At 34.5% G+C, this 69,597-nt stretch overlaps 1 protein-coding gene across 3 annotated transcripts; it reads right to left on the minus strand.

Annotated features, from left to right (window-relative positions):
* Positions 1 to 11,681: 11,681 nt before the first annotated feature.
* Positions 11,682 to 59,605, minus strand: LOC111047539. Of its 3 annotated transcripts, XM_039429266.1 has the most exons (10): positions 59,298 to 59,605; positions 56,333 to 56,418; positions 46,125 to 46,182; positions 38,488 to 38,586; positions 31,587 to 31,747; positions 23,484 to 23,709; positions 20,121 to 20,291; positions 17,251 to 17,467; positions 16,294 to 17,220; positions 11,682 to 11,978 (listed from the first exon to the last, which is right to left on the minus strand). In XM_039429266.1, the coding sequence occupies exons 1-10, from the start codon at positions 59,462 to 59,464 to the stop codon at positions 11,799 to 11,801; spliced, it is 2,292 nt and encodes a 763-aa protein (XP_039285200.1). In that variant the 5' UTR covers positions 59,465 to 59,605; the 3' UTR covers positions 11,682 to 11,798. The 3 variants fall into 3 exon arrangements, with proteins under 3 accessions (XP_039285200.1, XP_039285199.1, XP_039285201.1); XM_039429265.1 differs by having other exon boundaries at positions 16,294 to 17,467; XM_039429267.1 differs by lacking the exon at positions 38,488 to 38,586 and having other exon boundaries at positions 16,294 to 17,467.
* Positions 59,606 to 69,597: the final 9,992 nt, after the last annotated feature.

The raw sequence follows: 69,597 nt of genomic DNA on the forward strand, positions 1-69,597 counted from the left end.
TTTATTATTAACAATTTTAAAATGATCACTACGTTTAACATATCTATCAATAGGTTTTAATAGGACAATACAATAGATAACAGGTTTTTTAGTAGAATATGGAATACGATAAGTATTTGATTTTTCAAAGTTAAAGTGATAACAAATTTGTTGATAGCCAAAAGAGAGAGAAACTTTAATTTTAAAATTATTATAAGAGAGTTGGAGATTATTATAATTATGATTTAATTTTAGTTTTTCAGATTATTTATACAAATTAGGAAGTAAATGTCATAAATTCGTTTGTTTCTAAAGTCGATATGATTGTCAAAAATGTATGATGAAAGATTGCTTGTTGAATTTAGTGGATTGGGAATTAAAAATTTTAATCTTGCAAAGAAATATAGATAGAAGAGTAACTGTATCATTGTTTGGTAATAGAAAGAGCTCACTTGAATTTTATTTAAAAAAATAGTTTTCAAAAAATCAATTTTTGAATATATTTTATGAACTTCACCGAGAACATTTTGATGAACTTTAATTTTAAAATTATTATAAGAGAGTTGGAGATTATTATAATTATGATTTAATTTTAGTTTTTCATTCACCAACACCCAATCTCATCCGTTAAAAACAGTTTAATAAATGCTAAGTTATTAAAAAGTGATAAAAAACAATGAAAGTGGAAAGGTTAGACCCATTTCCTATTAAAATCGCCAAATTAAAAAATATAGAATTAAGAACAAACAATATTCATAGTGATTAAAATTATTGCGTGGATACTATGCTATTGTACAATCATTTGGAATTTACCATTTTTTTAAATTAAAGATAACTTAACCACAATAAGAAACATACCAAAAATATTTCTCACTAATATTACATATAAAACTACGTAACAATAGTATTTTAGTAGTGACTAATATAACTTTTCTTAACTATACTGAAACCTTATAATATTAACTAGTTCGAGTAAAACATATGATTAAAACTTAGGCTACTCTAAAACAATCAAACACAATAGTTTGGACTTATTTACAATAAAATCCCAAATTTGACAATGTTAATAATTACAATAATTGATAACAATAATAGAGAACTCGAGAGAGTAATAATAAAAAACCATTTTTATATAAAGTACAAAAAATATTGTTGTACTAAGACTATAAACAATGATAATTAAATACATCATCAAGTCTTTCTCAGTATAAAAATACTATACAAACTTACTGTACTCCAATACATCAATAAAATCTCATTCCAAAAATAACAAGTCCATCTAAGCATGGAAATAGAGTAAAGCATCACTTGGTGATCAGTTAATTTATTCATACATTAGGCTAGATTGTCTAATTTAGCAGAGAGTTTAACAATTTAACAAGATTTTCCATTTATTTATTGAACAAAACACTATAATCAAAATTGGAAAACCTAGGTTGAGCCTATATCATTTCTCTTGCAAATTTTGACGTAAAATTAATTACTAATTATTAAATAAATTCTTTATTGACAATAATTCTTTAAAGCCTGTACCATTTCTGTTGCAAATTTTGATGAAAAGTTAATTACTAATTGTTAAATAAATTCTTTAATGACAATAATTCTTTATTGATTTATTGATTCACACAACAAGAGTACATCATCAGAAATTATAGGGAGAGAAAAATAAGGTAACCTTGTGCTATTCCTCTCCCAAATTTAGATAAGGTTACACATAGTCCGATATAGGTTGTCTAGTTGTTGTCCACAAAATTTTCACAAAAATAGTATTATTTTTTATTTCTCAAATAATTACTGATAATCAAGTGAAGTGCTGTTCTGTTAATTGGATTTTTATTCTTGGTTTTTATAAATTATAATATTTATAAATTGCAGTATGAATATTCTTTTGATTATGCCTCAATATTATTATAAATCAGGTTTGATATAGAACAGTGTACTGATACTGAATGTTACAAATTTCACTTTTTGTGTAGTTGAGAAGTTGATATTGTGGTAATTATTCATATTGAATAAAAATACTAAGAAATTTTCAAAAACCACAGATTTATTGATAGTTAGAAAGACCGGTTTCGGTTGTTACACCATTGTCAATCTCTGATAAACTCTGTAGTTTAAAAACTGTAGATAACTCTGTAGATAAAAACTGTAGTTTATCAGAGATTGACAATGGTGTAACAACCGAAACCGGTCTTACTAAGTATCAATAAATCTGTGGTTTTTGACAATTTCTTAGTCTTAACTCTGTAGTTTAAAAACTGTAGATAACTCTAGATAAAAACTGTAGTTTATCAGAGATTGACAATGGTGTAACAACCGAAACCGGTCTTACTAAGTATCAATAAATCTGTGGTTTTTGACAATTTCTTAGTATTTTTGTTTAATGTTACAAATTTGTTTGCTGAGCTACTCAATATAAATAAAAATAAAAATTTAAGTACCTTTTTAAAATAGTTTACTCACAAAACAATTTTAAAAAAGGTAGCCTACTTAGATTCATATTTTTATTTATATTGTTAGCTGAGGTTTGAAGAATATCACATTATTAAATACACAATAATCGTAGTAATATAATTAATTAGTCAGAGTATATTTTTACGTGTAAGATAATATAATAAAATAGTGAAACAGTTGTTACAACTAATATGTGAGTGATATCATATCACTGGATGAATGATAGTGTAAACTTTACGTACTGAATACGTACTGAATGCGTACTGAATGCGTACTGAATGCGTACTGAATACGTACTGAATGCGTACTGAATGCGTACTGAATGCGTACTTTACGCACCGCGAACATGAGCAATTCACTTTTAATCTATTATATATATAAAAGCGAAATGGCACTCACTCACTGACTGACTGACTGACTGACTGACTCACTCACTCACTCACTCGCATAACTAAAAATCTACCGGACCAAAAACGTTCAAATTTGGTAGGTATGTTCAGTTGGCCCTTTAGAGGCGCACTAAGAAATCTTTTGGCAATATTTCAACTCTAAGGGTTGTTTTTAAGGGTTTAAAGTTCGTCTTTTAGCATGTACATTCTTCTTCTCCCAATCTCTTAATTATAATTGAAATTTCCATATCATATGTTACTATAGAACTATAATCTAGATAGAGTACCTCTTCGAAACAGTTGTTAACTGGCAACTAAATTAATAATAATTTTGTCAGGTTGGCATTAAGTTGAGTTGACTTTGTTAGGTTGGCACCAAGTTGAAGATTTAAATGCATTTATCGCGGAAAACTTGATTGGGCACTGCTACTTCAATCCTGGGAATATTATATTACTAGCAGTCAGGCTCGCTTCGCTCGCCATATCCGTTTAGCCAGGCGTTTAGTCTGGACCCCGACAGGATTGTCCTAACATATGATAAAATTCCCAAATGAAAAATGCAGGCGAGCGAAGCGAGCCTGCTGATCTCATTCTTGGACGATCCAGTCGGGTGTCCAGGGGGCGGAGCCCCCTGGCTAGACGGATATGGCGAGCGAAGCAAGCCTGACGGCTAGTCAGCTATATAAAAAGCTTGGCATCAGATGATTAAAAGCGAATTGCTCTTGTTCACGGCGCGTAAATCTGTACGCACCTTTATATCACGGCTTCTTACACACTTGTGCCTCAATCTATACTATATAATAAAGGAAAGAACTGGCTTATACATGTACGGGATAGGAAAATTATGTTTCACGCATCATCACGTCTGAACTACTGGACTGTTTAACTTTACATTTTGCTTATAGATTCTTAATTAACTGGGGATGGTTATAAGCCTATTTTCAACTCTTCAAATTTCATTACATCAAGTTATCAGTTTGTCAAGTTTTGAAATAGACCCTTGCGGAGCACGGGTTACCAGTATTTGAATAAATAATTAAAAATAAATTGAAACTTATTGAATGAGGAAAATATTGAACAAAGCAAGCAGCGCTTAGCGCTGGGAGTTGACCCTGGAAAATATTCAAAATAATTTATTTTTTTAGTAAAGAGTCCTATAGTGAGATGTCCACGTTATAATGGCAGTGGAGAAAGATAAGGTTGATGATCCTCTGTCTTGTCAATGCCTTCTATAGACGGTAGCTGATACAGGTTTATTAATGTAATATTAACTGTTCATTCTCGTTTAAAATAATCAATTATATTTTATCAAGCAATACATTATATTATCCAATAATTTCATAATGAATATTCATATATTCAGTATAATGTTTATTTGGACTGTAAATTTTTGTGATTTTTATAAAAGTGTTTTCATAACCTCATTTGGACTATTTTTATCAAAATTAGGGAGAGGAACAGTTTTGGGTTTATCCTGTTGATTCTCTCCCAATCATTTATTTGATGTTGTGATTAAGGAATGTAATAAATGTAATGTAAATGTAATAATCTAGATTAAATATTTTGTTAATTAATAATATTTCTATTATACTATTTCGATTAACTGTTCATTCTTGTTTAGATTTCAATTATATTTTATCAAGCAATGATTTCATAATGAATATTCATAATCTGGATTAAATATTTAGTTAATTAATCACAGTTCTACATTGTTAAAAGACGATCAGGCAACAGATCAAAGCGAGAAAGAGATAACGCTATCCGCTTTGTTGAATGATAGACAAGGATAACAATACAATTGCAAATTAGACAATGCCATTATAACGTGGACCTCACTATAGGATTTAATCCTGGTAAATATTCGAAATAATTTATTTTTCTAGTAGAGAGTCCTAGTTCTCATAGCTAACGATAAGGTTGGACCTACACATTGCCTTCATAGATAATATAGATAAAATTGTGTCACTTTGCTACAAGAAATATATGGTGGGCTCGTGAGCTAATTTCAATCATCATCATCATCATCATCATCATCATCATCATCATCATCATCATCATCATCATCATCATAATAATAATAATCGTCATGTTACTTTTATAACTAGCAATATATGTGAGTAATAGTGCTTTCGATCAATAGATTATAATACTATAAAATAGATTACAACATGTTCTCTTATCCTATGATGTACCTATATATAATTTTATTATTATCTTCAAAATCACAATAATTTATTTGTATAATAATGAGTTGGCCAATCTTTCAAGAAGATTGCATAACAAACTAAAAAAATGTAGTTCAGGTTAAAAACATTCTACTAATTTTTAATTTCAAATCTAGATTTTCCATGATCAAACGAGATTGTTTCTTATTTTTATTGGTTGTCAATTTTGGAAGTTAATTCAATACAAGTTTCTTTAAATTATTAATGAATTAATTTTGAAAAATATATACTATTTCAAATGGAATGTCCAACTTGAAAACGATTGCATTGAGTACTTGAATACTTCAGCCCGGTTGCACAAAAGCCGGTTAAATTTTAACCGTGATTAATTTCACGAGAACCAATCAGAGAAGGCCTTTTTGATAAGACGGCTTCTCTGATTGGTTCTCGTGGAATTAATCACGGTTAAAATTTGACCGGCTTTTGTGCAACAGACACTTTGTATTCATACTTTTCGAAAAACATCTTCAAAATGTGAAAATATCATTAATAGCATACTTCAAAATATCTACATAACAAGGTTAATAGAACCTTTAACGTTGACTACAATTATTATTATACGTAAAACTGCATCACAATTTCAAATATGATTTATGTAAGTACACGTTTAAGTAGGCCTTTACAGTAATTTAGTATTTTTAGTATGCAATGTGATATTTCTGATAATATCATTTTTATAATATCTTCCTAAATATTCTATTGTTTTATTCAAATCGACGATTTGCTATAATAAAATTTCCTTTAAATTATTTTACTATACAACAGTATTAATTTTCTTTTTTGAATTATAGGCTACTTGCTTAAATATGGTGAATAAGCTTTCTATATTATTTATCATGGTCCTTATTAATTTCTTGTCATAAATCTAAATTTTTACAATAAGAAAGTTACTGTATTAAAGCTATAAGTTTATGTATGTAATGAAGCTCATTATTTATTACATTATTCACATATTCTTTACTATAGTGAGGTCCACGTTATAATGGCAGTGGAGAAAGATAGGAGAAAAACATTGCCGAACCTGTCTCGTCAATGCCTTCTATAGACGGTAGCTGATACAGGTTTATTGATGTAATATTAACTGTTCATTCTCGTTTAAAGTAATCAATTATATTTTATCAAGCAATAAATTTTATTTTTTAATGATTTCATAATGAATTTATATAGTTAAGATGGAATATTTTGTTAATTAATTATTAATTCTACATTGTTAAAAGACGATCTGGCAACAGAACAAAGTGAGAAAGAGATATCGCTATCCGCTTTGTTGAATGATAGACAAGGATAGCAATACCATTGCTAATGAAACACTGCCATTATAACGTGGACCTCACTATAGTTGTTTATCACTTATAATAAACCGAAAGGTCAAAAACAAAATTAAAGGAATATAACATAAAAGGCGATGTTCATTGTCACTGATATTGTAGATAAGCAACAACTTTGTTATTAATAACAATATAAAATCATGAAATTCCCTTTAATTTAAAACATTTCAAATATTACTGTTGATAAAAGGATAATTCATGTTTTTATATTGCTTTTAATAAAGTAACCCATACAAAGTGAAGTGATTTTAACAACTTAGTTGTATTTTTAAGTGTGTTTCTTCTTGGTTTTCCCCTTGATGAATATCAGTTATTATTAGAAGTTAACTTGATAATAATCGAAGTTTGATAATAATCCATAATTTATACTCTCGCAGATATAGGAAAGTATCTGACTAAATCTGAATAGAAAGATGTATAATTTTGATCCCAATTTAATATATGATTGAATATTCTGTAATATTATTTCTTAAAGATTAAATCAATAGAATAATGATTAAATCAATAGAAAGGTGTATAATTTTGATCCCAATTTAATATATGATTGAATATTCTGTAATATTATTTCTTAAAGATTAAATCATAGAATAATGATTAAATCAATAGAAAGGTGTATAATTTTGATCCCAATTTAATATGATTGAATATTATTTCTTAAAGATTAATATTTTCACGAAAAAATAATTATATGTTTATGGTAGTTAGAAAATAGTTCGTAAGATATGAGTTCCAATAACAATATATGCATTTAGGTCCAGTTGCACAAAAGCCGGTTGAATTTTAACCATGATTAATTTTACGAGGACCAATCGGAGTCTTATCAAAAAGGCCTTCTCTGATTGGTTCTCGTGAGATTAATCACGGTTAAAATTCTAATCAGAATTGATAAGACGGCTTCTCTGATTGGTTCACGTGGAATTAATCACGGTTAAAATTTAACCGGCTTTTGTGCAACCGGGCCTTAATGTGACAGTTGATCACACCTATTTAATAAACTTTTCAAGTCCAAGTTTCAATTTTTCTTTATAGTATTTTTATATTGGAGTGTAGTGCATTATTGATACTATTTTATAAATATAATGTTTTTGCATGTGAGCTGTTATTTCCTACATGTGAAAATACATTGAGTAAGTATAAACACAGAGAAACAACAGCGTAAGTAGATATCCCATGGTATAGGACGTTTATGTCGCAACTTTTACTGTTATAATAATAATAATAATAATATCGAGTGACCTGGCTGGCTCAGGTCTGGTGTCAGAGTTTTCAGGTCGCAACTGATCAATTTCAGGGCCTCTGACTTACTGTTAACTAACGCCGAATTCTGTCGATTTTTACTGTTTTGTTGGGGTGAGAGTGTATGAACGGCACAATATGAGAGACTACCAGCGTCACACAGCTTCACGGGAAAGAACTACGTGGACTATCGGCTTGAGATGACAGTAAAAGTTGCGACATAAACGCCCTATACCATGGGATATCTACTTATGCTATTGTTTCTCTATGGTATAAGTAAACCTATTTTATTGTAAAACCAGTAACATGTAGGTTGAGCTGATCCTGCTCTACCAATCCTAACCCCGGTTGCACAAAAGCATGTTGAATTTTAAGAGTAATTAAATGCAATGAGACCCAATGAGAGAGGATTTCTTTTTCATTCATTTATTTATTCATTTTCATTAAAAATTTCACAAATCAAATACATGATTAGAAAAGGACCAACAGGCCTAGCCCAAAAATGTTCCCTTTCCGAATTTTGATAGTAGTAAGCCAATGTCTAAAAGGTAGGTTATGGTGCTTCACTTTGAATCAAATTCAGAGTCCAGAAATATACAAAACAAAATTCAGAATTTAATTAGATTGAAAATAGAAAAGAATAGAAATATTGCTTTTTGGAAAAGCCTTCTCCGATTTTGAACATTAAATTTATTTATTTATACATTGATACAAACAATATAATTCTCAACTATGAATGATTGGGGAAGAAACTTAAAGCCCAAAACTGTTCCTTTCCCAAATTTAGATAGAAATTGTCCAAAAATAGGTTATGTTTATATTTTGACAATTTTCGATGGTAGCCTACATAGCCCACAGTCACAGAACTATTGAAAATAAAAGTTACTGGCTTTTATGACAATTTCTGACAATGGTTCTCGTGGCATTTTAATGATAATAATGTGGAATATTTCTTCTTTGTTTGGTTTTGAAGCATTTAAATGCTTGTTTATAATCGACTGGAATTTAGTAGAGAATACTTCCCAATATTTTGCAAATAATAGATTAATTTTAATTTAAATAATCCATCTTAACCTGGATCCTTGTTAGCAAAGGAAGTCTTCTAGTCAAGTGGGATATGTGAATAATATCATAGAGAAACAATAGCGTAAGTAGATATCCCATGGTATAGGGCGTTTATGTCGCAACTTTTACTGTTATCTCAAGCCGATTACTGTTGATTATTGTCGAATTTTACTGTTTTGTTGGGGTGAGAGTGTATGAACGGCACAATATGAGAGACTACCAGTGTCACACAGCTTCACGGAAAAGAATTACATGAACTATCGGCTTGAGATAACAGTAAAAGTTGCGACATAAACGCCCTATACCATGGGATATCTACTTATGCTATCGTTTCTCTATGATAATATTTTTCCTATTTTAGTGATGATAATAATAATAATAATCATGTGAAATATTTCTTCTATGTTTGGTTTAGAAGCATCTAAATTCAAAAATCTACTTAGTGAAAATAAGGACTAAAAATTTTGTGAAGTGAACAACTACAAGACTTAACCTATTTTGGACTATGTGTGACTCTATCTAAATTTGGGAGAGGAATAGCACAAGGTTACCTTATTTTTTCTCTCCCTATCATTTTGATGATGTACTTATTGTATGAATCAATAAAGAATTTGAGCATGTATAAAATTTAACAGGCATCTGTGCAACCGGGCCCTAATATCTTGCAAAACATATAAAACATGGATTGCAAAGAGGTGATCGGTATACAATCAGGTACAACACCAGAACATGTGCGTGAGAGAACATCATTAGTGATCATGATTGATCAAAGATCATGAACCAAGATCAAGATACAAGATCATTAGTGATCCAAGCATGCCAGGACCCAGATGGTGAATTAGAAACTCACCCCACAGTTCAGAGGTCAGATTGTGAATGTGATTAGGGATGGCAATTAAAAATCATTTTCAATTTTTTCAAAATATCGATTTCTCTGTTCAAAAATCGATCCTGAATAATCGATTATTCAAAATATCGATTTCTCTGTTCAAAAATCGATCCTGAATAATCGATTATTCAAAATATCGATTTCTCTGTTCAAAAATCGATTATTCAAGATCGATTTTTTACAATTGAAATCTAGAATCGATTTTTACAGCGCAAGAATCGATTCATTGATAAATTTTGCCATCCCTAAGGGCCGGTTTCCGAGCTCGGGATTTAGCTAAGTTCTAGACTTTAAACAGCTGGAGTCAGAAAATTGGCTTTCCGATACGCAGTCCACGTTTAAATTAAACTTCGAAAACTAGAAAATTGAAAACCAAATGAAATGAAGAGAAAATAGTGTAAAGTTGTGTTAGGAATGCTTCATTCCGTCAAGGAAAAACGTTTCCAATCATAGAAATGAGAAAATAAAGATTATCATCAAAACTGCGACTATGCCCCGTTTCAGAAAGCCAATTTTCTGACTCCAGCTGTTTAAAGTCTATAGTGAGGTCCACGTTATAATGGCAGTGGAGAAAGATAGCAGAACAACGTTGCAGATCCCTTAGACCAGATATAGAATATATATACACTATAGGCCTATTCTATGTCTGGTCTAAGGCCGATCCTCTGTCTTGTCAATGCCTTCTATAGACGGTAACTGATACAGGTTTATTGATGTAATATTAACTGTTCATTTTCGTTTAAAATAATAAATTATATTTTATCAAGCAAGAAATTATATTTTCAATAATTGATTTTTAATAATTTATTAAGATCGTCTGTTAACAATGTAGAATTAATAATTAATTAACAAAATATTTCATCTTAATTATATAAATTCATTATGAAATCATTAAAAAATATAATTTTCCTCCATCTACTGTCTAAAGTACTTACTTTACTCCCTGAAACATAATACTTGAGTGTCACTTTTTCGTTCTCGGAAGTAAAAAACAGAAAAACTCCCTAGGGAGGAAAAGTGACTCCATTTAAATAACATGAGAAGCATCTCTATTTTAAAAACTCAAATTATAATAGGTAAGAAGGTCTAAGCTCAGATGAGGAAGCATATAGAGTGGTAAGTCATTGAGCCAACTAAATTCAATACCTCAACCAGATTTGATCAAGATATGTTGTATGCTAAAATTATTACAAACTTCATATCACTATACTAAAAAAATGATATGTTTGTATGCTAAAATTATTACAAACTTCATATCACTATACTAAAAAAATGTATAAATATTTTTTATATTCCATGCTATTCAAAATACCAGCCAACGAATATTCCTTATTAACTAATCAAATTTGAAACGGGAACTTAATCATAGCTGTGGTTGTGGCGGCCATTGTTGTTACAACTTTTGCCGACAGATAGCGCTGTCGGCGGAGAACTGTGATTACAAGCCAGCTGTTTCTGTTTACTTTTTAGATTATGTTGTAACACATTGTTTGGTCACGTACGTTTTTAAAAATTATTTTATTTGCAGTTTTTATAAAAATGTAGGTGGAGGAAAAATGTTGTGTAGCCTATATCACGAGTGAAAAAAGTTTTTCCTCCCTCAGGAAAATTGAAGCCCTCGGCTACGCCTCGGGCTTCAAACTTTTCCCTCAGGGAGAAAAAACAGCACTTGTCACTCTAGATATACAAATAACTATTATTGCTTGATAAAATATAATTGATAATTTTAAACGAGAATGAACAGTCAGTCATCAACTACGATACAGGTTTAATGATGTAATATTAACTGTTCATTTTCGTTTAAAATAATCAATTATATTTTATCAAGTAAGAAAAAATATTTTTCAATAGTTTCATAATGAATTTTTAAAATTGAGATGACATATTTTGTTAATTAATTATTAATTCTACATTGGTAAAAGACAATCTGGCAACAGAGCAAAGCGAGAAAGAAATAGCGCTATACGCTTTTTTGAATGATCGACAAGTATAGCAATACCATTGCTAATCACTGTCATTATAACGTGAACCTCACTATTGGCAGAGACAAACTTATGCTTTTTATACATTGTTAGAAACCTATCTGTAAACGTTGTAGAGGTTGAAAAGGATAGCGCTATCTGCTTTGTCTAATGATAGACAAGGATAGCAATACCATCGCTAATCAAACACTGCCATTATAACGTGGACCTCACTATAGATCGCGAGCTCGGAAACCGGCCCTAAATGTGACTTAGCTGGTGGATCGTTTCCTGATTTCGGCCAGTTGCTGCGCATTGCGCCTGACAAGCAGCTCCAAACTGCGCACGCGCCGCATCACAACTTCGCACAACTCGTGGCAGGAGAGGGGCTCCTCCCCCACACCCCTCAGCTGTCTTCCCAGCTGAGTCTGGTGGTCCAGTAGTGACGTCATCTGCACAAACCCCACACACTAATTAAAACAATAAAAATGTTTAATGTTAAAACAATAACATTTATATGGTTAATTACTTATAGTCTATAAGTGTTGGTTAGTCTGATTATCTTGTTATCTAAATTCAACTTCTCTTCATCACTCAACTGTGATACTATAGTGGAAACGTCCAAATGTATTTATTGTTGTTATTCTATTTGTTAATATTATAATAATATCTATTTGTTCTATTTTACAATATTAACCATCATTACATGAGCATTGTGTATATACTACTGTAGAAGTGTGTGACTTGAACTTATCGTTCTTATGTTATATATTGACGTTGTCTATGCTGTAAAGGTTTTTCGACAATAAATTTTATTTATTTATTTCATTTTTATTTAATAAAAATCAATATTTTTCGTTTTGAGCCATACTAGTAGTTCTGTGAACAGTAGACCTCGCGCTCAGTAAGTTACAATAACCTGTTGTTATGTTTTCTCAAAAATTAATGAATAATTTATCAATTTAAAATGTCTAGAGAAAATCCTAAATAAATATGGAGTTTTCTGTCCTATCGTACCGTGACGTGTCGTCCCGGAATGTGAGTGTTAGATCTGTTATCAGGTCTGGCTGCAACCATAGAGAAACAATAGCATAAGTAGATATCCCATGGTATAGGGCGTTTATGTCGCAACCTTTACTATTATCTCAAGCCGATTACTCTCGATTATTGTTAATTTTTACTGTTTTGTTGGGGTGAGAGTGTATGAACGGCACAATATGAGAGACTACCAGCTTCATAAAGCTTCACAGGAAAGAACTACGTGGACTATCAGCTTGGGATAACAGTGAAAGTTGCGACATAAACGCCCTAATCTTTCCATCAACGTTGTAGACAGTTGCAGCCAGACCTGATAACAGCGCTCACACTCACATTCCGGGACGACACGTCACGGTATGATATAGGACAGAAAGCTCTATGTTTATTTAGGATTTTTTCTAGTCATTTTCAATTGATAAATTACTTATTAATTTTTGAGAAAACATAATAACAGGTCAATGTAACTCACTGAGCGCGAGGTCTACTGTTCACAGAACTACTAGTTATAACCGGCTCAGTGGAGCGGTTTTTCCTATGAGACGTCTGAGAACTCTTGTTCCTCAGCAATATTTGAGGACGTCCTACGACGAGTTTTTCCAGAGTTAAAATAAAATAAATAAAAATAAAATGAATACAGACTTTCGCTCTGCTCCGCAACCGAACGTCACTCCAGCAGAGCGATTGATGATCGACCGGCGAGCAACAGTGGTTCGACCGGGGAACGCGAGAAGATCTAACATCTTCCGTAACGTTCATGATGGGTGCGTGGGCGGCGCGACTGTGGTTCGATGGAGGAACGAGGGCGGTACGAGGGCGGTACGAGGGAGGAGCGTGCTCGGTGCGGGTTGGAAGAGCGTATATGTGTACGCAGCTTTATGGCCAATGCTGACTACCTCGCTCATTGTCGTCCAATATTCGTCTCGATGGAGGTTATGAATGTGTTCAGCCTGTACGTCATGCAACTCCTGGTCACAGAATAGGTACACAATGGAAACTGTCAATAAAACGCCTATCTAACCAATGCTTTTTACATGGCGCAAATACTAGACACGTCACGTGACCTTGGGAAGTTCCAATCCTGGTCTTCTGATTGGCTCGTGGCAGTAAACGAGATCAATATTGATCCGGATCATTAAAGTGATCCGAACCTACCATCAATACTATCACAATGCGGCGCTTCCTTACAAGATGGCGGATTTTTGCGACAGGGTACTAGCCAAGTTTCCATACTTTATGTATACTGTGTCCTGATCAGGGTCAGGGACGAATTGGATGTTATTGAATGTAGGTCTGAGATACACAGGCATTTCATCCGACAAGCCTGTCATCTGAATGTTCCTTATGTCAGGCTAAAAAAAAATCAAGGTCATTATAGTATATTGTCAATCAAGGCATTCAATAAACTGCCTCTTAGTGTAAGAAATATGAATGAAGCCCGTTTTAGAACACAAGTTAAAAAGCTGCTAACAGAGAACTCATTATATATATAATGTAGAAGAATTTTTCAATTTGCCTGTGGATGTGATGAGTGATGATTTCAAATTCAAATTTATTGATTCTCAAAAAAATATACAACACTTTCAAGACAAAAAAATATATATATATAAGAATCTACACCTGCAAAGAAACCCTGTGCGCAGGTGTGAGTTGCAATATAAATGTTTTTCAAAAATATTTAACAAAAATGATCCAAAACAAATTTCTTGAAAAAAAATACAGAATAAAAACTAGTACTTAATAATAAAGAGGATACTAAAAATAAAGGAACGGAAGGAGAAAAGACGGAAAAGGCCAAGAAGAAAAAAGAAGACGATGAAGTAGGAGAATGAAGAAGAAGAGAAAGGTAAGAGGTAGGTAAGTCAACTGCAACCATGGAGTAGACGAGAATTAGTTTATTTAAAACAATTTTTCCTCGATTTTATTTGCTATTATCCATTTATCTATGTCTGATCTAAGCCTTTGGTTTATGTTTGTTTTTTCAAGAATATTTAAGGGAATGTGGTTTATTAATTTATTGGAAATATAAGAAAACTGTCTCCTACACACATTCAAGTCCATTCTGACAAATTGGAAAATGTCTCGCGCGGGGCGCAAGCCCAAAAGAGATTCTCGAGGTTCAAATAAATTTTCATTTTTTATAATATATAGTACCAAATTTTTTATGAAAAGTTGTCGAACTGTTAAAACTGATTATTTATGAACAGCGTGGGTTAACTTTGAGGGGTTTCACAAAATACGGAGGACAGAGGAAATTACATAAAATGCGGGTTGACTTACTTTATGCGGTTGTAACGTTGCGGTTTTAACGACGACTGTTGGTCCCGGCTCTGCCGGGAGATAGCACCCTTCTCATCCTCCTTGGAGATAGACAGAGCTAGGTAGAGAGAGAGAGAGAAGAGAGAGAGAGAGAGAGAGAGAGGAGAGAGAGAGAGAGAGAGAGAGAGAGAGAGGAGAGAGAGAGAGAGAGAGAGAGAGAGAGGAGAGAGAGAGAGAGAGAGAGAGAGAGAGAGAGAGAGAGAGAGAGAGAGAGAGAGAGAGAGAGAGAGAGAGAGAGAGAGAGAGAGAGAGAGAGAGAGAGGAGAGAGGGAACTAAAAGCGATAAGACGCACTGTACTGTTTGCGTTCTAACCAATTTAATTTAGTGTTTAATTATTTAATTCTAATTTTGAGTGATGATTATGTGTGTGTATGAATTGGTTCATTGAATTTTCAGTTAGTTTTATAGCTAGAATTTTATGCTTGACGATACCTAATGTACATTGAAATGTATTTATTGGTGAATTAACATATTCTATTCTATTATTCTGGTGTCTATCCGTTTACGAATCATTCTGGCAATGGTGATCTTGTTGACAGATGCTCTGTAAAGTTCCAAAATCACCTCTGTAAATTTGAAGAAATGACCTATAGCCCAATCAAATAGTAGGCTACATCGGACCAAACAAAAAGGAGACACTCTGCTGTTTCATCCTCAACTGGACTATTTTTATGAAATCTACTCTAGTGAAAACTTTATAATTTTCACACTATAACACTGTATAACGTGCACTTTTTATTTCCAACAATGACCGTTTTTAGCAATTAGCAGTTGGTCTGAATTCACCCAAAAGAAGTTAGCGCCAAATCATGAGTCTGATAAATTAAATCACCACACTAAAATATACCTTTTCTGCTCCAACTCTATCATTAGTGATTGTATTGACAACTTAGAAATACTCTAATTACGATCAAAAAATACCACATATACCACTTTATAAGAAGTGAAGAGGAAAAAAATATGGATTTTAGCGATTTTTTGCAAGGTTGAAAAAAATTAACCATTTTCAACGAGCTATAACTTGCTTCCTATTGGAGATAGAAAAACATTTAGGGGATGAAAATTGTAGAGAATTCAATGCTCTTCAAAAAATAATTCAGTAAAAATATTGATTTAACAATTGGTTTTGGAGATATCGTGAAAAAACTGAAAAAGTACCAAAATCTCTTGGTTTTCAAGCTGCCAAAAGTCATGCCTTCATAAATTTTGGTGGGATACCATAGATTATTCTTACTAATACCCAAATGGACCGATTAAAACAATAAAATCAATTAACTTAATTTTTGTTTGGTCGGGCCGCATTATAATGACTATTTGACTGGGCTACTACACCATCGGATTTCTTCTTATGCTATCTTTTATCTTCTGACTGAATAAAATTGATTGATTGGAATCATAGAATGTGAACTAACCTGTCTGACAATAGTAGCCAGCCGGTCACAGTCGGACGTCGAGTCGAGGAGATCGGCCAACTTCTGCACCTCGACACCCAAACAGGTCTTGAGCTGCGTGTGCATGTCATCGCTCGCCAGCTGCGCGTGGTATGCGCTGAGCGCGTGGCGCACGACGCGACACTGCAGCGCGCACCGTTCGTGCGGAGTCAGCGCCACAAACTGCGCCTCACTGCCGCAGTCGACCTCCATTCCCGACGCGCGCATCTGCTCGGTCAGCTGTTTCAGGTCGCAGTACTGCTCTTTGCAACGCGTATCATCCGGAGAGAGAACTAACCTTGATCCCGCCTCTAGTGGCTCGATGATTCTCTCCAAGGATTCGATCACTTTGTCCAGCGACTGTATCATCTCTTCCGGTGGCACTGTGTAGCATCCTTCCAGCACATCTGATCGACTGCTGCGTTGGGAGGTGGAAACTGATCGACACTGAGAGGGTGAAACTGACCGACCCTGGCAAACTGATCGACCCTGAGTGGGTGAAACTGATCGACCCTGAGTGGGTGAAACTGACCGACCCTGGCAAACTGATCGACACTGATCCTCCTCGGGTATCCTGTTCATGGGACTCTCAGCTCCCATCGGAGATTCCAGCTCGTCCAATCCTCGTGAGGATCGACCCGAGGACGGCAATCCGCTGTCACCCATCGAAACCAGACACTGTTTCTCGTTGTCTTCTGACAGTTCGAACGACGACGTAGCCGAAAGTTTTGGTTCGTAATTGTTATCGACGATAAGTGCCGACACACTGTTATCGATCATGTGTTGTCGATTATCGATGTTGTCAATTATCTGGTCCCGATGATCGATCATTTGAAGTCGATGATCGATGTCATCCATCATTTGATGTCGATGATCGATGTCATCCATCATTTGATGTCGATGATCGATGTCATCCATCCTTTGATGTCGATGATCGATGTCATCCATCATCTGGTCCCGATGATCGATAATTTGAAGTCGATGATCGATGTCATCCATCATTTGAAGTCGATGATCGATGTTGTCTTCAACGCCGGGTGATGGTTCTCGATCAATGAGGTCCTCTTCGATTGATGGGAAAATGACTTTGACCTCCTTGCTTGGCTGTTCTATGGATGTTTTGTTCTGCCCTGTTGTGCCTGTACTGCTTGTCCACCTGTTCAACAATGCAATTAAAATGTATTACCTACACAAAATTCAACAATTATTACAAAGTTTGTACCTTAATCTAGTACAATCAGTACCTTAACTATAGTGAGGTCCACGTTATAATGGCAGTGTAGGAGAAAAGGGTTGAGAGATCTTAGCATCGGCCGAAAACTACCGAACTCGTCCGAAATATCCCCCAACAAAGAAAGGAATAGATGCTCGTCCATTGCAACAGGTTCATACGACCGTGCACGGCCGTCTCCGGCAAATCTATTTTTTGATCAGAATTAAATGGGATTTCCCGGCTATATCCGGTCGAGCTGAGATAACAAAGTGTTCCTAACCTAAAATTGTTCCATAGTCTTGTTTGTTTTTCTTGTTAAAGTTTATCTTTGTGATTGTGCAATGTAATAAATAAATAATTGATAATTAGTAGGTACTTTCAAGTAGCATAATCTCATCGGAATTCATTTGATGGATGAAATCTTACAGACTTGGTAAGTAAACAACTAAACACACAGAGAAGAACCACTTCCCCTACTAACTAGCTTGCCATTCCACTTTCTGGCAACCAGCCAATTGAACTGGACTGATGAAAACGGTTCCAATGGATGACCGTATTCGGCTGAGTTGACGGCAGGCAGATTCGACCGATCCAACGGCCGAATGGATCGGTTGAAGACGGTTCCAGAGGACGGTTACCCTAACGCTGGTGACCGGAATCGTTGGAGATAGATGGAGAGGCTGTGTTGTTGAGGCCAAGCACCGACTGGGGTACGAGTGGCCTCAATACTAAATAAGAATTTTCAATCAAGTTGATTAAAATTTCTAAATAATATTTCTCGTGAGATAAGCTGATTGATTAAGAGCCACCCAGCAGCTGAGTGCATCTGCTAAAAAAAGTTTTAGGGTTGATGGATTAAAAGAAAAATTAACTTTTTTGATGAATTCGGAAACATTGCGAAAATATGGTGTTATTTTAAATATGATTATTATTTTTGATCAATTATGAATAATTTTACCTTTCAAACCCTTAAGGTTTCTTTATATTTTCTGTCGTGTTTATATTTTGCAGCTATAATTATTATTTAACGAAAATCCTGAATAAATGCTGTAAATCACCCCGAAGACTTTTGCATTCTCTATTTAATTCCATCTGTAACTGGTTGGCCGCTATGGCTTCTAATAAAATGAGCGCTGCTATCCAGAGATTGTCAGTTTGGTGTAAGGGTAAGCATTCCTGACTAGCAATTGGGAGGTACCGGGTTCGATTCCCGGGCTGGCAACTAATTTTTAGATAGTAGTTCTCATCGAATTTCCATCTAGCTGTTAACCCTGTTGTCAATGTCTGCAGTAGCAGAAGTCTTATTTATTTATTTATTAGAACAGTCACAAAAACGATATTTGGAAAGAGAAACAGGCAATTGCCCAAAACTTCTTCAATTCCTTGATTTTGGCACATAAATAGTCCAAAGTGAGGTTAAGTTTAAAATTTCTGTTTTCACCAAAGATTAACACTCAGAGAATACGTATTCGAGATGTGACTGATGAATTTTGAATTTCGAAGGGTTGATAAGAGCCGGAAATAACACTAAACAATCCGAAAGTTTCAATAATATTGAAATAAACTTGAAAATTAAAACTACTATCACTGCAACTATCAGCTGATAGTCTTCGGGGTGATTTACAGCATTTATTCAGGATTTTCGTTAAATAATAATTATATATTAATTAGCATTTGAATAAATGCATTCTCTATTTAATTCCATCTATATTTTACAGCTGGCTATACGTCAGCTTATGAATTTCGGGGATGAGCTATTTTGATTTTCCACAGACGCACTTGCTCACTCACTTTTTTACTATCCACAGACGACGAAAGTCTCATCTGTTTTTCCAAGGATGACTAATTATCCTTTTAATGTCGTTCAGCGAGTTTTCCTAGGGATGATACCTAGTGAAATCGAATTTTTATATCATAAACCTACTATATTGCAAATTTCATCAAAATCGTTGAAGCCGTTTTCAAGATCCGTTGGACATAAATACATACCCATATGGTGTAAGTGCACGTCCAGTGCCAACATACCTATTATCAAATTTTTGGTTGGGATCGATTTAGTATGTTATTTTGAGCACAAAATCACAAAAATTAAACGGCGCTCACTATTGTTTTTTAAATAAACTAAGTTCAAAGTAGCACAATTTTACATGCATTTAACCTACGAGTAGCAGCCATTTTGATAATTGAAATCATCAAATTATGATATTCCTAATCTGAGTTTTCCTAACCCAAAGCTTTTCCTAACCTAAGCTTTCCTAACATAAAGCTTTTTCTAACCTAAAGCTTTTCCTAACCTACAGCTTTTCCTAACCTTAGCTACTTATGGTTGCTACTTATAGGTTAAGTTCTGCTACTTTGAACTTAGTTTATTTTAAAACCAATAGTGAGCGCCGTTTAATTTGTGTGATTTTGTGCTCAAAATAACATACTAAATCGATCCTAACCAAAAATTTGATGACAGGTATGTTGGCACTGGACGTGCACTTTAGCCAATAGAACCATATTTATAGCCACATGACCATATAAATACAGAAATTGCTCGCTTAATATAATAGGATAGGATGGGATTGTCTGGGTGGATAAGTACAGTACTGACCGATCACTATCGGTGAGACTTGATGGTGGCGACTCGATGAGATGTCCGTCGCGACCGAACGTGAACGACTGCTGGCCGAGGATGAGTCGGCGACGTCGAGCCAGCTCCGGCGATTTGTCGCCCTGACTGTCCAGCCATGCCCTATTGTCCGGTGTCAGCACACTGCCACACCTGTCAACACACACACTCATTCAAATCAAATTCATTAATAGATTATAGTGAGGTCCACGTTATAATGGCAGTGGAAAAGGATAGGAGAACAGCGTTCCTGATTCTCTGTCTTGTCAGATTATATTTCTATATTGTTGAATAACGATCTGGTAGCGTTGCGGAGCTAAAAAAGGATAGCGCTATCTGCTTTGTCAAATGATAGACAAGGATAGCAACACCAATGCTGATCAACTACTGACATTATAACGTGGACCGCATTATTTATTTATTTATTTATTTATAAGGTTAGCAAAAAAATACAAGAATCGGAGCTGCTATAGAATTTGTTATAGAATACTATAGAGCTGTTCATTTATGTATTTAAAGCCGGATCCACACTGAACGACATACATGTTTGTTGAAACAGTTTGTCAAATTTTATTATGTTTGACAAACACAATGAGCCGTGGCCAGAGTGGACGCGTCACCAAACAAATTGCGCCACCATCTAGATAAGAAATAATATGATATTAATTTAAGTTTAGCCTATAAAAAGTATGTTGAATAGTCAGACCGTATCAACGACGATTTACACAGCACAAGTACTCGACTCGGAATACTTCATTAGAATACTCGGAATACTCGAAATTTAGAGCCTAAAAGCATAAGATAAATAATAATAATAATAATTATTATTATAGATAAATGAAACTCAGGTGGGCATGAAGGGCTTGAAACACAAAATCACAATCCAGCGAGCTTTGTCGATGAATATGTGCCAATATTGCTTTGTGTAAATAAATAAAGAAATATGATTTTATTGCCGTTAAATTCTTAGAACAATAGGCAAAGTAAAATATTGATTACAGTAAGACAAAAGATAAAATCAAATTTTACAGCAACTGTACATACAAAATTACATTACTAAGTCTTAAAATAATACAGTACCTAAGTAAACTGTAAGTGAATTGGATTTTTCAAATACATTAATAATATTCATTTGAATGTACAAAACATATTCCTTACAGCACAACTTGAGCCTTTAGAAGAATATATAAATGCAAATAGAAACCTCTTAATTCTAAGCAAAAATTATTTCACTCTCAAAGAACTCTTCAACACTATAAAAAGGATTTATCACAAGCCAATTCAATAATCTCATCTTGAATTTCTTTTCTGTCTCTGATATTAAATCTGTAGGTAATTTATTGCAAATTTTTATACCAAATGTATCATAACTTTTGGCTGTTTTGGATAACCTATGATAGGGAATATCAATCCTATGACAATTTTTTGTGTTATAGCTATGAGTTTGATGCCTTAATTTCAAATTGGATGAGTTTTTTTTTAACATGCAACGATACAGTATAAATGTAAAAATTCACTATTGTCATTATTCTAAGCTGGACGAAAAGAGGCTTACAGTGTGCTAGTCTATGAGAATCAGTTAAAACCCTGACCACCTTCTTTTGCAATAATAAAATATTTTCTGCATGACTAGAGCTGTAATAGAGCTGTTAAAAATTATAACACTCTTAGTGCCGGTTGCACAAACGCCTGTTGAATTTCAACCGTGATTAATTCCACGAGAACCAATCAGAGAAGCCGTATTTTCAAAAACGTCTTCTCTGATGGGTCTTGTGAAATTAATCACGGTTAAAATTCAGCCGGCTGTTGTGCAATCGGGCCATAGTAGTGCTGAAATGAGTAATAGTGAATATAATAGCCTATTGCATTAATGATTGAAAATAGAGAAATGAAACAAAGTAGAAGGGACCAAAAGAAATGTATTGTACACAATTTGACAATTTTGCAAAATGAATAATTCTCAAGTCGGAGAGGGAGAGATGTCACTTTTTTAAATTTTAACGTGGACTTTACTATTGAGAGGTCCACATTATAATGGCAGTGGAGAAAGATAGGAGAACAACGTTGTCGATCCTCTGTCCTCTGTCAATGCCTTCTGTAGACGGTAGCTGATACAGGTTTATTGATGTAATATTAACTGTTCATTCTTGTTTAAAATAATCAATTATAAATCATTATGAAATTAATCAGTATGGATCGATAGGATCTCAAACTTAATCAAATAGGGAGGATTTCAAGCTGTATAGTGAGGTCCTCGTTATAAGGGCAGTGTTTGATTAGCAATGGTATTTCTATCCTTGTCTATCATTCAACAAAGCGTATAGCACTATCTCTTTCTCGCTTTCCTCTGTTGCCAGATCATCTCTTAACAATGTATAATTAATAATTAATTAACAAAATATTTCATCTTAATTATGAAAATCCGTTATGAAATGTATCAGTATAGATAATAGGATCTCAAACTTATTCAAATAGGGAGGATTTCAAACTGTATAGTGAGGTCCACGTTATAATGGCAGTGTTTGATTAGCAATGGTATTGCTATCCTTGTCTTTCATTCAACAAAGCGGATAGCGCTATCTCTTTCTCGCTTTGCTCTGTTGCAAGATCGTCTTTTAACAATGTAGAATTGATAATTAATTAACAAAATATTTCATATTAATATTATGAAAATTCATTATGAAATTATTGAAAAATATAATTACTTGCTTCATAAAATATAATTGATTATTTTGAACGAGAATGAACAGTTAATATTGCTTAACATCCTCAAATATTTCAATAGATATAACAACAACTTTTAAAAAATCAATAGCGAAACACATAAAGCAAGATTTAATGAGCATAAATTTGAATGCTATGTTTCAAAACTCACTCTAATTCGAAAACAACTCATTTATATTGCACCAAGAAGAATAAATAGTATCCCAAACGATCTTATAAATCAACTAATAATAAAGAAGTATATTACATTGAAAATAAAAAACTGGATAATCCAAGATTTTGATATCAAAATAATATAGCTTCCATTTTGAAGGTCTCTTGCAAAATATTTTTTTTACATATTGTTGAAGGATGCATATGATTAGAATTACATAATTATGTCTAGAAATCCTCGAGTGCAGCATTTATTTTATTTTTATTCTTTATTAATTTTTTCCTCTCTTAGTATTGGAGCGCTACTCCTACTGGCGGACAACTTCTCACTTATGCCAGTAGATTTCCACCAAGCTTATGCTAATATTACATCAATAAACCTGTATCAGCTACCGTCTATAGAAGGCATTGACCAGATAGAGATCGGCAACGTTGATCGATGACTCGCTCTGTATAATGAATACCTACCGTATCTTGGTTAGCAGGTTGTGCGCGACACGCGAGAACTTGTTGTTGTCAGAGTCGTTGTTGCTGTTGTTGTGGTGGTGCGTGGAGGGGGTGTGTGTGGCGCGGTGGTGGGGGAAGTGCGGCGGCTGCTGAGGCGGTGGAGAGGCGACGGAGTTCTCGCGCTCGTGCTCGCGCAGCTTCTCCATTATCTTTGCCACAATCACTGAGGGAATCGTATGCGAAGGACCTACATCACACATCAAACATCAATTTAAATAACAACCTAATTATTAGAATTTTTTGTTTGTGAAAATGGTATATAATCTAAAGATTTCTCATCATTTTTATATGAGCTTTTTATCACACATAAACACATTTCAAGGGAAGATGATCATCAATACGGTATGATGACGTTGATTATATCGGGTGACCCAGAATAACGGGAACTTTTAAAAACGCCATAAAACATTAATGCGAAAAGCAAAAATAATTTTATTTCAACGAATGTAAGGTAGACCATCCACTGGAACCGATTTCGTCCGAACTAGCATCGGCCGAAAACTACCGAACTCGTCCGAACGATCCCCCAACAAAGAAAGGAATAGATGCTCGTCCATTGCAACAGGTTCATACGGCCGTGCACGGCCGTCTCAATTTTTTGATCCGAATTGAATGGGATTTTCCGGCTCTATCCGGCCGAACTAACTAGTCGAGCTGAGACAACAAAGTGTTCCTAACCTAAAATTGTTTCGCAGCCTTGTTTGTTTTTGTTTTTTGAAGTTGTTCTGTTTTATAAAGTTGTAACTATGTACAATGAAAAGTTGATAAGTTTGGTTCAAGCATGATCCATTGTGAGATATGCGAGACAAAAGATATCATCGTCGTGATGTTCAAAGGAATCTGTGGACAAAGATTGCTGAAAACTGAATGTATTGTAATGAATAACTAATTTAGTAGATATTTGTTTATTCAATTTGGTTCCAAAATCTCAATATAATCATTGTTTATGAGAAATTTTGGTGGCTATGATAGTAGTTAATTCAATATTTATTCAATATTCAATAGTTCAGCCAACTACTGAACTAGACTGACATAAACGGTTCCAATGGACGACCATATTCGGCCGAATTAACAGCCGGCAGATTCGTCCGATCCAACGGCCGAACGGATCGGTTGAATACGGTTCCAGTGGACGGTTACCCTAAAGTTCAAAACTTGCCATTTGAGAATTATTAATAACATCTATCACTTTTTGACATTTACTTCTTTAAGATGGCTTCCTCCTGAACGAATACACTCTTGAAATCTGTGTTGACGATTCCTCATTGATCGCTGCAACATCTGCGTTACCTGGTCCCATGATCTGTCCACCTGCGATTTTCTGTTTGTGGAGGGGATATCTCAAATCAAACGTTTTCACAACTTGACCAATAACTGTGGTTGAATCATAACAGACTATTCAAAATGAAATTATCAATATACCAGCTGAAATTTTGCAGCAATCGTTTAGGAATCGTGAACACAGATTTCAAGAGTGTATTCGTTCAGGAGGAAGCCATTTAAATGAAGTAATTGTCAAAAAGTGATAGATGTTATTAATAATTCTCAAACAGCAAGTCTTGAACTTTACATTAGTTTTAATAAAATCATTTTAGCCTTTTCCACTAATGTTTTATGGCGTTTTTAAAAGTTCCCGTTATTCTGGGTCACCCGGTATTTAAAGAATGACGTTGATTATATTTCTTAAGGCAAATATAACAAAAAAATTTAAGTTGATATTAAAAAATATCTGCTGGATAAGAGCTTTTATTACTTTCCTTGCCCTATTACCATAGGTAAGGAAAGTATTGCTTTCCGAAAAAAATTAAGGTACCCCAATTTCTGAATTTCTATACGTTTCAAGGTCCCCTGAGTCCAAAAAATTGGTTTTTGGGTATTGGTCTGTATGTGTATGTGTGTGTGTGTATGAGTGTATGTGCGTCTGTGTACACGATATCTCATCTCCCAATAAACGGAATGACTTGAAATTATTTGGAACTTAAGATCCTTTCACTATAAGGATCCGACACGAACAATTTCGAACAAATCCAATTAAAGATGGCGGCTAAAATGGCGAAAATGTTGTCAAAAACAGGGTTTTTCGCGATTTTCTCGAAAACGGCTCCAACGATTTTGATCAAATTTATACCTAGAATAGTCATTGATAAGCTCTATCAACTGCCACAAGTCCCATATCTGTAAAAAATTCAGGAGCTCTGCCCCATCAATGCAAAGTGTGATTTTAGATTCCCAATTATCAGGCTTCAGATACAATTTAAACAAAAAATTTCAAGTGGATAAGATTGAGCATAAAAATCTCTACAATTAATGTTCAGTGACATTTTCACCTAAAATTGAAAATAAGCTCGGAATTCGAGAAAATGTTATTATTTCAATTACAAACTGTTGGCAACTGTTGATTCTATTAAATCATTCACTATGAAGAGATAGCAGACTTCGTGTGTCTCCAGCGTTATTATCCTGTCACCAGCTGGCAGATCTTTGAATAGTAGACTTGAGATGCGCGGGAACACTTGCGTCAGGTGATAAATTTTCAAAACGGCAAAGAAAGTTGTGTGAGTGCGCCACACCAGATTTTTCTGTTGATGAGAGCATGGATGTATGAAATGGTCTCTTTTGTATTCATGTTGTATTGTGTTGAATAGTAGTATTGACTAAACTTTTGTGTAAACTGATATCTAGTAATCTATAAATGACTGTATGTATAATTTATTTTACTGTATCTATAAATGACTGTATGTATAATTTATTTTACTGTATCTATATGACTGCATAATATATGGGTTTCTAATATCTATCTATATTACTGTAGTAACTATCTAAGTATCTAATATCATAGAGAAACGATAGCATAAGTAGATATCCCATGGTATAGGGCGTTTATGTCGCAACTTTTACTGTTATCTCAAGCCGATAGTTCATGTAATTCTTTACCGTGAAGCTGTGTGACGCTGGTAGTCTCTCAAATTGTGCCGTTCATACACTCTCACCCCAACAAATCAGTAAAAATTGACAATAAACGACAGTAATCGGCTTGAGATAACAGTAAAAGTTGCGACATGAACGCCCTATACCATGGGATATCTACTTACGCTATTGTTTCTCTATGCTAATATCTATATGACAGAGATTGTTTTGTGATATTTGATCTTATGTACCTGACGATGTCCATGTATTTGTGTAAAATTCTCATGACAATAAATAATGAATTGAATTGTAATTGAGTTTATTGATTGCAATCTACATTGATTATTTCCACACGAAGCAAAAAAATAATATGGAACTGGAAACCATGCTAAACTGCATACAATGTGAAATAATAAGCTGAAAATATTGTTATGTGTTTTGGGAGTTATAATTTTGAACTAAAACGTTCTCTTTCACAAGAGGAAAAAAATAATATAAAACTAGAAACCATGCTAAACTGTATACAGTGGAATAATATTAATAAGCTGAAAATATTGTTATGTGTTTTGGGAGTTATAATTTTGAACTAAAATGTTCTCTTTCACAAGAAGAAAAAAAATAATATAAAACTAGAAACCATGCTAAACTGTATACAGTGGAATAATATGCTGAAAACATTTGTATAAGTTTTGATTTATAATGTTAAACTGAAAACTTTATAAAATGAGAATTGATTACCTATAAAGAAAGCGCTATCTCGTACATGGTAGTAAAAGTTGCAGTATATAATGCGATGAAAATAAAATCATACATTATAAAATATAAATTATCTATCTATATATATAAAAGCGAAATGGCACTCACTCACTGACTGACTGACTGACTGACTGACTCACTCACTCACTCACTCACTCACTCACTCACTCACTCACTCACTCACTCGCAGTACTAAAAATCTACCGGACCAAAAACGTTCAAATTTGGTAGGTATGTTCAGTTGGCCCTTTAGAGGCACACTAAGAAATCTTTTGGCAATATTTTAACTCTAAGGGTTGTTTCAAGGGTTTAAAGTTCGTATTTTAGCATGTATATTCTTGTTCTCCCAATCTCTTAATATTAATTGAAATTTCCATATCATATGTTACTATAGAACTATAATCTAGATAGAGTACCTCTTCGAAACAGTTGTTAACTGGCAACTAAATTAATAATTTTGTCAGGTTGGCATTAAGTTGAGTTGACTTTGTTAGGTTGTTACCAAGTTGAAGATTCAAATGCATTTATCGCGGAAAAATTGATTGGGCACTGCTACTTCAATCAGAGCTATTCCTGGGAATATTATATTACTAGCCGTCAGACTCGCTTCGCTCGCCATATCCGTTTAGCCAGACGTTTAGTCTGGACCCCCCGACAGGATTATCCTAACATATGATAAAAATGCTCAAATGAAAAATGCAGGCGAGCGAAGCGAGCCTGCTGATCTCATTCTTGGACGATCCAGTCGGGGGTCCAGGGGGCGGAGCCTTCTGGCTAGACGGATATGGCGAGCGAAGCAAGCCTGACGGCTAGTCAAATTATACAATATCCTTATATGTTCCAATAAATTACAAATTGTTATTCTAAATAACAAGGCTTGAAAGCGAAAATGATGCAAAACACAATAATCTACTACTGACAAAGACAAAACAAAAATTATAGATGCAACAAACATTACACATTAAAAAATAAAACAAACCAATAATATTAGTTTCCGAAACATAATTGGTGTTTAATTGGAAATTAACTATAGTAAACGTGAAATAAAATACCTGGAACAACACTGAAAGCAAATAATTTTAAATAATAAAAAGTGTTTGAACATAAAAAACATGAAACGACAATCATGCTTTGTATAAGGCTGACTGACTTACGTCGGCCTGTACGGCGATTTCATTATCACAGAAGACGCGCAAGAATTTGACCCTGAAACCGGTTCAAAATATTGCACATGGTTTGCTATATGTCACACGGCTATGAATTTCACATATTCACTGTATGAATTTCATAAATTGACTGTATAAATTTAAGATGTTCTTTGAATTTTACTATATTCACTGCATAAATTTCACACAGTGATGTTGAAGAGTTGGCTGGTTTTCAATCAACTCTTGCAGAAATGAAAAATAAATTAATCATCATTACAAGAGTGTTGTAATGTTTACTGTATAAAATTATTCCTTTGCAAAGGCTAAAAATAAACTTTCTACTCGTGATATTTTTTCAAGTTTTTCGATTTGTATATCATCAAGCTACCATATGAAAAAGTTTTCTCAGGAAACATTTTTTTCCGATCATTACTTTTTGAGATATGAGCGACTGAAGTTTGAATTTTTGGGACAGAACATTGCAAATTCGGTAAGATATGAATCCATGAGATTTATAGGATGGATTCTTCATGGTATTGTTGATCTAGTAAAACAAAAGTTTCTGAAAATATCAATTTTTGGAAAAGTTATTCAATTTACCAAAAACTGAACAAAAACTTATTTTTGGTTATTTTTAGTAAATTGATAACTATCTCAAAAATTGAAATTTTCAGAAAATTTTTGTTTTACTAGATCAACAATAACATGAAGAATCTATCCTCCAAATCTCATGGATTTATCTCTTACCGAATTTGGAATGTTCTGTCCCAAAGATCTAAACTTTAGGCGCTCATATCTCAAAAAGTAATGATCAGAAAAACATTTTTTCCTGTGAAAACTTTTTCATTTTGATAGCTTGATGATATACAAATCAAACAACTTGGAAAAATATTACGAGTAAAAAAGTTTATTTTTAGCCTTTACACAGCCTTAATAAGTGAATATTTCCTATTTTAGTGATAATAATGTGAATATTCCTTCTATTGTAACAAATAAATGGGATGATGGGCGATCGACGCCTTCACCATATGTAACAAATAAAAGAATAAAGAGAAATGACCAGTCTAACGAAAAGATTATAAGTGTTTTGTTATGTGTTATTTCATCATCTATTTATGTTCTTCACATTAATGTGATTTATTCAAATAATCAATTCGTTAGTAGGCCTACTGATCGATTGTATTCTTCTTAGTGGTTAGTGCCTCTACTCGATGTTTGGTAAAGCACACTACCAAAAATTATAGGATCTTTAAATTTGTTGATAATTGAATGAATTAATCCCCAGATTCCTCCAAATCGTATGGGTTTCGATCAATTCATTCAATTACCTCACAGGAACAGGAACGCCTCCACCAGTGTCTTTTTCTATAAAAAGAAAAAAACACAAAACTTGGAAATTTTGATAATAAAATTTTGACTCACACAAGGTGTTTGAATTTTTGAAATAGGATGAAAATAGAAGAAGTAAGAATTGGAAAAGTAATTTAGTTTTTATTGACACAAAGTTCTTATCAATTTGAACAATATTTAAAAGATACAAAAGGTTGAAAATCGGTATACGGATGATTAAACAAAACAAATCTTATTTTAAACAATTACGCCCTTTCTTATGAAACCGTTGGCTTATATTTAATTATCTAAAATGAAATTGATTTTATTTAAGAATTTAAATTTATTAAAAAAAAATATATGTTGAGGAAAACGTTCTATTATTGTTGTTATTATTATTATTTTTATTATTTGAGATATTACTGTTTAAAAGGATGACAATGAATTTGAAAGAAAATTAAAGAAAAATAACTTACAGAAAATATGGAACTGACTCTCCTGGGTAAACCTGGACTCGTGGTCGATACCGCAGTTGAACGAGAAGCGAGTGAGTCTTTTTTTAGGAATAAAAATTTTGTCAGCGCAACTGCTGAGTTTGTATTAAGTTCTTAGCCAATGGCGTGGAAGCTTTGCTAAGACATTTTTATTGAATAGAACGTTTTCCTCTCTTGCTCTGCAGTTTAAGATGAAAATGAATTGTTTAAATTATACTATATTTTATAACATTTAAAATAATTGAAAGTACTGTATTTTATTAAAAAAAAATTATAATTAAATTATTTTTGAGACACGGTTCTGTCACTATCGTGACACTATCACTATCACTATCGTTTGGTTTTGAAGTATCTAAATTTAAAAATCTACGTTGTGAAAATAATTAAGGGCTGAACATTTTCTGAAGTAAACAACTACAAGACTTTCGGGTTATGTGTAACGGTATCCAAATTTGGGAGAGGAATAGCACAAGGTTACCTTATTTTTCTCTCCCTATCATTTTGATGATGTACTTATTGTATGAATAAATAAATAAATAACACTTCGTTTCAGTTTAAGGCTAGGCCTATTGATCTTGATTCTGATCATGTACCGAATATGATTTGTGTATTGTGGAATGTAAAATAGATATCCATTCATTTTTATTTATCAGCAATTACATTAAATAAATAAACGGCTCACCGAACCGGAAACCATTACAATTTTTAGTGCCGGTTGCACAAAAGTCGGTTAAATTTTAACCGTGATAGATTCCAAGAGAAGCTGTCTTATCAGAAAGGCCTTCTCTTGGTTCTCGTGAAATTAATCACGGTTAAAATTTAACCGGTTTGTGCAACCAGGCCTTAGGGTTTAATTCCTTGACAGTCTTACCAACTAAAGTGAGGTCCACGTTATGATGGCAGTGGAGAAAGATAGGAGAACAACGTTGCCGATCCTCTATCTTGTCAATGCCTTCTTTAGACTGTAGCAGATACAGGTTTATTGATGTAATATTAACTGTTAATTTTCGTTTAAAATAATCAATAATTATATTTTATTAAGCAAGAAATAATATTTTTCAATAATTTCATAAAGAATTTTTCATGATTGAGATGAAATATTATTTCAATTAATTAGTAATTCTACATTGTTAAAAGACGATCTGACAACAGAGCAAAGCAAGAAAGAGATAGCGCTATCCGCTTTGTTGAATGATAGACAAGGAGAGCAATACCATTGCTAATCAAACACTGCCATTATAACGTGGACCTCACTATAGAGTCGTCGCTTAGGAATTGGATCATAATGAATTTGTATAAAGTAGAATAAGTTATTGTATTCAAATTCAAAATACATGTCAAGAAATTTTCAATTTTTTCAATTTCAAATAAGTACTTATACTGTGGGAATTATATATCATTCGATTTTTCATGCAAGTGATAACACTGACCTGTTAAACCCCTATATCCCCAGTACCCCGATTCGAAATTATGAACCAGATCCTGTTGATGCCGGAGAAAATCATCAATGGCCACTCCTTTCAGCTTGGAAGGCTGCAGGAACCTGGCCGGAATGCGTCCAGTGTCCGCCGTATATGCGGGTCCGCCAAAACTACAATTCAAAGCACAAAAATTAAAACACAAATATATTGGGTAAAATAAACAAGACGGAACTACACTGGGCTATTGTTCCAAAAACGTTCCAAAAACTCTCAACTAGCATACTCTATTGTCCTCTGATTCCAGAGGAATTGGTAGAGAGTTAGTGGGGAGGATATTTTTAATATTCTTTCCGAAGAATGGACATTGATATGTCCAAAGCTCCGCCAATTTATGTAGATGCATAACAATATAATTAGCCCTACAGAGACACACTTACTTTATGCTAACACAGTAGACACACTGGGGTGTTCAACACCCCTATTTAATTTTGCATTTTTCTTTGAAAAATATGAAAAAACAAGTACTTAGACCATACTTTATCATTTCTTAATCATTTTTGTTCCAAGTGCATACAGAAATCAAAAGTAAAGCACTGCTTATCAATATTAATACTAATTTTAGAAGTACGCATGTTCCGCCTTAGTGTTGGAGCTCCTTTTCTGGTTTGAACGAATAGCTTGATCATTGCCAATGACAACTTCATCAAAAACTCACATCTCTTCATTTCATTGCTTTGAATCTCAAGTTGTAGAGAATCATAGCATTTATTCCAATCTGATCCATCATCCCATACCACTTTCGTAGTGACAATAAAAGTAATCTTTGTAATAAAAGTGTTTGATAAAAGTCCTACGTAAAAGACACTCTGGGGTGTTGGACACCCCAACGAAGAACAAGATGAGCTGGTGACCTTGTGGAATGCTATTACTGACTGGAAGTGGTGGAGAGTAGTTGACAATACTACAAACCTAATTTAGACTGGGCATAAATTCCCATCTGTTTGATATTGTCAACTGCAGAACAGAAAAAAAAAATCCCTGGGGTGTAAAACACCCCAGTGTGTCTCTTTAGGGTTATTATGTATAGTTATTATATTACAAATTGCTTTTTCATATCATATACAGTTCAATAATTATTTTCTTAGTCTATATTATGTAAATTCATTTTAATTTTGCTGTATTGTAAGCTATTGTATATAAGTGTATAAGCCAGTATATATTGTAATCTACATAAATAAAGTACTCAATCAATCAATTCCACTTCATTACCCTCATTAGTGGCCCGTGTGGTTTCTTGAAGGCGATCAATCAATCAATCATTTATTTATTTCCAAAACATACATGAAAATGTACATGAAAAAGTCAAAAACTAACTTAAAGCTAAAGAGAAATAGTGAGTCTTTAAAATTCATTTTTTTACAGTAAACTCGTTTATCCTGTAGCATGCTAAATCTATCAAATATGCTCTCAGCAATTCCTTGAATTTTGATCTATCAGGTTTATGTCTTATGCAACCTGGGAGACAACCAATCAATTTTATTCCCAAATACGTTGGACTTTGTTTATATTTTTCCTTATTGTGTTTCTTTATTGTAAAATTATTTTTATTTCTTGTGTTGTAATTATGTATATCTACTTGCCGTGGGAATCTAGATTCGTTAGTTTTTATATATAATATTGTCCTATCAATGTACAGGCTGTACACCGTCATGAACTTTAACTTACTGAAGAATGGCTTGCATGATTTATTTATTTATACAATAATTTGACAATTTGCACTGAGTCTAACAAGACCCATAGTGGTACAAAACAAAATAGCACTGTACATGAATAAACTATACGGTAAGTATTAATGTAAAACTAAAAGTATAATAGATGAGCGCACAGTAAAAATTAATATAGATTACTTCAAAAACAAGATAGAAATAGAAAAATGAGAAGGGAAAAAAGTCATGCAGTTCATGATTGCTCTCTATCATGATTTAGAATTATTCGTATTGCTTCTTTTTGTAATAGGAGTATTTTATTTAAGTTTGAGATGCTTGTTCCTCCATATATTTCAATTCCAGCTGGTATATATTTCGATTCTAGCTGGTAGCACCAACTTATCTATTACTTTGCATCTTACTTGTATTTTCTACAATTAATTATTGAATTTAAATCAGTAATCAAGTACTTGTAACTGTATAATTCCCAAGGGTTCATTTGATGAAACTCAACTTGCTCACTAGCAGGCTCACTTACAGACTAACTTCAGTTACATACAATTTGATACTTCTTGAACGTACAATTTATTGGCGTCCTTTTAAATTCTATTGGATTGAACACAACTTGGCAAACATATGATGTGCATCATGTGTTTGTCAAGTTCCATTTAATCTCGTAGAATTTATAAGGACGGCAAACAAATGTAAGTCTGAAAATCGATGTGGGCTTCACACACCACGTACGTTTGACTGAATTTGTATTTATCATCGATAGTAATGTGTGTGTTTATCCACAATCACTGTATGCTACCACTGGTTTACAACTGAAAGAGAGCAGACTGGTCCACCAATATTTTCCTCGTTGAAAACAAGGAATGATCCTTAAACGTGATGATTGAGCAGCTTGCAACTTTACACAAATTTAGAAAATCTTCTGTTAAACTTCAAAAGTAAAGTATTTTAAGAAAGTTTTCAAGTTTTTAAAACAGTTTTCAAAATTATTGCTCTATTTCTAAGCCTTGAAAAAATTGAATTTCAATGAAGTATTATAATATTATACTGAAAATTTTGTGAAGTGAGCAACATGACTATTTCGGACTATGTGTATCCTTATCTAAACTTGGGAGAGGAATAGCACAAGGTTACATTTTTCTCTCCCTATCATTTTTATTATGTACTTGTTGTATGAATTAATAAATAATAAAGAATACTATTCCAAGTAGATTTCGGACTATGTGTATCCTTATCTAAATTTGGGAGAGGAATAGCACAAGGTTACCTTATTTTTTCTCTCCCTATCATTTTGATGATGTACTTATTGTATGAATCAATAAATAATAAAGAATATTATTACAAGTGGATACAGAAATACCTACCCTAATACACGTGAAATATCACTTTAATAATAGTATCAACAACTGAAACATTAATCTCTTCTTAAGTGTAGCAAAACTAATTAGAATTTAATAAACGTTAGGAATTATAATGTCACTCATGCATCATGCCTGATCTGTAATTTCCAGTACATTTAAATATTATATGAAAGATTACATATTAGTGAAGAAAAGTTTCTGTGAAATGTAAGATAGTACAGCGAAGTTATAAAGCCTTTTATCTGGTTCAAACATAAAGAAATAATATTAACATCAACTTTGTTAGCAACCAAATCTACATATTATTACCTACACATATTTTGAAAGCTACATTTCACTACATGCTTCAAAATTGTTATCAAGTCGACTGGAAATTATTCTTCAATCTTCTATAACCACAATTTTAATCATTTCTAAGCAAAATAAATAAATTATACTGTAAATAGAAATCAAAATCTAAAAACCCTTTTTAAAATTGTTCACTCAAACATGTTTCAGCTTTATGATGCCATTATCAAGTGTTTGAAAAATAAATACTACTAGCCGTCAGGCTCGCTTCGCTCGCCATATACGTCTAGCCAGTGGGCTCCGCCCCCTGGACCCCCGACTGGATCGTCCAAGAATGAGATCAGCAGGCTCGCTTCGCTCGCCTGCATTTTTCATTTGAGCATTTTTATCATATGTTAGGACAATCCAGTCGGGGGTTCAGACTAAACGTCTGGCTAAACGGATATGGCGAGCGAAGCGAGCCTGACGGCTAGTAATATAATATTCCCAGGATTGAAGTAGCAGTGCCCAATCAATTATTTTTCCGCGATAAATGCATTTAAATCTTCAACTTGGTGCCAACCTAACAAAGTCAACTCAACTTAATGCCAACCTGACAAAATTATTAATTTAGTTGCCAGTTAACAACTGTTTCGAAGAGGTACTCTATCTAGATTATAGTTCTATAGTAACATATGATATGGAAATTTCAATTATAATTAAGAGATTGGGGGAAGAAGAATATACATGCTAAAAGACGAACTTTAAACCCTTAAAAACAACCCTTAGAGTTGGAATATTGCCAAAAGATTTCTTAGTGCGCCTCTAAAGGGCCAACTGAACATACCTACCAAATTTGAACGTTTTTGGTCCGGTAGATTTTTAGTTATGCAAGTGAGTGAGTGATTGAGTGAGTGAGTCAGTCAGTCAGTCAGTCAGTCAGTCAGTGAGTGCCATTTCGCTTTTATATATATAGATTGCAAGCTTCTCATTTATTAAATTTCATTTTATTTATTTTCAATCACTTGATAATGGCATCATAGCCGAAACATGTTGTGAGTAGACAATTTTAAAAGAGGGCACTTGGATTTCTATTTTTATTTATATTCAAGAGTAGCCATAACGGAAATAGTTATTTGTGCAACTAGTGCGCAAAGTGACAGTTTGCTGCACCGAAAGAAACGTTTACGCCCGAGCCGTAGGCGAGGGCGGAATGGTTTATTGAGTGCAGCAGAGGAACTTTGCGCACGTATTTCACATTAAGTTTTTCCTACAGTTACCATTGAATATGAAAAGTGGGTAATTATGGGTAAAATTTCCTGAAATCCATCAAATGTTTTTCTGTGTAATTTTATTATTGATAAAAACCTTAATTTATTGTCAAATTGAATAAACATGTTGTCCTTGGTTATAATATATAATGTAATAATTAGCGCGTTGTGCTTGGTTGCACCTCTGCTCACTATAGCAGCCACAGCAGTCACTGTTACCAACTTCATTTTGATTTTGCTGCACTGTTGCTCCATATAACCTACTAAGTATTTTGCGTTGCCATGTTGCAAATCTGGAGTGCAGAAAAATTTTCCCCGCACTAGAGCGGAAAAGTGATTCTTTGCGTTCTGTAATCAGTGCAGCAATGGCCACTTTTCAACGTAACTGTAGGAAAAATACAATTTGATGGTATAAACTACTGCTATAGAGAGAATTATGAAATGAGAAATATTCATAACAATTTCAGCTCTGTTAGCTTGTTTTCCTCCAACAATGAGCTGTACAGAACAAAGAGGATCGTAGCCTATTTAATACGAAGAATGAGAAAGTCTTGAAAAACCAGCCACACAAATCAAGTTATGAAAAGCTTTAACAAATATTCAAACTATTTTAACATACAGATGGGAATTACTGAGATATTGCAATCATTCAAATGCTAATGAATTAATAAGTATTATTAAACAAAAATCCCAATTAAATGCTGTAATTCACCCCGAAGACTTCTGCTACTGCATATATTGACAACAGGGTAAACAGCTAGATGGAAATTCGATGAGCGCTACTATTCCCGGGCTGACAAATCAATCAATCAATCAATCAATCAATCAAATTCCACTTATTCAAGTAGTTGCATATAAAGACAAGCTTCACAACATTGAAACGTTACAATCAATAATAAACACAGAAATACAATAGTGCAAGGAGGAGACGTCAAAGAAAAACACTGCCTCTAGGAGCACCCCCTGGAAAAAATCGATTAATTCAGTTGATTTAAATGAAATTTTTATTTATAATAATTCTATGATATGTAATTTTGTTCCCTCAAGACATCCACTCGTTCGTCCAATGTGTATGGCGCTCTTTTTAACAGAAATTCCCTTATCCTTCCGGTCATCTTTGAAAAGTTGGAAAAATCTTTATAATAATTGAGGAGTCTATTAATAATTTTTATTGCGCAATAGTGTGGGCCTTTCTCCAGAAGGGTTAGTCCCAAAAATATTTTTTTGAATAGTTGCGCTCATCGAATTGCCATCTACCTGTTTTTACTTTCCTTGCCCTATTACCATAGGTAAGGAAAGTATTGTTTTCCGAAAAAATTAAGGTCCCAATTTCTAAATTTCTATACGTTTCAAGGTCCCCTGAGTCCAAAAAACTGGTTTTTGGGTATTGGTCTGTATGTGTGTGTGTATGAGTGTATGTGCGTCTGTGTACACGATATCTCATGTCCCAATTAACGGAATGACTTGAAATTTGGAACTTAAGGTCCTTTCACTATAAGGATCCGACACGAACAATTTCGATCAAATGTAATTCAAGATGGCGGCTAAAATGGCAAAAATGTTGTCAAAAACAGGGTTTTTCGTGATTTTCTCGGAAACGGCTCCAACGATTTTGATCAAATTCATACCTAAAATAGTCATCAATAAGCTCTATCAACTGCCACAAGTCCCATATCTGTAAAAATTTCAGGAGCTCCGCCCCAGCAATGCAGGTAGATTCCCAATTATCAGGCTTCAGATAAAATTGAAACAAAAAAAAATCAAGTGGAGTAGATTGAGCATGAAAATCTCTACAATTAATGTTCAGTAACATTTTCACCTAAAATTGAAAATGAGCTTTAAATTCGAGAAAATGTGATTATTCAATTGCAAATTATTGTTGATTCTATTAAATCATTCACTATGAAGAGATAGCAGACCTCATGTGTGTCTCCAGCGTTATTGCCCTGTCACCAGCTGGCTCAAATCTTTGAATAGTAGACTTGTGATGCGCGGGAATACTAGCGTCAGGTGATCAATTTTCATAACGGCAAGGAAAGTTATGTGAGTGCGCCACACCAGATTTTTTTTTTTTTTTTACCCTGTTGTCAATATTTGCAGTAGCAGAAGTCTTCTGGGTGATTTACAGCATTTGATTTTGATTTTTGATTAGTAATAACTGTTTCAACATACCTGTGATAACATTTTTATTGATCCCATATGGGATTTTGCATTATGTACCAAGATTGATTCGATATTTTATCGTTTTACTATAATTTTTTGCAGGAATGCCCAAGATTTGAATGCGTCTTACCCCAGGCCTAACAGAACCTCCTCGGGATCTGCCCTGCGAGCTTCCAAAAGTGATTCAACACTCGAACAATGACTACCGGCTTCTGAAGGCTCTCTACATCTGCAACAATAAACCTACAGTGAGGCCCTCGTTGTAATGACAGAGTTTTTTATGAACATTGGTGTTGCTATCCTGTCTATCATCTGACAAGAAGATAGCGCTATCCTCTTCTAGCCTGAGTGAATTTCTTGATAGTGAGTTGAATTTTGAAACTTTCTTGTGAATTAATTATGATTAATTTTCATTATTAATCCATCTGTAGACTTTCTTGGTGGCATGTTTTATAAACCCTGGCACAGTCTATCCAGCAGCGCTGGTCAATGACTTAGAATAAAACTAAAACTGAAACTAACTAAAGCTCTGCAAAATTAGAAGATCGTTTTTTCAACAATGTAGAAATAATATATTAAATTTACAAAATATTCAATCTCAATTACGAAAATTTATCATTCAATCATTAAGGGCCGGTTTCCGAGCTCGGGATTTAGCTAAGTTCTAGACTTTAAACAGCTGGAGTCAGAAAATTAGCTTTCCGAAACGGATTCGTAGTGATTGTCACAGTCAAGTTTTATAGTATATTTCGCACCTAGAGCAGAAAATGATATTTTTCCGGCTCGAAATCGGTTTTCAAGTCCGAGGCCGTAGGCCGAGGACTAGAAAAGATTGAGAGCCGGAAAAACATTTTTGCCCGTGGTGCGAACGCTATTTTTCGGCACACACAAAAATAAACAATATATATATGAGAATAGTTGTTTACTAAGCACTTCCGAAAGCAGAAGTGGAAGGTGATAGCTCTAGCAAATCTGAGGTAATCTGAATATCAGGAAATTGTCCAAGTATTTTTATTTTTTATTCTGATTTGTCTAAATAACCTAAAAGATGATGTTCAATTATGCAGGAGGTTGAGTTTATACTTTTTATTCTTTCAAATAACAATAAGATGATATTATTATAAATGTTTTAATTATTGAATAATGATCACAAATAATGAAAAGTTTTTTGATGAGCTGTTTTTTGATTACCTTTCTTAGTTCCGGCTGGTTTTATATTAACAATATATTAACTATTATATTTATATTAACGGCTGGTATTAAATAACAATAAGATGATATTATTATAAATGTTTTAATTATTGAATAATGAACACAAATAATGAAAAGTTTTTTGATGAGCTGTTTTTTGATCACCTTTCTTGTTAGCGGCTGGAAAGGGTAAAGAAACCTGTTCTGACGTCAGACGAGAGTCGTCTGCAAACAATGTCTTTTAGATCTACGTAGGGACTGGAAAACAGCTGCTTTCTGTGCAGTGTGGCGAAAATTAAATTTCGTAAACTAGAAAATTGAACACAAAATAAAATAAAGAGAAAATAGTGTAAAGTTTCAGATATTTTGAATTATTTAGGAATGTCTAATTTCGTCAAGGAAAAACGTTTCCAATTATAGAAATGAGAAAATAAAAACTACGACTACTGTTATAAAAGCTGCGACTACGCCCCGTTTTGGAAAGCCAATTTTCTGACTCCAGCTGTTTAAAGTCTAGAACTTAGCTGAATGCCGAGCTCGGAAACCGGCTCTTAAAATATTTTTTCTAGAGGGATAAAATTATTATTTTAAACAAGAATGAGCAGTTAGAGCCGGTTTCCGAGCTCGGGATTCAGCTGAGTTCTAGACTTTAAACAGCTGGAGTCGGAAAATTGGCTTTCCGAAACGGGGCGTAGTCGCAGTTTTTATGACAATCTTTTTTTCTCATTTCTATAATTGGAAACGTTTTTCCCTGACGAAATTAAACATTCCTTAATAATTCAAAATAGCTGGAACTTTACAACATTTTCCCTTCCTTTAATTTTGTGTTCAATATTCTAGTTTACGAAATTTAATTTTCGCCACACTGCACAGAAAGCATCTGTTTTCCAGTCCCTATGTAGATCTGAAAGACATTGTTTGCAGACGACTCTCGTCTGACGTCAAAACAGGTTTCTTTCCGGCCTAGGCCGGAAAGAGTACCCTTTCTAGCCGCTAACATGGAACTAAGAAAGGTGATCAAAAAACTTTTAATTATTGGTGTTCATTATTCAATTATTGAAACATTTATAATAATATCATGCTATTGTTATTTGAAAGAATAAAATAGTATAAACTCAACCTCCTACATAATTGAACATCATCTTTTAAATTATTTAGACAAATCAGAATAAAAAATAAAAATACTTGGACAATTTCCTGATATTAAGATTACCTCAGATTTGCTAGAGCTATCACCTTCCACTTCTGCTTTCGGAAGTGCTTAGTAAACAACTATTCTCATATATATATTGTTTATTTTTGTGTGTGCCGAAAAATAGCGTTCGCACCACGGGCAAAAATGTTTTTCTGCTCTAGGTGCGAAATATACTACAGAGTTATCATAAAAGAATGGTGCGGTTTCAAACATTGTTTAAAGGAAAACAGAATTACTTACAATTAATGTTTTTTTTAATCTCATTTGTCATCTCAAACAGTTTTTTTACATAATCAATAAATTTCAATGTGGGCGCCCTTAGTCGCTCGACAAATGTCCAAACGATATTCAACTTCTCTCCAAACATTCGCTAACATTTCTTCGGTTATGGTTGTCATTGCTTCATTAATCCTGTTTTTTAAGTGGTTCAAGTCCATATTGAAATTTATTGATTATGTAAAAAAAACTGTTTGAGATGACAAATAAGATTGAAAAAAACATTAATTGTAAGTAATTATGTTTTATTTAAACAATGTTTGAAACCGCACCATTCTTTTATGATAACTCTGTATAAAACGTGACTGTGACTATCACTACTACTCCGTTTCGGAAAGCCAATTTTCTGACTCCAGCTGTTTAAAGTCTAGAACTTAGCTGAATCCCGAGCTCGGAAACCGGCCCGAAATATTACATCGGTATCAGCTATCCTCTATAGAAGGCATTGACAATGGAGAGAATCGGCAACGTTGCTCTTCTATTTTTCTCCACTGCCATTATCACGTGGACCTCACTATAGTTCAATTTCAAATGCCAAACGTTAGATGCTTTCTAATGTAAGCATCGAAAAGTAGTCAAGAAAAGTATTTCGTCGGTATTTTTTCAAAAGCTGTCCAAGGGAGGATCATCTCTAAATCACAGTAGAGTAGAGGTGAAGAAGGGTTGTACATCAGCGCCATTTTAACGTGTCCATCCGATAACACGCCCAATCGTCTTTCGTGAGGAGACGATAAGTCGTCGGTCCCGTCTACCTAAAAAGTAGTCGTCATCTCTCATCATCATCCCTCTCACTCATTACCCAGGCACAAGCCTAAGTGCTTATGTGGGCATCACCCTCAGTATTATTATTATAATCCACACAGAAAGGACGACGGGCAGAGCCGTGGCGCCAAATATTGACTTTTCCGTCTAGATGGTCCAATGATCACAGAAGAGAGAGAAAAGAAAGCGGTCACTTTCTCGCTCTCGCCCCGTCTCTTGGGGCCATTGGGGGGATCTCTGACTTCATTCCCTTTTCAACGAAGGTTATGTTGGTCAAGACTCTGATCTTCCCGATCTTCAACTACTGTGACATTGTGACTCTTGACATGACAGTTCAACTTCTGCAGAGGATGCAGCGTGCACATAATTACTGTGTTCGCTTTATCTTTAACCTGAGACGTGACGACCATGTAACTGAATACTTTAACAGACTTGAACTTATGAAGCTGCGTGAGAGTAGATCACATCATGCTTTGTGCTTCCTCTATAAGATATTGAAAACTAAAACCCCTAAGTATCTGGCAGTAGAGTACCGTTACTTGGGTGATTTTGGTCGTGAAGGAACGCGGCAAGGATCCCATCTGCTGGCTGTCCCAACACATAGGACTGTTATGTACAACAAGTTGTTCCTTGTGACAGCCTGTAGCTTGTGGAATTCTCTGCCTGCTGAGCTAAGGCTTGTTGAGGGACATCGTCGGTTCGGCGCGGCTGTCTTGCGGTGGATCAGAGGTGGTGGACTCGGCTGGAATGTTCACTGAATCTTAACGTGTGTGTTCATGTGTGTGTGTGTGTGTGGTTGTTGTGTGTGTGTGTGTGTGTGTGGTGTGTGTGTGTGTGTGTGTGTGTGTGTGTGTGTGTGTGTGTGTGTTTTGTGTGTGTTGTGTGTGTGTCCTTTCTTCCCTTCTTCAATTATTCCTCTCTTTCTTCTTTCTACTTCTATCGAAATGATCTATGGATTTTGAACTGACGTTTTTCTTCCGTTTTCACTTTCCACTTTCCTCTTTCTTCTTATTGTATTCTTTTCACTGATTCAAATTAGAAAGAAATTTTTATTTTGTTTTCTTTCTTTCATCGTTTTCATTTCATTTGGAAGTTTTTTTATTATTTTGTAAAATTAGTTTTTTTTTATCTTATAATCTTTGTTGTACAGTGTTCAGTGTTTTTTAGTTTTACTAAATTGTATTGGAGGGTTAAGTGTAGAGAGGCCGCTGCGCCCTAACTTCGCCCTCCTAGGTTTTTAATAAAGGCAGTCAATCAATGAATGAATGAATGAATGAATGAATGAATCAATCAATCAATCTCTTTGCCGACTCTCATGGCGTACAACAACGGGCACGCTATTGCGGATCCAAGCCACACGAGGCGTTTCTCAGTCGGCAGCAAGCTTCCTTTTCAGCCAATCGGAGAACTTCCTGAATGAAAAACGCCTCGTTATCTTGGCCCTAAGGCTATGCGCACACCAGTTACTAAAGACAAGACAAGACATGATCAGACACGTTTAGTCACAATACTTCACATTGTTGCTTATGAAGACATGTCCAATTGCAATGACTAATCAGTGTGAGTTGCGTCATAAGCAGCTATGTGAAGTATTGTGACTAAACGTGTCTGATCATGTCTTGTCTTGTCTATCCTAAGGCTGGGCGCACACCAGTTAGTCAAGACAAGACATGATCAGACACGTTTAGTCTCAATACTTCGATTGTTGTTTATGACGAAACACACACTGATTAGTCATTGCAATCAAACATGTCTTCATAAGCAACTGTGTGAAGTATTGTGACTAAACGTGTCTTGTCTTGTCTAGCCTAAGGCTAGGCGCACACCAGTTAGTCAAGACAAACAAGACATGATCAGACACGTTTAGTCACAGTACTTCACATAGTTGCTTATGACGCAACTCACACTGATTAGTCATTGCGATTGGACATGTCTTCATAAGCAACAATGTAAAGTATTGTGACTAAACGTGTCTGATCATGTCTTGTCTTGTCTTGACTAACTGGTTCGCCCAGCCTTTGGGTAAGAACAGAACGGGCAGTTCGATATTTGGCTTTCAGCGAACGACGTTGAATATTTTTAATATTCATATTAATCGAGCTCATTTATAGTGAGGTCCACGTTATAATGGCAGTGTTTGATTAGCAATGGTATTGCTATCCTTGTCTATCATTCAACAAAGCGGATAGCACTATTCCTTTCTCGCTCGCTCTGTTGCCACATCGTCTTTTAACAATGTAGAATTAATAATTCATTAACAAAGTATTTCATCTTATTCATGAATGAATTTAATTTGCCAAAAACAAAATAGCCTACAAAAAAGCTTTACAAAAAATAGAAATATAAGTATATGCTACTGCACTTAAACCAAGATACATACATTTATTTAATTAGATATGATAACGAAATGATATCCTTTATATTATAAAATTAATTATGAAAATTCATTATAAAATTATTGAAAAATATAACTTTCTTGCTTGAATGAATGAATGAATGAATTTTATTTGCCAAAAACAAAATACAAAAAAGCTTTACAAAAAATAAATATAAGTATATGCTACTGCACTTAAACCAAGATACATACATTTATTTAATTAGATATAATAACGAAATGATATCCTTTACATTACAAACAATAGTTTTAAAATGAAGATTCAATTTATGATCACATGCATAAGTACAGTAGGTGAGGCAAAAACACCGGCAAAAGGAAGATTCCTTGTGCGCCAGTGTGAGTCGTGAATCAGCTTTATCAGGGATGTAATATATAAACTTGAGAAATCTTAATTAAATATGATTGTTTATTTTAAACGAGAATGAACAGATAATATTACATCAATAAACCTGTATCAGCTACCGTCTATAGAAGGCATTGACAAGACAGAGGATCGACAACGTTGTACTCCTATCTTTCTCCACTGCCATTATAACGTGGACCACACTATAGCAATGTTCACCTTGGAATAGTTTATACAGGTTATTGAAGGCTATTAATTATTATACAAATTATTGGTAGTATAAGAGTGAGTAATATAGAAACAATCATGAAGAGTAGCAGATAAACATTCATCTATTACGCCGGGGCCACACTTGTCATGCAGGGTTCCGATCCCACTCCGATCCGATCACGGGTGACAACGACCTACAATGGTGCATACCACACATGTCCGTAGTGTCATATGTCCCACCAACACCACCCCTCCAAAGTTAGTAGACAGAAGGATGGTCACTCATCTGTAGTATTTTAGTTGAAATGCAATTGGAGTGGGGGAACTGCAGCCGTGACATAGGCTGTAGTACAGAGTAGGCAGAATATATCATTCTTGAAAATCATACGGTGACCTATAGTCAAATATTATAATATAACACAAACATTTTTTGACATGCAAGCTTTCTGTTTCTGCTTTACAATAATTATCAAAACATTTGAATAATACAAGCATTTTGCAATATAAAAGCAAAAAAAACCCACCTCCAAACCTTCCCTTTCAAACCCTTAAGGTTTCTTTATCTTCTAGGTCGTGTTTATATTTTGTAGTTTGGCTATACAACAGCTTGTGAATTTCGGGGATGAGATATATTGATTCTCGTAGAACATGTGCTCGATACCAGCATGTGTTCAGTGCATTTATATGAATGAAATTCATTGGATTTATCGGGATCGGTTTATTGTTTTATTGAAATGCATTGGTTTATCAAGATTTTTTATGGGTTAATCTGAAATTATTATAGTATAACGTTGTCTACTAACGCTTTTCCAGCTTATTAACTTTTTCGTGTCACGTGATTAGATTCTTGAAAAACTTTCAACTTCATTTTATTCATACAAATTGAATGAACTTGATATTTTAAACAACATCATTAGAATCAGTGATTAATTCGCTATAAGTATTGAGAATTTTCAAGTTCTAGGTCAATCTTGAGGGGATTAAACGACGATGTATTTGAAGATACAGTGAATAAACTGTATGCTCAGTGTGGTTACTCTATCACTTTTTTACTACACGTGACGTCACGCTGGCATTCCCCCCACCACCTCGAATCTTACACCTGTGAGTGATCAACCTTCTGTCTACTAACGTTGCCACCCCTCCACCCAACAACAGAAATATGGGACACGAGTAGGATCGGAACGTTGCATGACAGGTGTGGTCCGGAGAAATATTAGTTGAGGCTGAAGCACATTGAACCCATTGTCCACATTCAGATTCAATAAAGAGATAGCATGAGACAACATATTGCTTAGAAATTTTAGTTAGAACTAGTACAATATTACAAGTAGGAAAGCTTAGGAAGACAAGCATTGGAATTTTATTGAGAAAACTTGAGTAATTACATACGTTGTAACCTGAACGGCGGGGAACGGGGTGGACGCAGGCCCTGCGCACAGTAATCCAGCTGCAATACAAACACAAAAAGATCATTGTAATAGAATCTAAAACAAAAACATATACAACAAAGACAAAAACATATAGGCCACTTCTATAAGAAGAAAATCTGGTGTGGCGCACACACACAACTTTCCTTGCCGTTATGAAAATTGATCACCTGACGCTAGTGTTCCCGCGCATCTCAAGTCTACTATTCAAAGATTTAAGCCAGCTGGTGACAGGGCAATAACGCTAGAGACACACATGAGGTCTGCTATCTCTTCATAGTGAATGATTTAATAGAATCAACAATAATATTTGCAATTGAATAATCACATTTTCTCGAATTTCGAGCTTATTTTCAATTTTAGGTGGAAATGTTACTGAACATCAATTGTAGAGATTTTCATGCTCAATCTACTCCACTTGATTTTTTTCGTTTCAATTGTATCTGAAGCCTGATAATTGGGATCTATCTGCATTGATGGGGCGAAGCTCCTGAAATTTTTACAGATATGGGACTTGTGGCAGTTGATGGAGCTTATCGATGACTATTTTAGGTATGAATTTGATCAAAATCGTTGGAGCCGTTTCCGAGAAAATCGCGAAAAACCCTGTTTTTGACAACATTCTCGCCATTTTAGCCGCCATCTTGAATTGCATTTGATCGAAATTGTTCGTGTCGGATCCTTATAGTGAAAGGACCTTAAGTTCCAAATTTCAGTCATTCCGTTAATTGGGAGGTGAGATACGTGTACACAGACGCACATACACTCATACACACACACACACACACACACACACACACACCACACACACACACCACACACACACACATACATACATACAGACCAATACCCAAAAACCACTTTTTTGGACTCAGTGGACCTTGAAACATATAGGAATTTAGAAATTGGGGTACCTTAATTTTTTTCGGAAAGCAATACTTTCCTTACCTATAGTAATAGGGCAAGGAAAGTAATAAAATCTAACTTGAATTTAATGAGAAGCTAGAGTACAAACACATTGAAGGCGGAGCGAAGCGGAGCATGGCGTGGCGTTCTAGAGCGGGGCGTGGCGTGGCGTGGTCAGAGCGTTCATGATACACACTGGAAGCGTCTGAGCGTCAAGCGTCAAGTACATTATTATGTAGACCAGACTGGAACTCGCACTGTGACGCTCCAAAAAACAAACCAGCTTGTTCCAAAGTTTGACGCCACGCTCCGCTCCGCTCCGCGAGTAGACGCTTCCAGTGTGTTGCAGCTCATTGCTTAACATGATATTGTTCACGACGCTCTAGACGCCACGCTCCGCTCCGCTCCGCGAGTAGACGCTTCCAGTGTGTTGCAGCTCATTACTTAACATGATATTGTTCACGACGCTCTAGAACGCCACGCTCCGCTCCGCTTTCAGTGTGTTTGTACCCTTAGGGTATTTGCAGTAAACTTTCATACAGATACCACATTTGATGTGGAAATCAGGTATTGAATTATGAGTAAAAATATAAATCTTCAACCTGAAAAAGTAAAGGTTTACTGAATTCTTAAGGTGCGTACATTGCACCTATACGTGCCGCGAACATGAGCAATTCACTTTTAATCAGCTGACTATATCTGTATTTTTACAGAAACGGTAAGATCTTCTTCTTCTTTCAATCAGGGATTAGGCTATTGCCTGTTCCGACTCACATTCAGCTTGTAATTAGAATAAAAAAAATAATAAATAAAATCTATAAATTAATAACACCAATATAATCTAATGTAATATCATCATAAGCATCACTACAATCTACTGTTTTCATTTTATAATAAATATAATGATCATTGCCATCTTTTTCGTGGCCTGCCTATGTCTCTTTTGCCTACCGTTTATACTTGAAAATTCTTTGAGGAAGCCTATCAGCTGATATTCGTTCCACATGCTCTTTCCATTGCTGACGATAAGATGCAACTCTCTCATTCAGGCAGAAGATATTCAGCTCTTTCCGTATATCCTCATTCCTGATGTGATCTCTTCTGTCACAGCCCTTAGTTCTGCGAAGAAATCTCATCTCAGCTGCCTGCACTTTACTCTCAAGTGGCTTTGATGTTACCCACGATTCACTACCATAGAGTAGTAGTAGAGCTGCCATTGTCTTATAAAATTTCTTATCGTGCTTGTGGTAGCTTCTTTCCCAATGTCCTACTGATACTTCCACAAATCATTTGGAATCTTCCTACCTTCTTCTCTACATCCAATTCATCTTTATAACTAATTTCACAACCCAGATAACGGTAAGATACAGATATAAAAAGCTTGGCATCAGCTGATTAAAAGTGAATTGCTCATGCTCGCGGCGCGTAAATCTGTACGCACCTTTAGCTTACCAAATGGTTTACAATAAATTTTATGTACAATAAAAGGTAAGGTTTACCTTCTATCTTTTTTTCTGTTGTAAATATTTGCAGTCGCAGATTTAGTATTATACATTATTATGTATCCAACATTTCTTGCTTTGATGAAAACCCTGGATTGTTGTCAAAAATATCACGTGTTTATTGAAAAAAAATCACAAACATGATTCAACACCAATGGTGTCATATTCAGAGTGAGAAATTCAAAAGATGATTGTGATTTTTACAATAAATAAGTTATATTTTTGACAACAACCCAGTTTTCCTTGCCCTATTACCATAGGTAAGGAAAGTATTGCTTTCCGAAAAAATTAAGGTACCCCAAATTCTAAATTTCTATACGTTTCAAGGTCCCCTGAGTCGAAAAAACTGGGTTTTGGGTATTGGTCTGTATGTGTGTGTGTGTGTGTGTGTGTGTGGTGTGTGTGTGTGTGTGTGTGTGTGTGTGTGTGTGTATGAGTATATGTGCGTCTGTGTACACGATATCTCATCTCCCAATTAACGGAATGACTTGAAATTTGGAACTTAAGGTCGTTTCACTATAAGGATCCGACACGAACGATTTCGATCAAATGCAATTCAAGATGGCGGCTGAAATGGCGAAAATGTTGTCAAAAACAGGGTTTTTCGTGATTTTCTCGGAAACGGCTACAACGATTTTGATCAAATTCATACCTAAAATAGTCATCGATAAGCTCTATCAACTGCCACAAGTCCCATATCTGTAAAAATTTCAGGAGCTCCGCCCCATCAATGCAGATAGATTCCCAATTATCAGGCTTCAGATACAATTGAAACAAGAAAAATCAAGTGGAGTAGATTGAGCATGAAAATCTCTACAATTAATGTTCAGTAACTTTTCACCTAAAATTGAAAATAAGCTTTAAATTCGAGGAAATGTGATTATTCATTACAAATTATTGTTGATTCTATTAAATCATTCACTATGAAGAGATAGCAGACCTCATGTGTGTCTCCAGCGTTATTGCCCTGTCACCAGCTGGCTCAAATATTTGAATAGTAGACTTGAGATGCGCGGGAACACTAGCGTCAGTGATCAATTTTCATAACGGCAAGGAAAGTTGTGTGAGTGCGCCACACCAGATTTTTTCATTATGGATAGATATTACAACAGTATTTAATTTCTTGCTATCTTACGAGCACCCCATCTATCACATGTCGACTTCAACCTCATTGAAAATATTAATTTATTTATTACTTACATTTCACAATCACAATATCAAATTAATAATTGGGAAAGAAACAACAGGATAAACCCAAAACTGTTTCTCTCCCTAATTTTGATAAAAATAGTCCAAATCAAGTTATAAAAACACTTTTATAAAGATCACAAAAATTTACAGTCCAAAAATACGTTATACTAAGAATGTTGTATCTGGGTTATTTATTGTTCTATGGCAAAATTCTAACGAGATATAAATTTTCGACTCTAAATTTAATATTTACTAAATTTGGCTTAGTGGTTTTGTGTTTTGTTTCGGCTTCAACCTCATTGAAAATATTAATTCATTTATTACATACATTTCACAATCACAATATCAAATCAATGATCGGGAGAGAATCAACAGGATAAACCCAAAACTGTTTCTCTCCCTAATTTTGATAAAAATAGTCCAAATCAAGTTATAAAAACACTTTTATAAAGATCACAAAAATTTACAGTCCAAAAATACGTTATACTAAGAATGTTGTATCTGGGTTATTTATTGTTCTACGGCAAAATTGTAACGAGATATAGATCAGTTTTATTGCAAAATCCAAAAATCCTGTTACTACAATTAGAAGAAAGCAATGCTGCAAGAATATTACAGAAATAATATTCTAGAAACTTGAAGAACTATAAATGCTGCAAGAATATTACAGAAATAATATTCTAGAAACTTGAAGATCTATAAATTTTCGACTCTAAATTTAATATTTACTAAATTTGGCTTAGTGGTTTTGTGTTTTGTTTCGGTTTTGTATGTATTTGGACTTTTTAACATCAAAAAGAACTTCATTTCGAAGTGAAAAGTGTAAATTTAAAGCATTGTGCTCACTATAACCTTGGTGTCCAGTTTCCCGATGTTTACCATTAGGGAACTTTGGACTATATACGGCGAGGTGAAACTACCCTTGCATCACCCCACCATTGAAAGCCATACACTAATAATAATTGTTCTATTTCTACTGTTTTTACTAAAATGTGTGAGGTAGGCCTATGTGTGGCGGAATGTAAATGGCGTTTATGTATAAGTCCTGAATGGGCAAAGCTCGCTAGAAAGTTGCAGGTTTCTTACTAAACTAAAAGTGATGTACTAAAGCAAAATAATCTAGTTAATTCGATTTTTTTTACAAATTTATTATTGCACTAATTGAAAGGGAGTGCTTTTTAAATTGTTGGTGAACCTAGTTCTGCTCAAATCAAGGCTTACCTCTACGAAATTTTTTCACTGAAAATTCAAAAATACATTTATAAAAATTGAAGGTACTGAATGCATATCTTAGCAATTGAGTGTTAACAGAATTATCTCACCTCATTTTTATACAGTACATAGGATATTAAGGCTGTGCAAGGCTAAATAGTTATTTGTATATCTAGAGTGAAAAGTACGACTTTTTCTCCCTGTGGGAAAAAGTTTGAAGCCCGAGGCGAAGCCAAGGGCAACAATTTTCCTGAGGGAGAAAAAGTATTTTCGCTCGTGATGTACACAACATTTTTCCTCCATCTACATTTTTTATAAAACTGAATAAAATCAATAGAATGAATAAAATCATTTTAATAACTTGCGTATTGATGACAATGTTTCCTAACAACATAACCTAAAATCTAAAACCTAAAAACCGGTCGGCTGATTGGCACTGCCGATTGCGCTATCGATCGGCTAAAGTTGTAACAATTATATCAGCTGAGCAGCTACCAAAAATGGCTGACTTCAGATAACGCGTTTCAGATTTGAATTGCAGATCAAAATATTTGTTGGCTGGTATTTTGAATAGAATAAATATTTTAAAATTGTATAAATTTCTATTGTCTACTAATATTAAGAATATAATATCATACAAACATATATTTCATGAGTTGATCATTTCTTGTTGTGGTATTGAATTCAGTTGACTCAATGACAGATACCTCTATTATGCTTTCTCATCTGACCTTAGACCTTCTAACCTATTACCATGTAAGTTTTAAAATAGAGATGCTTCCCATGTTATTTAAATGGAGTCACTTTTACTCCCTAGGGAGTTTTTGTTCTGTTTTTTACTACCTAGAGCGAAAAAGTGACACTTAGTATTATGTTTCAGGGAGTAAAGTAAGTACTTTAGACAGTAGGTGGAGGAAAAATAATTTTATACTCGTGATATTTTTCAAAGTTTTCGATTTGTATATCATCAAGCTAACAAAATGAAAATGTTTTCTCAGGAAAACATTTTTCTGATCATTACTTTTTGAGATATGAGCGCCTACAGTTTAGATTTTTGGTACAGAGCATTTCGAATTCGGTAAGAGATAAATCCATGAGATTTAGGGGATAGATTCTTCATGTACTGTTGATCCAGTAAAACAAAAATTTTCTGAAAATAACCAAAAATAACTTTTCTTAGGAAAACATTTTTTTCTGATCATTATTTTTTGAGATATGAGAGCCTAAAGTTGAAAATTTTTGGGACAGAACATTTCAAATTCGGTAAGAGATAATTCCATGAGATTTAGAGGATAGATTCTTCATGGTATTGTTGATCTAGTGAAACAGAAATTTTCTAAAAATATCAATTTTCAAGATAGTTATTCAATCTACTAAAAATAACCAAATTTAACTTTTAGTTGAGTTATTTTTGGTAAATTGAATAACTTTTTCAAAAATTCATATCTTCAGAAAATTTTTGTTTTAGTAGATCGACAATACCATGAAGAATTCATCCTCTAAATCTCATGGATTTATATCGTACCGAATTTGAAATGTTCTGTCCCAAAAATCAAGCTTCAGGCGCTCATATCTCGAAAAGTAATGATCGGTTAAAAATGTTTTCCTGAGAAACTTTTTCATTTTGATAGCTTGATGATATACAAATCAAAAAAACTTTTAAAATATCTCCAGTAAAAAGTTCATTTTTAGCCTTTGCACAGCCTTAAAACATGAAAATTCATTGAAGAATACACTAATGAACATGGGAATTCAACACTAGAAATCGATTCATTTAAATTTAGTTCTATAACTACTGTTTCATCACAGGACAAATTCAATTTTTATCGCACTAATTTATACAACTATGTACGGTACATAAGAAGTCTTATGAACAATCATCAATGTTGTTTGTTCAATACACAAGTATCCATCTATTAAAATAATAATTCATTAACAAAATTATACTCAAGATGGCTCCAGTGTGATCTCTGACCCACAACAGTCGCCAACTCATTCAATAGTATTTTAATACAGCTGCCGAAGAATTTATATATTGTTTCAAAGACTCTGCAGGTAGAAGGATATATAAAAGGTCTTTGATGCTCCTCATAATGGTTTCCAATTCAAAGAGATAACATGTGCTGAGTTAGGCTAGTTTCACACTCATTCGGTTCGTTTCGTTTTCGGCAAATTCCGATAAGTGTGAAACGATGATTCGGTTTGAATTCGGTACCGAATAGCAACCGCATAGCACCGAACGCCCCCTCGACACGAATAGGTTTCATCATATTCGAATTCGTTGCTAGGGAAACAGGAAAAAAAAGTCTTTTACACACGCTTGCCTTTTTTGTTTTTATTTTAACCTGATATCGTGATTATCTGTTTCAAAATTTTCCAAGTAAAAATCATATGGTCAATTCATTTCTGTTAGTTCACAGGAACATTTTTTTCCAAAGAATAGTTTTCTAAAAAAATATGAAAGATATAAATTGAAACTCAGAGAGAATTTTAATTGTTTTTATTTATTTTTTATTTTTCCACGAATATTACATGATTTCATCAATGGAGAGAAGATGAAGTTTATATACCATGTGTCAAAACAAGGAACAATTTTTCATTTAAAAAAATAATATCTCTGAACATCCAAAATTAACATAATCAAGGCAATTGCAGGGATAGAGTTTTCAAGGGACAAATACCTAATTCAAAGCATATATCTTGAGAATGCATATTATTTCATATTATATCTTTCAAGCGGCATTGTAAGACGGGGAAAGAACTATGATAACAAAAGAGAACAGAAATACTAGAACTTTATTTAATTGGTATCTTTTGGTTTACATGGTTGAAATAGTATATTACGCTACAAGCTCAGAAAGTTAGTGTTTACGGTATGAGGATAGTTTCCGGGAATATGTTATCCGAATACCGTGAACACCTTTCTGAGAGAGTCGCGTACGATATTTTTAGCCACACTACAGGTATAGCTGACGCCAAAAAGTTAGGCGGTTTCGTGGGCCTCTTGTGCGTTCCAACAGCTGATGTTGTCAAGTAGATGCTGATTGGTCTGTTCTATTCAAGTCATCTCTAAGCTCCGCCCTGGCTTGGAATACCTATCCGAAAATCCGATACATTAGCTCCCAATGCTAAAGACCATTTCTCTTTCACCGTTCTTAGTTCCATGTTAGCGGCCGGAAAGGGTACTCTTTCCGGCCTTAGCCGTAAAGAACCTGTTCTGACGTCAGACGAGAGTCGTCTGCAAACAATGTCTTTCAGATCTACGTAGGGACTGGGAAACAGCTGCTTTCTGTGCAGTGTGGTGAAAATGGACTTACGCTCCTCTAGCTCTGAGGTACAGAGCTTATAAATACGTGATATTTTAGACAATATTATATTGTTTCATTGTTATAACTTACTTTTTATGGGGTACGCCAATCAGTAATAGCTCGCTACCCTCTGGTGTGTAGATAAAAGAGAAAAATATAGAATAGAGAAAAATGATAAATATTAATTTTTCTCTATTCCAAAAAGGTAAAATATAAATATAAATATATATATATATATATATATATATATATATATATATATATATACAAACACAATATTAAAATTTAATTTAATGGGGAAAACAAATTGCTGCTGCTTAAGATGATTCAATCTTTGTGGTTATAAAAATTAAGAACAATGATCTTATCCAGTAGTCACCTACCTTTTGAATATGGCTTCCCCCTTTGGCATTCACTGGTTTAATCGCGACTTTACGGTAAGTATTTAAAATAAAAAACAAAATTAACTGAACCAATGAATAGGTTCAGAACCCGTCTTCCTTAATAATACAATTATTTTTAAACTGCCCGATCTGTGACAGAATAACTGTAGGCTATTAACGAAACGTAGTAACGAACTGAAACGAAACGAATTCTAGCCTTCTTCACTGGATCAGCCGGACTTTACTCACAGTCCTAACGAACGAGCTCTGCCCCAAAAGCTAAATTTTGGGTATTAATATTTAAACTCAGTCAATGCCAAACATGAAAGCCATTTCAAGTACATATTTCTTTCTGTCGCACAAGCGGCACGTTTATTATTAGAAACAGAGAGAAGCTAACGTTAATATTGACAACAAATAAAATAAACAATTTTCTGTCGATGACAAAGATTGTTCAAAGACAAAATACTGTTCATTGAACTTTTAATTTAAAAACTCTAAAATCCTGATCAATATGAGATAAATATATGATTCATATATATGTCCCATATGACCAGGTGACAACATTCAATATTATTGTTCAATATCAGTATATCTATTATCAGTATATCTATATATATAAAAGCGAAATGGCACTCACTCACTGACTGACTGACTGACTGACTGACTGACTGACTCACTCACTCACTCACTCGCATAACTAAAATCTACCGGATCAAGAACGTTCAATATGGTAGGTATGTTCAGTTGGCCCTTTAGAGGCGCACTAAGAAATCTTTTGGCAATATTTTAACTCTAAGGTTGTTTTTAAGGGTTTAAAGTTCGTCTTTTAGCATGTATATTCTTCTTCTCCCAATCTCTTAATTATAATTGAATTTCCCATATCATATGTTACTATAGAACTATAATCTAGATAGAGTACCTCTTCGAACAGTTGTTAACTGGCAACTAAATTAATAATTTTGTCAGGTTGGCATTAAGTTGAGTTGACTTGTTAGGTTAGCACCAAGTTGAAGATTGAAATGCATTTATCGCGGAAAAATTGATTGGGCACTGCCACTTCAATCCTGGGAATATAATATTACTAGCCGTCAGGTTCGCTACGCTCGCCATATCCGTTTAGTCTAGCCCCCGACTGGATTGTCCTAACATATGATAAAATGCTTAAATGGAAAATGCAGGCGAGCGAAGCGAGCCTGCTGATTTCATTCTTGGATGATCCAGTCGGGGGTCCAGGGGGCGGAGCCCCCTGGCTAGACGGATATGGCGAGCGAAGCGAGCCTGACGGCTAGTCTACTATAAAATCAGGCCACAACTAGAATTAACATGTCATAGACACACTCTATGGTCTGATGTTAAAAGTAGGTACTGATATGGTATAATAATATATTGACCGTCTAGGCACAGAATACATACAGAATGGAAAGTCGGCTAGTATCCGCCATCTTGAAAGAAAGTTAAGCATTGTAACAGTAGCGGTGATTTCAATTTCTAACAAGATGGCGCAGTCACGTGACGTGGTCTTAGTGCACTCAAGTCTTGGCGTCATGTAAAATGCATTGGGTGGATTGATACTCTCCATTACGTATGTATTCTGTGGTCTAGGAGCCGCTTGAGGACAGACAATTTTAAATAACAAAATGAAATGAATTGTATTGTATGACCGACCTTCGGCTCCCAAAGTAAGGATATCGTCAGCTTCATTTAGGGTGGCTGGCAAGGCGGTGGTAGGTTCACTGTGTTCATCATCAGGCCTAAAAAAACATGCAATCATTATTGATCCGAAAAAAATTTGATTGAAACAATTAGACCCAATTGCCACAATTGGGCATACTACATAGAATAATAAATAAATATATTAGGCGAGCGATTTTTGTATATATCTGGTTATTAATGTTTTACAGATCTCGAAAACTGCTCAAACGATTTTCACGAAATTTCGAACATAGTAGGTTTCATGTTGTCTTTCGTCTCAAAATTTTATAGTTTTTTTTCAAAGTTTGGAATTTTTTAATTAATTGTGATTGATTTAATTTATTTTGAAGTATTTTTAATTTAAAAATAATCTTTGTGTGTTTCGAATTGTAAATTGAGTGTGAAATAGGAGATGTTAAGGGACACATAACCTAGCTACATTTGGACTGTTGTAAAAATTAGAATTGGAACCGTTTTGGTCTTATAAGCCTGTGGTACTTTTCTGTAAGTTGTGTAATTCTTAATGATTGAATAAATAAATAAATAAATAATATGAAATAAAGATTCGATTGCACTAGGTCTCATTCTTTGGAAAACTCGCTGAAGGACATTAAAAGGATAATTCATCCTTGGAAAACAGATGATAATTTCGTCGTCTCTCGATAACAGAAGATGCGTGTGCCTGTGTGGGAGAGAGACGGAATTATTTTTATAGACGGTAGCTGATACAGGTTTATTGATATAATATTAACTGTTCTGTCTCGTTTAAAATAATCAATTATATTTTATTATGCAATACATTATATATTTTCAATGATTTAATAAAGAATCTTCATAATTAAGATGAACTATTTTGTTGATTAATTATTAATTTTACTTTGTTAAAAGTCGATCTGGCAACAGAGCAAAGCGAGAAAGAGATAGCGCTATCCGCTTTGTTGAATGATAGACAAGGATAACAATATCATTGCTAATCAAACACTGCCATTATAACGTGGACCTCACTATAGCACTTGGCGGAAGGCTCAATTGAGGCGGCCATGTTTCGGGATATATAACTTGACAACAATTGACGATCTGGCCGCACCTATCACAGAGCGTTTGGTGGGGATGACAAACTGTTAAGTTGAGTAAAAACCACTCCCCTACCACTTGACTGTGTCTCATGATATGTGATCGGTGGTTGAAAAAAATGACCCTCGTATTCATCTTTCTCTTACAAACAAGGTTAAGGTTAGGTTAGGTTCCGAATCACATCTAGCTAACTAGTAGTTCTGTGAACAGTAAGTTACATTGACCTGTTGTTATGTTTTCTCGAAAATTGATAAATAATTTATCAATTTAAAATGTCTAGAAAAAATCCTAAATAAACATAGAGCTTTCTGTCCTATCGTACCGTGACGTGTCGTCCCGGAATGGGAGTGTGAGCGCTGTTATCAGGTATGGCTGCAACTGTCTACAACATTGATGGAAAGATATTTATTTTCAAGATTTTCGATGTTTTTGAACGGGTAGTATTATAGTCAACTGTCTACTAACGTTGATGGAAGGATATATTTTCAAGATGTTCCATGTTTTTGAACGGGTAGTATTATAGTCTACTAGACAGCTGATTTATGATGAATAATTCTATAGTCTGATTTTTACTCTAATATTGGCGTATGGAGGAGGCTCCTTTTACCTTTTATATTATCCTTGAAATGCAAAATTTCCAAAAACCTTGTACATACGTCGACGCGCAATTTAAAAAGGAACATACCTGTCAAATTTCATGAAAATCTATTACCGCGTTTCGCCGTAAATGCGCAACATATAAACATTTAAACATTAAGAGAAATGCCAAACCGTCGACTTGAATCTTAGACCTCACTTCGCTCGGTCAATTATTCAAATAAGCCTACAGTATTGAAAAATTTCAATCACCGCTTGCGTGGTCTGCCAACATATTTTTTTGCCTACTATGACACCCGTATTTATTCATTTAGGGTCGGTTTCCGAGCTCGGTATTAGCTAAGTTCTAGATTTTAAACAGCTGAAGCCAGAAAATAGGCTTTCCGAAACGGGGCGAAGTCGTAGATTTATGATAATCTTTATTTTCTCATGTCTATAATTGGAAACGTTTTTCCTTAACGCAATGAAACATTCCTAAATAATTCAAAATAGCTTAAGCTTTACATTATTTTCTCTTTATTTTATTTTTGTTCAATTTTCTAGTTTTTCGAAATTTAATTTAAACGTGGACTGCGACTATGCCCCGTTTTGGAAAGCCAATTTTCTGACTCCAGCTGTTTGAATCTAGAACTTAGCTAAATCCCGAGCTCGAAAACCGACCCTAAATGAATAAATACGGGTGTCATAGTAGGCAAAAAAATATGTTGGCAGACCAAGCAAGCGGTGATTGAAAATTTTTCAATACTGTAGGCTTATTTGAATAATTGACCGAGCGAAGTGAGCCTAAAACTTAGCTAAATCCCAAGCTCGGAAACCTGACCAATATGAGGTCCACATTATAATGGCAGTGTTTGATTAGCAATGGTATTGCTATCCTTGTCTATCATTCAACAGAGCAGATAGCGCTATCTCTTTCTCACATTGCTCTGTTGCCACATCGTCTTTAAACAATGTAGAATTAATAATAAATTATTAACAAAATATTTCATCTTAATTATGAAAATTCATCATGAAATTAATGAAAAATATAATTTCTTTTTTAATAAAATATAATTGATTATTTTGAATGAGAATGAGCAGTGTAATATTACATCAATAAACCTGTACCAGCTACCGTCTATAGAAGTTATTGACAAGACAGAGGATCGGCAACGTTGTTCTCCTATCTTTCTCCACTGCCATTATAACGTGGACCTCTCTATAGCTATCTAGTATCTATCATTCAATTATGTATCCTATAATATTATAAATTTATTTATTTATTTACCTGGTGGGCTCGACCGGTGTGAGCGGAAGAGAGTCGACCCATTCCTGCACGGTGACCGGGGACTTGTTGCGTGGCGAGGGGGAGGGGCACGGCGTGCACAGCAGTCCAGATGCGGCGTTCTCATTGGTCGGCGAGTCGATCACCAGCAGCGGCAGGCCGCCTCCCATTGGCTGCGGCTCGGCCGAGGGGGCAGGGCCACCGCTTGGGTCACGCGACAATGCTAGCTGGCAGGGTCGCTGCGCATGCGTACTGGCCACACCTCCGCCACTGTCTGCCTCTGACGACGCCTGAACAAATGCCAATTTATCAAGACAAGCATATTATAGTATACAAACTTGTTAATCGCCCATTTGAGTACAGTGACTTATTATATATTCATAAACCTAGCATTAGTTCAAATTTAATATTATTAAGTCGTATTAGGTTTAGGGTTTGTTTTATTTTCATATCATCATCATTATTGGCACTACAGCCCATGTAGAGCCTTAGCCTTCACAACCACATCCTTCCACCCCTCTCGACATTCTGCTGTTCTTCTCTATCTTCTTATACCCAGTCTTCGCAAATCCTTCTCCACATCGTCAACCCACCGCTTTCTTGGTCTTCCTTATAATCTTCTTCCTCCGGGTTGCCTTCCAGCACCATTCTTGGCACCCTCCCTTCCGGCATTCTGCACACATGACCAGCCCATCTCAGCCTCATACTTTTCACAACATATAAAATACTGGTCTCTTCGAACAATCTTCCTAGTTCCTCGTTTGTTCTTATCCTCCATATTCATTTTCCTTGATTGCTCCAAAAATTCTTCTTAAAATCTTTCTTTCCCATCTCTGAAGCAGACCTTCTTCTCGTGTAGTCAATGTCCAAGCTTCGGCTCCATATGTCACTATTGGTCTTAAAACTGTTGTGTAAATTTTTATTTTGCCTTTTTTTGACACATTTTTGGACTTCAGGATATTCTGCAGGGCGAAATACACCACATTTCCGGACATCCACTTCTTCCGCTACATTATTCTCTTCCGTTATTAGGGTGCCCAAATACTTGAATGATTTCACTTTCTCAAAGGTTCTACCTGACAACTGTTTCTGTGTTCCATCTCTCACTGGCCTCCTGGACATAACCATCACTTTAGTTTCCTGTTTATTTTCATATAGTTAAGTGAAATTAAGTTTGAAATAATAATGTATAATTTTTAAATGCTGATATTTATTGAGGAAATAAATTATTTGATTTGATTCGATTTGATATGGACCTAAAGATCAAGCCACACGAAGCAGATTTCGAGCCGTTTTCAGACGAGTCGGCAGGCAGGAAGCTTTCCGATTGGCTGATTGGGTTGGCGTACGGGATTCAGCTCTACGATTGGCTGATTCCTGAATGCCAGCCAATCAGAGAGCTTCCTGCCCTGACGACTCGTCTGAAAACGCCTCGAAATCTGCTTTGTGTGGCTTGGCTTGGAGGCTGATCTTAAATTGGAAGCGGAATTTCTCCTGACCAGACGGTTTGGTCTGGGCGGGTTTGGGGGGAACAAAGCGCCATCCACCCTCCAACAGTGAATCCACTGCTCGGTCTGGAGACCAAATTCAAATTGTTTGGTTCTGCCATAACACGAAAGCTTTTCTTCACTTCCACACTGGCCGTGCAGTGTAGTAAGATAAGATAAGATAAGATCTTTATTCGTCACATTTGTTTGCATGAATACAATATTTATCAAGCCATGACATGTCAATAATAAGAATACAATAAAACAATTACAAACATTACAATCATAACACATAGAAACACGTCAAAAACTATGAAAAGTTTCATAATAGGATGAAAGTTACTTGAGTCAAGAAACAGTTAGGCATAAAAAACGAGAGATCTATGGTTGAAATAGTTCTTCAACCTTGTATGGGCAGCTATTGACAAGATAATACTTCAATCTATTTAAAAAACATCCATTAGTAGTGTCATCCTTCAAGTAAGATGGAAGCAAATTGAACATTTTCATACCCCTATACCAAGGGCCTCTTCCTACCAGGTCTAATCTAATTCTCGGTAGCTGGAAATCATTTACATTACTTCTTGTTGAATACGTATGCGTGTGTCTGGGTTCCTCAATATTAATTCTATTTTTCCAGATATAAGTCACCAGCTCCTGTATATAAATTGCTGGTACCGTCAGAAGATTATTTCTTACGAAATGCGGTTTGCAACTCTCTCTAAATCCCAATCCATATATTATTCTAACAGCCTCTTTTTGCCTCAAGAAGATTCGATCCAATAGAGTCTGGTAACCTCCCCATAGCATTATGCTGTACCTAACCACAGAAATAAAATATGCATGGTATACACTCAGGGCTGCTGGGTAGTAGTCTATCTATTTATACACGTCTATAAACTAGTTCAGTTTATGTCTTCATTATTGAGTTCTTGTGTTTGGGTATATAACTTTGAGCCATAATGATAGATAAGGGAATGTTGATAGAGTAAGGCTCAACACGCACTACCTCGATTCAAATCGTACGACTCCTGTCGAGGATACTCCAGTCTCTCGACCTTACGACTTTCTTGCTCATTGTCACTACTTCAGTTCCATGCTACGCCATTTCTAACCTTACTTTATTAAGAATATAAGATCCAATTCGTCACTACTTCGCATGTAACAAATTTTGTAATAATTATTATGAATGTATTGTCTTATCTAATTCTTATTATTGTCTTATCTAAAATGATAAAATATCTTTTTCATAAAACATAACTTCACTTTCATTGAAAATGCATGGTACTATGCAACTCAAGTCGAGGCTCGACCAACATGTCGAGTCGACGCTCGACTCAGTCTCACAGTCGTGAGGTCGCGGAGACTAGAATGCTAGAATCGACTATAGTTGGCCAAACGAAAATGGGTCCCTCAAGGTCAAAGCTTGCTCTTGACACCACCACCCGTCTCTACCACACTGCTGCCACTTTGTACTAGGGGTGGCTAGTAAGGAGAGAAAGTGAATGTGTGTGTGAGAGAGGGTGTGATAGTGAAGTATTGTTATTGTGGGGAGTATTGTTTGTCTTATCTGTCCAAAGCCTGGATTAAGTGTGAGTTGAGCCTTAGTGTGTGAGAGAATTCAGTGATGACAAAGGAAAAAGCTGTATCACAACCGAAATTAAGAGCAAAACTAATAATAATATAAAAGAGTTCATCATCCATTTGTCAAAAGTAGGATACATCTATCCTTTTCCACGAGCTGTGCACTCTGGCTTGCCAAAAAAACAATGTGGGAGGGCAGAGTCTGGATTGGATGGGCTGCTCTGATCAGCTGGGTCGGATGGCTGGCCATATTTTCTCCGCTTCCAATGTAGAATTAGCCTACCGACTACGTTGTTTTTTTTTTTTTGTATAGCTATTCCATATCATCTGCCCAGTTCTAATTTAATTTCAGCTTTAACCTAATTTCCATAATATATATAAAAGTTGTTTCATAATATGAACTTTCAAGTTGTAATCGAATAAACGGACCATTCTTCATGGCACTCTATATAAATAAAATTATAGCGTAAATAATATCATAGAGAACCATAATAGATATCCCATGGTATAGACGTTATGTCGCAACTTTTACTGTTATCTCAAGCCGATAGTCCACGTAGTTCTTCCCGTGAAGCTGTGTGACGCTCGTAGTCTCTCATACAGTGCCGTTCATACACTCTCACACCAACAAAACAGTAAAAATTTACAATAATCGACAGTAATCGGCTTGAGATAACAGTAAAAGTTGCAACATAACGCCCCTATACCATGGGATATCTACTTACGCTATTGTTTCTCTATGATAATATTTATACGTATTTTTTATTACTGTACTCATTTATTGTTCATTGTAAAAATATTTTATTGGATTAATGAACGTATTCAAAGAGACAATATTATTCAAGGAGAGTTCTTTTCCAGATGATACCATTTTTTTCGTTTGTAAAAACAGTTTAGACTACTCCATATTTGTTACTCGTCACCAGCACTCAAGTTAAGCCGCGTTTATACCAGAGTGTCACTGAGTTTTAAACAAATTACTATACTATTTACATAGTATGTTCTAGAAAACATTTGTTGACAGCTTTGTGCGACGCAGCTCAAGGTTTTGCTGTTACTTTGTCAAAGTAATATGATGGAAGAGTCATGTTGATTGCACTATCCAAAAGTCACAAGGGGTATTTTATGCTCAAGAGACTGAAGGAAATAGTGTCTCAAAAAAATCCTAATTAATGTTTACTATAGCTATGTACACTCTCATCTTTCCTATGGTACGTTATTATGGGGAAACTACAATGATGCTAATTCTTTGTTTATTTTACGAAAGAGGGCAATAAGAAATATATGTAAAGTACCACCCCTTACGCATTGCAACCTCTTTCATGAGCTTAGAATTATGTGTTTACCCTGTATTTTTATATTTCAATGTTTATTGTTCGTAAAAACTAATGTTATGTCCTTTTCCAGTCATTCTGAAATTCATTCCCACAATACCAGAAGTAAATTGAACCTGAGAAATGATACTGTCGGTACAAATCCAGTCATGTGAGTTTTAGGGCGTGTGCAATTCGATTCTTTAACCAATTACCATTAAACATTAGAGACTTGGCTGTGGAAGATTTCAAATTAAGAATTAAAGATTTTCTAATTAGAAACTGTTTTTACAATCTGGATGAATATTTTAGCTTTAATATGAAAAATTTTTAAATTGTGAATGAAATTGTGATATGTGTACATGTAAACAATGATTGTATTTTTATGACATGGCCTATATTTGTTTTATACTTGTCATTGGCAATAAATGGATTTGATTTGAATATTTGAGGACGTCCTGCTTTGGGTTTTTCCAAAGTGTTATTCAATATGAGCTTATTCTATGGGGCGGAGCAGCCAATACTAGTAGGGTGCTGCTTCTTCAGAAAACTGTAGTAAGGCTTATGGCCAATGCTGACTACCTCGCTTATTGTCGTCCAATATTTGTCTCGATGGAGGTTATGACTGTGTTCACCCTGTACGTCATGCAACTCCTGGTCAGGGTCAGGGACGAGTTGGATGATCTTAAATGTAGGTCTGATAACACAGGCAAGCATGTCATCTGAACGTTCTTTTGTCAGGCTAAAAAACTTCAAGGGCATTATAGAATATTATCAATCAAGGCATTCAATAGGCTGCCTGTTAGTGTGAGAAATATGAAACAAGCCCGTTTTAAAACACAAGTTGAAAAGCTGCTAACAGAGAACCCATTATATAATGTAGAAGAGTTTTTCAATTTGCCCGTCGATGTAATAAATACATATTTTGAGTGATGATAATATATGTGTATGAATTGGCTCAGTAGTTTTATAGGATTTTATTCTTGACGATACCTAATGTACATTAAATTGTATTTTGGTGGATTATTAACGTATTCATTATTTATTTATTATTGATACAATTACAAATCATATGAATATGATCTATTCTAATATTCTATTCTATTGGACTGATCTTGGACTTGTCACTTATAAATTTGAAGAAAAATAGCCCAAGGACTACCTTTATTATTTTATATACCAATGTTATTAAATTAGTGTATTTGCATTGTAAATAAATAAATAAAATATTCTATTCTACTGGCACTGGTCGACATGTAGATGCGATATAAGAACATTCTGTAACCGGTATTTTACGGGAATAGAGTATAGAGTAGGGTATGAGTATATATGTAGGGTATAGAGTATACAAGGCTATAGAGTTTGATTGATTGATAATGATAAGGATCTCACCGAATACCTGCAGACATGACAGTTCGCTGCAAGCATCCTCCTCAGTGTCTTTGCCGTTGCCCTGCTGCTCCACACTCTCTTCAAGCTGCACATCTACAGCAGCAGTGGTTGGTGGCCCATCTGTGTGTCCCATCTTGTGCGCCATCTTGTGTCCCATCTGTGTCGTCCGTGATGCGCGGTGCCACATCTTTGGCGTCGCAGTCGCGGCTCACCAGATTCTGTCGCAGCAGTTTCGCGTTCGCCTCCGACACAGTCGTGATCAGACACTGCAGCTGTGATCTGACCCGTTCCGGACGCAATTTGCGCACCAGATTCTGGACGCGCAGTTGCAAGTTTAGTGGTCCTGCAATCATATCAAACAGTATTCAATTTACACATTAATAGTAGACAAATTTCAACAAATAAAATTTCCAAAAATCAGCTGATAGTTGCAGTGATAGTAGTTTTAATTTTTCTGCTCAAAATTTTCAAGTTTATTTCAATATTACCGGTATTGAAACTTTCGGATTGTTCAGTGTTATTTCCGGCTCTTATCAAACCTTCGAAATTCAAAATCCATCAGTCATCTCGAATACGTATTCTCTGAGTGTTAATCTTTGGTGAAAACAGAAATTTTAAACTTAACCTCACTTTGGACATTTATGTGTCAAAATCAAGGAATTGAAGTTTGGGCATTTGCCTGTTTTCTCTTTCCAAATATCGTGTTTGTGAATGTTCTAATAAATAAATAAATATACAATTTACCCATTAATAGTGGATAATTTCAACAAATAATAAAACTTTCAAGGCCATATGCACCATCTACGTTAAGGTTGTGCAAAGGCTAAAAATAACTTTCTACTCGTGATATTTTTCCAAGTTTTTCTTGTCTTTGAAACAAGTCTATATATTCTTCGGCAGCTGTATTAAAAATACTTATTAAATGAGTTGGCGACCTGTTGTGGATCAGAGATATAAGTATATAGATATATATCCCAGCTCACACTGGAGCCCATCTTGAGTATAATTTTGTTAATGATTATTATTTTAATAGCTGGATACTTGTTATTGAAGAAACAACATTGATGATTGTACATAAGACTTCTTATGTACCGTACATAGTGTATAAATTAAGTGCGATAAAAATTAAATTTGTCCTGTGATGAAACAGTAGTTAGAACTAAATTTAAATGCTCGAGTTCTAGTGTTGAAGTCCCATGTTCATTAGTGTATTCTTCAATGAAGTTTCATGTTTTAAAGCTGTGCAAAGGCTAAAAATGAACTTTCTACTCGTGATATTTTTCATGTTTTTCGATTTGTATATCATCAAGCTATCAAAATGAAAAAGTTTTCTCAGGAAAAACATTTTTTTCCGATCATTACTTTTTGAGATATGAGCGCCTAAAGATTAAATTTTTGGGACAGAACATTTCAAATTTTGTAAGAGATAATTCCATGAGATTTAGAGGATAGATTCTTCATGGTATTGTTCTGTGGGTAGATGACACAAGCTGAAAGTCATGATTTGTAAACTTTTCAGGAGAGCAATTTGAAAGTTTGGCATAGCTGCAAAAATTATCTATAATATTTTTTCTTACCGTACCCATTTTACACTAATATAATCATCTGATCTTCGACTATTTATATAGAAACTAGCCGTCAGCTCGCTTCGCTCGCCATATCCGCTAGCCAGGGGGCTCCGCCCCCTGGACCCCCGACCCGACTGGATAGTCCAGGAATAAGATCAGCAGGCTCGCTTCGCTCGCCTGCATTTTTCATTGGGCATTTTATCATATGTTAGGACAATCCAGTCGGGGGTCCAGACTAACTAAACGGCTGGCTAAACGGATAGGGCGAGCGAAGCGAGCCTGACTGCTAGTAATATAATCTTCCCAGGATTGAAGAAGCAGTGCCCAATCAATTTTTCCGCGATAAATGCATTTAAATCTTCACTTGGTGCAAACCTAACAAAGTCAACTCAACTTAATGCCAACCTGATAAAATTATAATTTAGTTGCCAGTTAACAACTGTTTCGAAAGAGTACTCTATCTAGATTATAGTTCTATAGTAACATATGATATGGAATTTTTCAATTATAATTAAGAGATTGGGAGAAGAAGAATATCATGCTAAAAGACGAACTTTAAACCCTTAAAACAACCTTAGAGTTAAAATATTGCCAAAAGATTTCTTAGTACGCCTCTAAAGGGCCAACTGAACATACCTACCAATTGAACGTTTTGGTCCGGTAGATTTTAGTTATGCGAGTGAGTGACTGAGTGAGTGGTGAGTGAGTGAGTGAGTGAGTCAGTCAGTGAGTGAGTGCCATTTCGCTTTATATATATAGATATCAAGGGATAAAACGTTTATTCAAAATAACTATTGAGAATTTTTGCAAGTGATGTCAGAGATATCATGTTTTGCCATCTGCCAAATGTTTCAAATCACAATGTAACAGTATAGGAAATATCTTAAAAATCGATTTTTTTAGAAATTTGAATAATTTTTTAACAATAATTGATATTATTTACAAGTATTGATCAAGTTAACCAAACTTGAACTGTTTGCAAAGTTGTATGGGTTATGTAGTTCTCTATATGGGTTATTGATTTTCAGATTTTATATAAGCCTACCAGTACATACACTTATCAAATTTTGTCATCTTTTGATAATTGATTATAATACAACCGGTAGAAGAGTGTTGAGATATATGTACTTATCAATATTTGTCAACTTGGGTTTGGAAGAAAATGCTCTATCAGGCTTAAGCAAGGCCTATATCTCAGCTATTTAAAAAGATACAACATATTTAGTTATACCATCTTATAGATCTAATTTTTCTGAACACAACCATATGCATAACTCAATATGGTCAAAAATGTGACTTATCAACTTGTGTCATCTACCCCCAGTGTTGATCTAGTGAAACAGAATTTTCTAAAAATATCAATTTTCAAGATAGTTATTCAATCTACTAAAAATAACCAAAACTAACTTTTGGTAAATTGATAACTTTTTCAAAATTGATATTTTCAGAAATTTTTGTTTTTACTAGATCAACAATACCATCCTCTAAATCTCATGGATTTATATAGTACCGAATTGAAATGTTCTGTCCCCAAAAATTTTAACTTTAGGCGCTCATAACTCGAATAGTAATGATCGGAAAAAAATGTTTTCTTGAAAAACGTCTTCATTTTGATAGCTCGATGATATTATACAAATCGAAAAACTTTGAAAAATATCTCCAGTAGAAAGTTCATTTTAGCCTTTGCACAGCCTAAAGCGATCCTGAAGCAGAGATTCCAACTCACATTATAATTATGTAAAGCCCTGCTTCCCAAAATAGTTATTTATTATTTATATTTAACATACACATTTCAAATACATGATTAGAAAGGATCAACAGGTCTAGACCAAAACTGTTGCCTTTCATATTGTGCTTGGTTGGGTAAAAAAAAAACCATTAGTTCTTTTGTAAGTTTTTCAAACATTTTCATTCTACCAATAAGTGAACATTCTCATAACAACCAATGTCATATGTTTTCTTTTCAGTAGCCAAGTACATGTAGCCAATACATTTGTGCACGAAAAGGAGGCATTTACTTATACTATTAAATGAGCATCTTCTGTTTATATGTTTAGATGTTTAGGAGGCATTTATCCTATACTATTAAACGAGCAACTTCTGTTTATAGTGTTAGATGTTTGGATGTTTAGGAGGCATTTATCCTGTACTATTAAACGAGCAACTTTTGTTTTTATGTTTGGATGTTTAGATGTTGTTTATATGTTTGTATTTCACCGGATCTCGAAAACGCTCTAACGATTCTTACGAAATTCAGAACATAGTAGGTTTATAGTATAAAGATTCGATTGCACTAGGTCTCATCCCTGGGAAAACTCGCTGAAGGACATTAAAAGGATAATTACTATCCATCCTTGGAAAAACAGATGATAATAATTATTTCGTCGTCTTGGGTGATGGAAGTGAGTGAGCGAGCTAGTTCATGTGTGTAGGACTGTGTCAAAATTATGACTCAGCTGTTGAACTTTTGTAATCATTCAATCAGGTTGCCTTTCAAAAAGCCGGTTATTTTAAATCCTGATTAATTCCAGTAGATCCATCTTTTTGAAATGGTCTTCTCTGATTTGGTTCAAGTGAAGTTAATCAGGATTAAAATTTAACCGGCTTTTCTGCAACGGGCCTTTGTGAGGGAAATTTTGTGCATTCCTCTGGAATTAAAATCAAGTTACTGTGATTAGATAGAAATTTCTGTATGAATGTTATTATAATTTCTTCTTTCGTAATAATTTTTTTTATGCTTTTTTACTCCAGAGCGAAGCTCGGACCCTGATATTTATTATGTAATGTTCATATATTCATTCCACCAATGTGTGGACATTCTAATAAATATAGTGGTTTCGTCATGGAAATCAACATCTAAAAATAATAATTTTTTTCAGCTACTGTACTTGGTTACAACTATCAATCCATTAAACTAATTTCGAGTTATTTTATGATTACAAGAATATTCTATAAATTA

This window comes from Nilaparvata lugens, chromosome 5 (genome assembly GCF_014356525.2).
Source record: "Nilaparvata lugens isolate BPH chromosome 5, ASM1435652v1, whole genome shotgun sequence".
In the NCBI taxonomy this organism is placed as follows: Eukaryota; Metazoa; Arthropoda; class Insecta; order Hemiptera; family Delphacidae; genus Nilaparvata; species Nilaparvata lugens.

Bases quoted from the DNA above. Each gene is read 5' to 3' on its own strand.
- LOC111047539 (XM_039429265.1), bottom strand. From the start codon at position 59,464: ATGGGAGGCGGCCTGCCGCTGCTGGTGATCGACTCGCCGACCAATGAG. The intron at 46,183-56,332 runs GTCGGTCATACA...TTTGTATTGCAG, and splicing joins CCTTACTTTGGGAGCCGAAG to CTGGATTACTGTGCGCAGGG. The intron at 11,979-16,293 runs GTTAGTTCACAT...GGGTTTGTGCAG, and splicing joins TGGCTACTATTGTCAGACAG to ATGACGTCACTACTGGACCA.